At 44.1% G+C, this 70,139-nt stretch overlaps 5 protein-coding genes and 1 non-coding gene across 6 annotated transcripts; 2 read left to right on the top strand and 4 right to left on the bottom strand.

Moving 5' to 3' along the window:
* Positions 1-15,748: 15,748 nt before the first annotated feature.
* Positions 15,749-20,188, bottom strand: fbxw10 (F-box and WD repeat domain containing 10). The gene is given in 12 exon segments (XM_031842927.1): positions 15,749-16,055; positions 16,057-16,411; positions 16,484-16,710; positions 16,811-16,969; positions 17,223-17,365; positions 17,485-17,639; positions 17,996-18,117; positions 18,207-18,529; positions 18,583-18,663; positions 18,666-18,799; positions 19,309-19,470; positions 19,666-20,188. Coding segments are annotated over 12 exon segments (2,691 nt in total).
* Positions 20,189-20,749: 561 nt separating this feature from the next.
* trnag-ccc (transfer RNA glycine (anticodon CCC)) lies at positions 20,750-20,820 on the bottom strand. The gene has a single exon. It is a non-coding gene; the product is annotated as a tRNA-Gly (tRNA).
* A 220-nt stretch (positions 20,821-21,040) lies between these two features.
* Positions 21,041-25,073, top strand: LOC116381335 (zinc finger protein 420-like). The gene is made up of 6 exons (XM_031843404.1): positions 21,041-21,545; positions 21,631-21,723; positions 21,930-22,207; positions 22,292-22,359; positions 22,452-22,642; positions 22,746-25,073. Exons 1-6 carry the CDS (start codon positions 21,452-21,454, stop codon positions 24,794-24,796), a joined length of 2,775 nt encoding a protein of 924 aa, XP_031699264.1. The 5' UTR covers positions 21,041-21,451; the 3' UTR covers positions 24,797-25,073.
* LOC116381336 (neurabin-2-like) lies at positions 25,072-43,140 on the bottom strand. Its single transcript, XM_031843406.1, has 12 exons — positions 43,062-43,140; positions 42,223-42,807; positions 41,226-42,135; positions 33,514-33,646; positions 31,568-31,688; positions 31,135-31,239; positions 29,186-29,318; positions 27,470-27,622; positions 27,337-27,390; positions 26,991-27,220; positions 26,808-26,904; positions 25,072-26,518 (listed from the first exon to the last, which is right to left on the bottom strand). The coding sequence occupies exons 2-12, from the start codon at positions 42,687-42,689 to the stop codon at positions 26,468-26,470; spliced, it is 2,454 nt and encodes an 817-aa protein (XP_031699266.1). The 5' UTR covers positions 42,690-42,807; positions 43,062-43,140; the 3' UTR covers positions 25,072-26,467.
* Positions 43,141-44,383: 1,243 nt separating this feature from the next.
* Positions 44,384-48,777, top strand: sgca (sarcoglycan, alpha). Its single transcript, XM_031844002.1, has 11 exons — positions 44,384-44,488; positions 44,724-44,852; positions 44,941-45,092; positions 45,940-46,006; positions 46,091-46,289; positions 46,369-46,537; positions 47,331-47,539; positions 47,785-47,811; positions 48,134-48,307; positions 48,434-48,460; positions 48,585-48,777. The coding sequence occupies exons 1-11, from the start codon at positions 44,452-44,454 to the stop codon at positions 48,589-48,591; spliced, it is 1,197 nt and encodes a 398-aa protein (XP_031699862.1). The 5' UTR covers positions 44,384-44,451; the 3' UTR covers positions 48,592-48,777.
* Positions 48,778-50,178: 1,401 nt separating this feature from the next.
* On the bottom strand, positions 50,179-67,533 carry col1a1b (collagen, type I, alpha 1b). Its single transcript, XM_031843647.1, has 51 exons — positions 67,307-67,533; positions 65,465-65,659; positions 64,875-64,900; positions 64,633-64,677; positions 63,911-64,003; positions 63,420-63,491; positions 63,268-63,312; positions 63,032-63,085; positions 62,696-62,749; positions 62,435-62,488; positions 62,100-62,153; positions 61,947-62,000; positions 61,799-61,843; positions 61,632-61,685; positions 61,475-61,519; positions 61,274-61,327; positions 60,191-60,289; positions 60,050-60,094; positions 59,864-59,962; positions 59,640-59,693; positions 59,434-59,541; positions 59,108-59,161; positions 58,791-58,889; positions 58,616-58,669; positions 58,373-58,471; positions 58,063-58,116; positions 57,887-57,940; positions 57,746-57,799; positions 57,598-57,651; positions 57,464-57,508; positions 57,252-57,350; positions 56,397-56,504; positions 56,171-56,278; positions 55,800-55,853; positions 55,614-55,667; positions 55,405-55,512; positions 55,174-55,227; positions 54,992-55,045; positions 54,734-54,895; positions 54,519-54,626; positions 53,818-53,925; positions 53,644-53,697; positions 53,392-53,499; positions 53,241-53,294; positions 52,997-53,104; positions 52,823-52,876; positions 52,587-52,694; positions 52,213-52,495; positions 51,939-52,129; positions 51,573-51,815; positions 50,179-51,471 (listed from the first exon to the last, which is right to left on the bottom strand). The coding sequence occupies exons 1-51, from the start codon at positions 67,386-67,388 to the stop codon at positions 51,325-51,327; spliced, it is 4,365 nt and encodes a 1,454-aa protein (XP_031699507.1). The 5' UTR covers positions 67,389-67,533; the 3' UTR covers positions 50,179-51,324.
* Between the last annotated feature and the right edge of the window lie 2,606 nt (positions 67,534-70,139).

The following is a 70,139-nucleotide window of genomic DNA, read 5'->3' as shown; positions in this document are numbered from 1 at the left end:
CCTGTGTAAATCTCATTAGCTGTATATCCAACTGTCCTAGCCTTACAATTACTAAATTATAAATGTGAAATTAATCAGAAAAAGGGCCTGGGTGTTTGTGCGGGGGGGATTAATCTTGTCCTTGTTACGCCAAAGGCAAGAGGCATTATTCATGAACCCTTCATTCCCCCCCCCCTCCTGGAATGAGAAATATAACTCCGAGCCAAGAGCGAGCATTTACTCTCCAACTCCACAGACCCTGACAAAACAGAGTTGTAATTATGTGAAATTATTGATATAAACAAACTGATGAACGGCCTTTGGACCACTCTGTGTGTGCTGTTTATGTGTGTTTTCATTATATTTTTGTGCATTAACGTACAGTATTTGCATGCATGTATGTGAGATGGTGCGTTTTTGTGACAGTGAAGTGGGCGTTTGGCCTCGCGTGAGTGAGCAAGTGAGCGAATAGAACAGGTCTTTGTTTGAGTTAAGAGATATTTTGAGTAACGTGGTGTGGATCGAGGAGCGTTTCCGTGTCCAAATCAATGCAGACTAAATATTATTGCATATTGAGACTATTTTTAGTAACAGCAGAGGAGGGGGGGATTTCTATTACTCACCAAATGTAAAAAAAAAAGTCACAAATTTCGAGGCGCTCGAAACTGGTCGCAGCACTTAATTGAAACCGTACTGCTCTCAAGAGAAAATATCTGTGCCAAACGCAGATCTGCTCGGCAGTAAAGAGGAACAGTTAGGGAATCTTTAACGGGCCACGATCCATTACGGAGAGTCATAAATGTCCTCGGGAATATACACATCATTACAGAGTGGGATGTGGCCGCACTCTCGCAAAGACTCGTCCTCATTCATGCACCCATAGGCCGAGCTTTTATAAGTACTTTGTAAAAGTTTGTGAAAGTAAAGCAGAAGCTCTGTGATGAGATTGTTAATCTACGTGTGTTGTGTTGTTCATGGTCTTTGGTGAGAAAATCCTGGGGTGAACAAAAGTACCGCTTCCTGTTTCTTACTGTTTTTACATGACGACTCTTGTTGAATTCTTCAATTTCCCTTTAATAATAATAATGTAAAGAAAAAAGATGGTTCCCCTTCCTTCCCACGGCATGTTGAACATACACAATGAGCTCACCGGAGTCCATATAGAGCTCAATCTCTTCGCTTTGACTCCACTTACATTCACGTCAATCCTGGTGATATATTCAAACCCGGGGCAAATTACTCACTCCCCCCAACGCCCCGTGGACGACAGGGGCGTCTCGTCTCTGATTGGTGGGCTTTGCCCTCATTTGTCTTTGACAGCCAGCGCTGGCCGGCCAGCACTGCCATCCATCTCCCATGTCACTGGTGGACCAGGGTGGTCACGCTGTGACGGGAGACGCCTGGTCCTCCTTACAAACCACCGTCAGTGCCAGGTATGGTCCTGGTCTCACAGCTTAGTGAGGAACCCACCAGTCCACCGACAGAATCTGCCGTTAAAATATCATTTGGCAGATTTGTCCTGTTTTAAGGCTGGGCCAAGATTGCGGATGCAGTTTCACAGATATCTACTTGATATTGATGAATATGAATATGATGAGCCATTGTGAAATGTCAGCGATGCGTGATATTTTTTTGAGTCGAAAGGTATTTGCACAACCCACACGGCGTTGAGTGATGATGACGACCAGTCAGTCATCCGTGTGACAAGCATAAGATTTAATGAGGCGTCTTCTCCCCATATATCAAAATGTAAAAGTCACACAGCACACTTGTATTTCATTTAATCTGTATTTTGGAAAAATGGTTAAGATTTACTTCGTCAAGACGAGGTTTTAGGGGTGAGGTCAAAATCTCAGGTTTGGGTTTAGGCGAAGGTGGCAGAATGATTGTATGATTTTACTTAAAGGGCCAATTTGAAGGATTTCAGGGGATCTGAAGCAGAAATGGAATATAAAGTATTTAGAAATATGTTTTTGCTTGAGTATAATACGCTGAAACTAAGAATTGTTGTGTTTCTATTATCTTAGAATGAGTCCTTTATATCTACATATGGAGCGGCGGGTCTTCTTCACGGACACCGCCATGTTTCTACAGAAGTCCAGAACAGACAAACCAAACAAACAGTGGCTCTAGATAGGACCTTCCGCATTTTTACGTTACCTGAAGGCCACCGGAAATGTAGTTTGGAGTCATCCCATCACTGAGTAAAATATGGTTTAGCCGTGTAGTTGAGCGGTTTGAGGACAGGGTTAGGGTAAGGCACTGCATGATGTCAGAAGTACAGATGTGTGTGTTTCAGTGTATACAGAGCATTAGTGAGGAGTCCCATTAGGTGCTGTATGGCGTCGGGGCTGTGACCCCGTGACCCCACCGCCCCTCTCTCTGTCACCCGGTGCAGACAGTTTGCCCTTCAGCGGTTTCCTTTGTAAATAAGTCAAACCAAACAAACCCGTGGCTGACAGTGATGCTGAGCTGTTTGCCATCAGATCGCTCTCTCAGGCAAAACAAAAAAAGGCTTGGAGAAAAGAAAACGGCAAGTCGCCAAGCAATTCCTCTGGTGCTCATTATATTTTCATAATAAATAATGTTGTTTTTGCTATGATGACCTTTGAAACGGGGAAAGAAACGACTAAAGAGAAACCCCAGCGCGTACCCTTTGTGTCCTTATCCATTTGATACAACTCGCCACTTTATGAAATTGCTTGACCCCACAATGTTGGGAAGCTGCATCAAACACATCCATCTAAGCGTGGCGCCGGCTGGTGCCACTTCATGAGGCGATGGCAAGGCTTCACATGCACCAGCTGAACATGAAGCTAATGTGAAACAAATTCAAACTCTCCCTTGTTAATCTTGCTGCCGTTGACGTGCGTCTGCTCAGCGTTATTCACGAAAGCGTTCTTTGATCCTTTGCTTTGCCAACTTTCACACTTTTACAGGCACTTTCATGGGCGCACCTGGAAATCACCCCATAAGGGTCACGAATTGAAGTATTACGAGTGTTGCAAATCTGCTCAGCACCCATCAAGCTGTTGGATACTAATAAATCAAGTTCAACTCAATTTGTGCCCGACAGCCGCGTACCAAACATCCTCTTTGCTCTGTTTCAAACTTTCTGTCTCTCCTCATTCTCACTTTGTCTCTCTACGAGGTGACCGAGACGAACTCCACGTTCAGCTCCCCTCTGTGAGTCTCCTCGGCTCTCATTCGTCAGCAGACTTTCCCCGTGCTATAAAAAGACGAGGTTATCTGTCCTTTCAGCTGAGCCAGAGTAGTTTATGGTCACAGCATGGTCCCTCTGGATCTCTGCCACGGTGTGAGGAGTCTGAAAGGCTCCGCGCTCACTGAGAATTTTACGGTGACGAGAGAAGAGAAGTCTATGTTGACGTCTTGTTTAGCTCTGGACTGAGATGCTACGAAACATAGAATTGACTGTATCTACAAGGTTGTATTCCCATTATATGAAGAGAATCAGATTGTGTTATTATAACTTTGTCATTAAAACAAACGCATCCAACATGAATTGCAGTCCTAATTGGCTGTGCATTAATCTCCACGGCCTGCAGACCTGTTCATCAGCGGTTGTTGTCATCACCATGTGTGTACTGTATGAGGCAAAAAGGGGCTCTGTTGTCGCTCCACTGTGGAGCTGCTGATGGCTGAGGAATGATAAGTGGAGGGATAAACCTTTGTGGGGGTACACGGCGGCAAACGGACCCTCGACCACCGCTGAGCATCCAGTTTCAAGACTTCAGAGGCACACAGAGTCCCATTCAAAAGCTCTGTCTGCCATAGAATCCCAATGTAGGGTAAATATTGTCACATTTGTGCTTCACAGGTGGCTCAAGACTGGGACGTCCCACGCAAGCTTACGCCAACGGAGAGAAGTCACTGAAATGAGTTTCATTAGATACACTTACTAGCCAAAAATCAAATAAAAGAAGCTTAGAACCTGATATATTGATACACAGTAGACAAAAAAAATCTAAAATGCACTGCAACATTGAATGAGAGCCCATGCAGAGGTTTATGTTTGTTTGCTGTTGTTTTATCAGTTTTGATTTTATGAGAGAGTGACATTGGAATAGATGATTAAAGCTAAAACGATTGTTTAATGGATTGAGTCCTGGATCTGGATCATCACTTACTCTAATTAGCTGATGCGTTTCGGTAAGGGCCTTCTGCCCGTCGGATTTTATCCCATTCTGTCCTCTGTCTTTTAAGATAACTCGTAAACAAAGACACAAGAGGTGAAAACCTCCGTCCAACAATTGAGAAACATTCATTAGAAACCGGATTGATTGTCTGTTCAAGTATGCTAATCAAGAGAGTCAGATTTAAGTGTTAGGAAGTGAAAGATTTCTAAAAAACAAACTGCTTTCCAAACTCTGACTCACTGTTTTTAACTAACTTTCTCGACCAAAAAAAGAGATGATTTAATATTTGTTTGTTTGTTTGTCAGCTGGTGGTTGCCGATAAGCAAGCGATATCTCACAGTGAGACACACTAAAGTATATTAACTCTGGCCCCTTCATGGTTTTTCCCCAGAACTGTTTGTACTTCAAAGGCTCATATTTACTCCTAAAATCTGCTTAACTCCAGGACACCGAGATGTGATGCCCAAAATCTGAATTTGCACACCCCAGCACATAAAAAACGAATAATTATGCAACCATAGAGATCGCTTTAAAGTATCTTGTGACCAAATGGGGAGAAACACAAACATGGCGAACCGAAGACCTGGTTTGGTGTTTTACGTACCGGATCGTCTTCATCTGAACGTGCCAGGTCTGCCTCCTCATCGCAGGTTCTGATCCCACGTGGGTCTGAAGCACAGCCGGAAACCGGATCTCTCGCCTCTCTCTGGCTCGGACTCTTCCTCCGCTCGCATCACTTTATACGTTTCCCCAAACGGTGAGACGTGCACATTTATGGATTCTCTCCACTCGCAGCGGTGCCAACAAAGGGCGGTTTGAGGAGCATGTCTGCCAGTTAGTGCAGTTAGAAAATCATTTAATTGGCAGTCGCTCTCAACCTCTCCACATCCGCTCCCCACTGTTTTGTTCGTGCTGCTCAAAGGGCCACGTTACCATGGCACCTATCTGCGTTTTTTCATTTGCTGCTTTATCATGCGGCCGTTCGCCACTTTGTGGGGCTGCAGATATAATTTCCTTTCATGCAGTTGATTTTATGGTCGGCTTTGCTCTTTGCTTCACCCCTGAGGGGATGTTTTCCCCAGAAAGCGATTGAGGTTCTGTTTGTGAGCTGGCGATCTCTGAAGGAACGAAGCAGGCTGGAGAGTGGGAAGTTGATCTTACTCTTCACAAGTGTCACATTAGACCTGCAGATCCAGGTGGTCTTTAAGAAAAAGGTGTTCCTAGCGACCTTAACAAGGAGTGTATGTGAAAGACACTTACTCGTCCCACCAGCTGGATAAATCCGGCTTTACCTCGTCCAGATCTGACCATCTCTAGTTAAAAATGTGCGTTTCTGGCTTGTAGTTTGGCTCATGTGGTCCAGACCAAGGAAAATACTTCTACATTCTACATCATTGCCTTTTAGTTCTGCTCCGGTTCACTGACTTTCTACAAATAAACATGGAGTCAAATAGACTGACGGCTCCTCGACAAGAACAGTTTTGGCAACTGACATCCTGCATCATCAATGCTACACGGGCCCAAGACCAATCATTCTAGTGCTTTTATGTGCCCTTTCAAGTTTTACACGCCATCTTATTCTGTATCTTACAGTGCACGAGCGGGTCCTTGACCTGCCCTCTGCAGAGATGGAAAAAACCAAAAAGCTCTGTCATTGACTTTATGTGCTCTTTATGTCTCCATTCATGCCCTGGGCCCTGTTGGCACCTTTTTCATCATCCAAAGCATGTTTATAAGTGCTGTAACAGCACAAGTGCTGTAGCCGCTGACCTACAGCGGATTGTTTATGTATCAGAATGGGCATGATAAGTGATTCCTATCCTTCACCCTGGTCTTGTATATTGCGCTGTGTGGTTTTGATATGTGTTATTCTTCGCCTTTGTGTTTGAACCACACGGATGATGAAATGCCAGTGGGCAACGGTAAAATAAATTTCAAATGATGAGAGCATTAGAAAAATAATTAAAACCGTTGAGTTTCCTTTCTCTTGGCTCCCAGCGAGGTCATGTTATTATTCGCGGAGCCATATGGAGGCGAACGGCGTGTGTGGCACGCCAAACTGATAAACAGTCAAAACTGACATCTCATTCCGCCGTCGAGGCTCTCGGGTAAGAGCACCATGTTGACAATGGAGCATGGAGTGGATGTGGCACTCTTCCTTCTCATAACAAACGAAAAACCGCAAACATCCCGTCGGTCGTACATGAAGAGAATCTGAGGCCTCGCCTTGCTCCCCGCAAAATTGGCAGTGCCTGAACGCTGCGAACAGGAAGTTCCTGGCACGGTTGTGTTATCGTTGCAGAGGAGGAGGAGAGTGAGAGCCAGGTATGCAGAGTTGGTTCAATAAAGCTGAGACCAAAAACAGCAAGTGGAGCGGGTAGGGTTGAGAACAAGCCAACACCGTGTCTGGGAGTGCCCTTACTTTTTTTTTTTCCTTACAGTGTATATTCTTTGCTTATGTGAATATGTAAAAGTATGCATACGAGTGGTTAATTACACAGTTTAACTATCATAGTGAAAGTTGTATTGCCGATTGTTATCAGACGATATTCAGTAAAAAAATATGCAATTAGGAGATCGTCGTTAATGCAACATTGTGGACATCAAATCCATGTTGAATATATCAGGACGAGGGCTAGTAACGTTAGCAGCACCGGAGCTAACCGCTAGCGTAAGGAGGTTCCATTGAGTTACATTATGATGCGTTCATGCTCTCTTTAGTAAAAGTGAATATTGGGTGAAGGTCAATTATAAAGCTTTAATGAAATGTAGTTTTAGGCGGGAAACTTTTTGAAGATGTTTCTACAGCAATATAAATATTATTATTCGAGAGGGAAAGGGAATACAGATTAGCAACAAAGGTGTAAACTGTGGAAAGACAAAGGGTCAGCTGTAATCTATGTGCACTTCCATAAAAACCAGACTATGGACAAGTTCATGGCACACTCGACACACTGGAAGCAGGATCATTTGCCAGTATGAAGCATCGCCACCCAAATCTCAGGTTCGATGGTCCAACCCATGCCAGCAGTTCCCGTTAACGTCTTTGTTTCCATGTGGGAAAGCTTAACCTCACATGAGATCTGAGGGGGATTTGTTTTCACCTACTGTCACGTTGACGGCTGGCCCATTCGGGACGGATCAAGCGCCGTGCCAGAATCCGCTGTCACGTCTTCGTGCCACTTGAGAGACGTTTCCAGGGGTAAACACTCGACTGAGTGGAAGCCAGTCAAATATGGAACATTCACGTGGATGTTTGGTGTAATACTCCGGGCGCCCGTTTGTGCGTTTATCTTCGACATCTCCGGAGTGTTTTTCACGACACAGTGATCCCAGATGTGGCCTTTGTGCTGTCGTCCAGCCCGGCACTCTCACTCTAACCAGGCTGGGACACACGCCACTGTTTTGGTCCTAAGAATCACAGTTTCTCTTTTCAAGGCAGCGGGATGTTTATACGGGCCGTGCCAAACTGGATCCGTGATTGCAGGCCACTGGTTTATTTGAATTAGCCATGGAGAGCAGTTCCGATGGATTTGAGTGTGACTCACCCCGTTTTCAAAACATTGGTCTCCACCAAGTCCCACTGTTGCCCTTTGAGGTTGGGTTTCATTTCAGATTAGTAAAAAAGGAGGGGCCTTCCGTGTATGTGTGCCAAACACTGCATGTGTAGTCGCGTGTGCATTTGTGTTTGTGTGTGACTCTTGCTAGGCTAATGAGGCTTCTCGTAAAATGTTGTGTGTGTTGGGATATCAAAAGCACTTAAATAGTAAATTGTGGACAAAAAAACAACTACATGTCAGATGAGATGGTGTAATGACAGAAAGGGCTCTACTCTCAAAACTGTGAACACATCTGGTTTTCTGCTGCTGACGCCTTCTAATTGTAAATTTGGTTCAAAGAGATTCAATTTTACATTCAATTTAGTGCACTGAAGTTGTCCGTCCAACTCACCCACCACTTAAAGTCCCAACCCAGGCTGTAATATCACAGTGTGCTGCTGGTCCTGGTCCCTCCAATGAATGTGAAGTATAGAGGGGAAATGACTCCTCGAAGTTAGAGTAAAAAGATTGCATTAGAGTTAAGAGTTTGTCAATGGCGTTGACTTATAAATGGGTTAATACATGTTTTACTGTACTGTAGGCTGTTTTCAAAGGTATCTTAATCCTATTATTGACGTACTGTAGCTTCCTTATTTTGAGATATCAAAACAAATATTCAATGATTTATTCACTATCAATGAACCATGGCAGTCCCAAAAGTTGTACAGTATAGATTTTATAATCACCACATTGTATATTTGATGTTTTGTGTTCATTAACGCTGGGGCAAAGCGTTTTGTGACTCCAGCAGGTCATTTCCACTGCCTGTTTGGCAGAGTGCTCTAAGTGAATCTAGTTTTCTCTAAACACATGAAGTGCCTTCGAGGGGCTCAGATTCCGACTCGCAGGAAAGAAGTCTTTTTGATGTCGCCACATCAATACACTCTGTACACAGAATGTAGACACTTGCAGAAAGAAAAGCGCAGTCTGACATTTCCAACTTATCACATGGTATCAGGTTTCCTTTGTGTACACATGCAGCGGCTTTGTGTTTGGAGAGTTTAGTGAAGTTAGTGACTTCCATTTCATCGGCCAAAAGATTGCAACTGATACCTTTCATTCTTTGTGTACCGTAACTTTAATTTCTGCGCTCTCTATCTCTGCCTCTCTGCTCCATTCAACATGTTGTTTACACCGTATAACAGCACCATATGACAAACCAGCTCGCTTTCCATTGCAACCTGCTGAACATGACATTGAGCGACTTCACAGCCCCCGAGAGGAGTCGTGATCCAACACACACTCATTCTGTCCTGCAAACTGTGAGGTATCGTGTGCAGATTGTGGGAAAGACAACTCCAGCGACGTCGTTCTGACTTCATGCTTTTATTGTCGAGGAAAAACAGCTTGCTAACCCCCGAACGCCTCGGCAGAGCACCTTTTAAACACTCGTAACTGTTAAAAGCTGCAGCTGCATGAGGATCGGTTACATTCTTTATCTCACCTTGTAGAGCTTTTCCGAATGAGAACTATAAATTTACAGACATGTGCTGCTCGAGAGCAGCCGTTGCAGTGCTTTTTTTTTTTTTTTTGCTTTTTTATCTCCTCTTTCACATTGGCTCCAAATTAATTTCCTCGCAGCTGCTAACAGAGGTTGAAAGAAATAATAGGCTGTAATTATTGAAAGTCTACGGGGGGGAAGGTTACATAAAACGCCAACAGGGTGAGAAAGCAGCCAAACTCTCAGAGTCATGGTTCTCCAGAGTCTAGAGAGAGAAAAGAGAAAAATTACTGGCAGACACATTTGTAAGAAATGGCCAAGAGACTTTCCTGGTGAAATCACAAATTCTCATTTAATCATTAAGTCACATTAACACCTTTTTAAAGATGTAAGAAAATCTCATTTGTAGTCATTTTCGCCCAGAGAGAGAGAGAGAGAGAGAGAGAGAGAGAGTTCAGTAAAAGAGAAGAAAAAAAGATCTTTAGATAAAACTGCTGGAATATATTATATATTTTGGAATAACTTACACCACAAACCAAAAGAAAAACACTTTAGAAACAAGTTGTGTGTCTTGGAGAACCCGTTAATTCATATCGGCTTGTAAAACCGCCATCATTTCTTCGGGAGCGTTGACTGCGTTCATGTAAACTCCAGATCCATTTCACACTTTATGAAATGCATATCAGACACGTCGGCCGGGGCCAAACAGATGTATCGCAGTGTGTCTTATTGCAACTGGAAGGACGTGTAGAAGAAATATTACAGAAATGTTAAATGTGTGACGAGGAGGCGTATCGTCCAATAGGCCTGAACGGAATGTCTGTGGGTCAATTATAATACAGGTTTCTATTGTTTTATACTACCAAATGAAATGCTAATCACCCGATAATAAGGCAGCTTTAATGTCAGAATAATGTCAGAATGAAGAATGTCAGTAGTCAGAAAAATACTTTCAGTTCTCGATTCCTGACTCATCCAGCTTGGCACATTAAAATAACAGCCCACACACTGAAGCAATTATGAGAATAATATGGGGTGTTTTAACAGCTGTAGCGTGGGGGAGGGCAGGGGGAGAGGCTGTGGGATTGGATGAGTCGTGGAATGCCAAGAGAGGAGAGACCTATCACAATACCAGGAGATAGGTGCATTTTAATACCGAGCAAGAAAGAGTTCTACTAAACCACAGGAGGGTTCAGTAAGATGTGTGCAGTTGTTTCATCCAGACACTGACACATCGTTGGCGCTAAAACAGGTCGTATTTATGAGTGTTTTCATGTGAATCTAAGGCGTTATAAACCTTTTGGAGGTCAGAGTTATCCCTCAAGTGAGAAATTTCCAGACAGATGTGTGTGAAAGGCCTGTTAGGTCAATGCAATTTTAAAGTGAGAGACGACGGATTAAAAAAATACATTTTGTACACGCTTATTTGCTTTCTTGCCAACAGTTGGATGATAGCACTCTCACATCAATGCGCTAAATATGAAGCTAGAGCCAGCAGCTGGCTAGCTTAGCTTAGCATGACTGGAAACAGGGAAACGGCTCTGTCCAAAGGAACAAAAATAATCTGATTACCAGCAGGTGACTCTGTAACACGTGACTAACGGAGAGGGCTAGTTGTCAGTAGCGTCTCTGGCTTGTCTACTTGTACTGTAGAAGTAGGTAAATAGTATTAATAAAAGCACAAAACACAACCGTCCTTAAGATACAGAGATCAGCGGGGATGACGTGTGTTTGTAGGCCAACCCAGAAGTGAACATCGCTCTGGTTCCCTCAACAAAAAGTGAAGACTAAAGTGACAAAAACAAACCAGCAAAATCAGTTTGAATTAAAGCCAATGACGGTTGATGTTTCGGCTCGAGGTCTGCAATGTGTTGCAGCCGCGAATCTCTGCTGCGTACGGAGACAGCTGCTGATGAAGGAACCATTCTCCCCCCTCCAGATTATCGACTGGTTCAGGAGTTTAAACTGGCTCCTTTCCAGTAACAAACCACTACCTTCAGGCTGCAAAAAAGAAACGCTCATCTTCCTCCTGCAGCTACCCCTCTGGTGTCCATGACTGATGCTCCTCTCACCGCACGAGCCCCTGGGAAAAGCACATAAGACAATCCGCTCCGTGACCCAAAACATCTGCTGCTAATATGGGTCGGTTTTATCCCCTCGTCCTCTAAAAAAAGATCCCGCACATGACAACTAAATGAAAAACACAAATGGCATGAATCAACCAGGCTGTGTGTTATTTCCCAGCACTTGTATCAACATGCGCGGGAACCTGCTGAGCTGTGAAAATCTAAGCTTGGACACCTGTTGGTTCTCCTCGGCCCAACAAAAAAGGCTCTTCCTGGGCCAGGGTCAAGCGAGGAGAGAGCAAGGGTCCCACACAGTATTTACTGTACAAACAGCAGTCGAGTTATCGTGTCTGGAAAAGGGCATTTGTTGTGACTGTTACAGGGGAGGGTTAAAGAAAGACGGTGTGAGGTAGAAAGTTTGAAGAAATGGAACGATAGCCTCCTGAGGGGAGACTAAAGTGCGCCACATCCATCAGGATTATCATGCAAGGGCAGCAGTTCATCCCGCACTGCAGCTTCTTGATTAATGCAAACGGAATGACTCACTTTTCAACAAAAAAAAAACGGGACCCATTTCGGAATCAAAACGCAGCTGAGATTCTGCACGTGTCGGTATAGTGCAGTTGCTTGGCCCACAAGCGACCCTTCTTATCAGGTGACCTCTCCAAACAGCGAGAGCTCCGCTGGTATCAAGATCCAGAGGAGAGTAAACATCTGTACTCGACATGAGCGAGCACCTAAATAGTTAGTCGGACTGTGATTAAGTGTTTAAACTATGAGGAGAAGCACCGATAAAGATGTCCATGTGCTCTCCCGAACCCTCTCCAGCACTGTCCATGTGTTGCTTATCTTTCGATAGGAACCCTTGTGTTTACTGGTATTGTTGCCAGTAACCATTTACTGTAGGTGACAAAGATTATTGTTAGTAGAAAGAGGCCTCTTCAGTGAAGTACAATCCAGCACAAGGCCTCTAATCATGTGCTGCAGCTCTGGACCCACTTAAGTGTTTTGTTCTTCTTCTGTGGTGCATGAAGACCTTTGTAGTCCAGTGTTACAATTCATTTTCTGTTCGTTTTGTGGCAGGAAGTAGAGTCAGATGCCGTTTTTGCCGTAACTGCTCGCCCGTGAATTGCCTTCTTGTTCCAAGGTGCCCCCCCCCCCCCCCCCTAAGACGATATGCGTCTCCTGACCTCTAAATAGGGAAGTTTTATGCAGCTGACCTTTGACTCTTACGTCTCCGTATTTATGTCCGAGAAAACAGTGAAATTATGACACTTAACGCTGTCGCCTGCATGTGTCTGGAGCTGCTCTGTGAAGACTGGGGCCCATTGAGACGACGGGTCAATCCATGACACCCTTCTCTCTTGTTTAATAGTGACGCACTGAAACACATTCACACTGACGCGCCATGAAAACCTAATAAATACCACATTCGAATGGATTGTAAAGCCTGTCATTAAAGGAGTGTCAGACTGCATTGAAAATGTGCTCTTTTTACTTTAATGAGCATTTAATTGCAGTGATATAAAGTGTGATTTTATGTGCAATTTACACCAAAATGATTTCAAAATAAGGAGAGGTCACACATCTTTATAAAATCTGTTAAAACAAACACACAGGCTTTTAGACTGCCAAAGCACCAATGATTGGCTGAAACATTGAGGACTAGCCACTGACCGGGTCCATGAACAGGTCTAGTGGGCCCCCCAGAGGATAAGTACTAAAGGATCAGATGGCTCATCCAACTTCCATTGTAATATATGCCATATAGCCTCTGGTGGTAAAGCACTGGTCGTGTTTGATTTTGTTTTTGTGTAGGTCTTTTGTATAGAATAGCTCTTGCAGGTAGAAAACAATCTCTTTGCAATTATCAAAACACATTCCAGATGTCGCGCTGCTAAAACAGATGGAACAATCAGTCAACTCGTAAATTAAAGAAAAAGTTTCATCTTAATGAAATAAGCACAAACAAAATCAAAAAGAAAGATCTTGGTACCTTTACAGTTGCACAAGGGCTCTTTGTATGGAACGAAGCATTTAGCATTTAGCTAATTCGGGTGTCACCTCTGCAGCACATCTCAGCGCTTTCTTGACACGTGTTAGCACTGAGCCATCTGTGAGCAACAACTTAGCACACTCATCTGTTGGGGGGGGTTAAGTCATGTACACGAGGAGCCAGCAGTAGCCTCTTTTATCCTCTTCCTGATGTGTGGTCACAGTGGTTTCACTGCGCTCTTCTTGGCTCAATCAGGGGACCCTTGAACGCAGCGTGGTCCAACTCCCCCCAAAAAACGAGAAACCTGCTCGGCCGCAGAGGCACCGCCGAGATCCAATCAAAGAGCAATCAGATTCTCTCTTATCTATTTGGCACGGCCTGTTGTGGACGTTAATCAGCCCCATATCTCGGTAATGGTGTTCCCGTTAATTGCCTCCCTTTCGTTCTGGCCGTATCCCCTTTCGCTTATGATCGCTATCTGCAAATGAGGTCAGAAAGGCATATGGATCTCGTTACTGAATCCTAATTGGGGATGTTTGGAAACAGCGCTGGCCGTGCGGCCTGGCGTTTTTAAAGCTGTCCTGAGATCAAGGCGCTTGTCGTCACTCCCATGTGTTGATGTCACAGCTCCGTCTGGGCCTTGGAGTGGTCCATCGTGAGCGGTGTGAGCTTCAGCTCCCCTGCAGTCTCCAGGATAGAGAGCAGTGCTTATGGCTGCCTGTCAGAACAAATGTCCAGAGTAGGTTTCTTTTCACAAAGGGGAGATTTAGTCACCGTGAGTCGGTCCCCCGCGAGAATGAGCTTTTTTGCATCTGATGCGGCTCTCGTTAAACCTGGTAACGGTGTGATATCTGGACAGCTCCAGGGCAAGTCAGCACCCGTCTGAGTGACATGCAAATACCAACAAAAAATAAATAAATAATGCAGATCGTGATTTGGTTAATCACTTTCTCTACCATGACTGACCTGGTCTGGAAAGAGGTTTTTTTTAAATCGAGTTATGAGTTTTAACCTGCTGCTGACACAGCATGACACAGATGTAAAAATTAAATGAACTATGATGCAAATATGCGCCTTTGGAGATGGAGATCGATGTGGGGCAAAAGGTCAGCCGGGTCATACTGAGACCCTTAAAGACCTCAGTTCACAGCGAGAGGGTTAACCGTCGTTTCTTTCAAGCTTCTCCCCGTGCATACATAAACCTGGACCCTCCTCTCCACAGCCAACCCTCGGGCCTGCTCGAGGGAGCAGAAGGTCTAAGAGCATTCCTCCATGAAGACTTTCCCTTTTCTTACTTTGCTTTGATTTTACGCTCATTATGCCCCCCCGCAGCTCTGCCGGTCCTGGACAAGAGACTCCATACCTGATGGAACAATGGGGGGAGCTGTGCTGCATGATGAAGCTAAGCCGAGCTCGGGGTGGCAGGAGGGGATTGCATTGTCTGCCTACGTCACACTACCACGGGAGGAAAAAAAAGGGGGTGACGCCATTATCCCCAGTTTCTTTTCCTGCAGACCAAATTAATTAGCAGCAGAACGCTCCCGAAAGAAGAGATTCTCCAAAAGTGGGACGTCTTAGCCGGTCAGTTCTCCTCATGAGCCTTTGTTATTCACGGGTGCCCAGCTGTTGTGCTGCTGCTGTCAAAGCAGAGGTCCTTCTCGCTGATCTTCAACCTCCTCGCCCCTAATGATGCCCCCGAGGCAGCGGGGCTGGAGGGCAGGTGGCAGGGGGGGAGAAAGGTCTCTCTGGATGGGACAAACTCTGCTTACTCTGATGACTTCACAAATCTTGTTTGAAGTTCTGCAGACGCATAAAAAAAAAAAAAAATCCACAGAGATTTGTTGTTGCTTGGTTGGGGAGGGTTTTTTCAGGTAAAATTGGTAAATGAGAATAGTCTCCCTACCGAAAAAACGTAAACACAAACAGCAGATGTGAAGTGGCCGGCACTGATTATTATAACTGTTGGAATCTTGAAGAGGCATTTTTGTAGAGTTAATCACAAAAGAGAATGAATACTATTGGGGAAAAAGTCACATTCAAGTGTTTAAAATGTGAAAATACTACTTTTTATTTTACAAGTTTCATTACAATCAAACTATGGATGCAAACTACCTAAAATATGTAAAAGACACGACAAAAAACTGCTTCTCCCTCCCTTTATTAACATTAAGGAAATATATAAATGTAATTTAGCTGAATGCTAAATGAAAAAAGAAATCTTAAAAATACAAATGTACCACTGTTAGATAATGAAACTACAAATGCATTGATTCTAAATAACATCAAATTAAATCTAAAGCATACTGCAAAACTACTGTATCATAATCCCGGGTCCTGGTCCAGCCACAATCAGATGATACAATACTGACCCCTAGTGGAGGTTTAATGAAACACCACATTTAAACATACGTTCCTTAGAGAAACAAAGACGTCCTGAACACCCACTAAGCAATAAAGATAGAGTTCTGCTGACAAATTATATCATAAAAGTAGAATAAATGTGAATTTCTTCACGTTTTTTTCTCCTGCTTCTTATTCCTCGTGGACAGTTTTTGCGCCCAGTCCTGCGTGAGATCCTTGTTGACCCAACACTCTTCCAGCTGGGTCCCTGTGAGCAGCCAGAGTCCTCTGTGCTCTCTAAACGGACCCACTGGGCTGATCCTGGGCAAGCTGCTGCTGCCAGTTTTCACGCAGCGTTCTGGATCATGCGGCGGCCTCATGAGCGCGCACTCAGGAGCCCGTGGCCCCTCTGAGGCCCCTGCAGTGAATCCGCTCACTCTCTCGATTGCTCAAAAATGGCGTCTCGTCGTGGCGTCGGGGGGCCGTGCGGACGTCTTTCCCTTTGATCGCTTTTGTCATATTTTGACCGGCATCTCTCTTTAAAATTGGAACGCGGGTCTTGGCCCTTGTGGGATGAACATCACGTGTGATCCACGTCCGAGTCTGCAGAGGATCCTGAGACGAGCGAGGGCCCCAGGAGTCTCGCAGCCCGGCGTTTCGCTCCATGTTGACGCCGGCTTCGTCCGTGCACCGCGCCTTCTGCATGGCGTTGACCCGGAGGAGGATGGAGTCGCATGTCGGGGGACGATGAAGCCCCCTCCTCGTCATCCGCTCACTCGTTGCCTTCTCACTCAGCATCAGTGACAGTTTAGCAGACTCACAGCGCTCTCTGGCTACCAAGGGAAAGTTTCACTTATAACAGCTGATCTTAACACATATTTCCTCTATTTCTGAAGCATGCTTACCTTGCAAGCAGGTGTGGTAGTGCGGCTCGGCTCCCTCTGGTTTCTTGTCATAGCTACAGTGCATCTTTTGGCTGCGATCGGCCCGGACGGAGACGAAGGAACCCTCAGGAACCGAACCGACCTGAGCCTCCACATCGCCCTGGCCTCCCTCTGGTGGCTCTGTGTAATCCCAGAACACTTTGGCAAACTGGTAGAGCTTCACACTGGACGGCGCGTTCACTAGTATACTAAAGGACGGCGTAGACAAGATATTATGTGAGACAAATGTATTTGAACTCCCGGACACCACACGAGTGAAGATGTTACAATGATAAAGAAATGACTCACCGGTTGTCATGGAAGTGCAGAGACAGTATTCAGCCTGTTTCAGCCTCTACCGTGATGTCTCTCAGACAATCTCCGGTGAGGAAATTAAAAATGCGAATCTTTCCATCCACACAGCCAGTAATGACACGGAGGTAAACAAGAGTCAGAGATTTCACCTCGCTGCAGGAAAGTCAACATTTAGAGTTATTAGAACAGGTATTAAATATAGTGAGAATATTTATATCAGTTACTAACAGCTAACACTGTCAGGAACAGGCAATAAGGTAGGGAAATTCTACAAAATTTTTTGTCAAGGAACCACCGCTTCATTTTGCAAGGTTGGATCAACCTCATTAATACAAAACTCCGCCTTTTTCCATATTTTGCCCCCAGTAGATCTAATCAAATAATAAATTGCAAGTGTCTTTCTTACTTTGGGTGGTTGAAGGTCATGAGACACTCTTTAGCGTCGCAGCTGACGCTCCAGGCCATGACCTGACCGCTGAAGTCCCCGGATAAAAAGTGCCTTTCGTCGACAAACAGGCACTTCACTGAGCTCCTGTGGGCATCGATCACCTTCAGAAAAGTAGTGCAAAACAAAATGAACCAAAGTAAAGGTATTATCAACACACCGTTTGATAAACTTTATGTAAATATGTATTTATTGTTCTCCACAAATGACTCGTAATTGTCACCCTGAGCAGCGACGCGTTCTCCATGTCCCACACTCTGACGAGGCCCCGGACACAGCTGCTGTACACCGTTCTCCTGTTGATCCGCACACACTGGACGGGACTGCGGTGCTTGAAATGAAAATCCGCAAAATCCTTCCCTGTGTTTAGACTCCACACTAGCAGTGTGGAAGTTCAAATTAAGCTCACTTGCACACACAAAGAAGTTAACTTTAAAGTTTTAAAACGTTAAATCATACGGATTCTTCTCCTGATTATAATATTGTGTCCGTGACTCCACTTGATAAATGTAAAAGAAATTAAAAAAGCAACAATAATGCAATTCTAAACAATAGTGTCAACAAGAAGCCTTTGTTTCTGCATGAGTACGTACAATTAAACTGTACCCAGATAACTCTATCTCTATTAAAACATGTGATTAACAGTAGGTGTGTTGGAATTGCCAGAATTTATTCTGAAGATGACCAATGACAAAAGTCTGAACATGGACATGCGTCGCTTTGAATCTGCTTACCTTTGACCTTACAGTCTTTAGCCCCGGAGACGAGTCTGTCAGCGTGGACGTCCAGACAGTTGACGGAGCCAGTGTGACCGTACAGCATCATCTCACACCTGTCCGTCTTCAAACTCCAACACCTACGGGTGTGATGAAACACCCAGCCAGTCACAAGGAGGAATGTACCCCCACCATCATCATCATCATCAGTATCCAGTTTCCTCCTCACCTGATACTCACATCCCAGCTCGTCGTTATCAGCAGGCCTCTTTCCTCGCAGAGCAGCGTGGCCTGGATGCTGCCGACGTGGCCCATCACCTCCGACACGACTTTTGTCTCCGACGCCACGTGAAGCAGACGCACCACGCGGTCCTTGGAGCCCGTCGCCATAAGCGGTCCTCCTCTGTAGTCCACCACCCGATGTGGGTCTTCTCTGTCGAACCCAAACACAACCCGATGACGTCAGTCGTGTTTTCATTCCGATGTGCAGGGTTTAGAGTAGGATTTACTTTGTTTATACTTTTGTACCTCTAGAACAGAAAGATGTAATTACTGATTATGAAATTTCTATTTTAAATCATTTCATAGGAAAACAAATGTGCCACACCAAAAACTACAGCAACTTTGCACACTTTTAAATGTACAACTCCTGAATGCACGATTTAAATACCCATATTCCTAAATGATCCACCTTCATCGTTGCCTTAATTTGTTCCTGAAAAAGACGTCTGAACTTGATTTCCTCCACGGTTTCCTGAGCGAGAAGCTTCCAGCATCCACAAACCTTCAGGCAGCGTCTCAAAGTGTGCTCATCTAACAGACCTGGAAGAAGACACGTTTGTGGTTCAAGTTTACAGACAAAAAAAAATAGATTTTTGTTATTTATAGAAATACCAAATGTTGCGTTACTTGTCGTCACTTTGCACGTCATTATACATATTTTTAACCGGCGGACAGCCAATCGGTTGCTTGGCAAGGCTTTGTTGTTGTCGTATTCGAGGGGCTACACACTTAGATGTGGTGGATTTAACAAGAGCATTCTTGAGTGATTAAGTTGCATCCCCATAGTAACATCAGACCGGCTCTGCTTAAGGTCATGTCAATGCGGTACACACTTCAGATTGAGCCTGAAGACAGAGAGAAGTGGACTCTGCTACTGTTTGATTGTGTGTATCAGCAACCTGAAGCGCTGAAGAAGTGCACATTAATAAATTAATTTGCAACATGAATATTATTCTATGATGTAAAACGTTGAAAGTAATTAAAATATATCAAGAATATAAAATCTGTCTGCACAAGTACTGCGTTTCATTTCATGAGTGTTGACTCACCTAATATCCTCTTGGACAGATCCACCGGTAGGCAGCCTATGAAGTCTCTGTGCCGGCTGACTCCAGACACAGATTTCGAGGATCCGGGCACCACCATCAGAGCAGGGTCCTCTGAGTCTCCATCACTTGTCTCATCATGCTGACTGGTATTGACACTACTCACTGAAAATGAGCATAAATTCACCATATGGTAAGACGTATTCATGCAAATTGTCATTGAGCAAAGATGTATGACATTATGTGTCTGTGCAGCTGTTTGTGCCCTTTACTGGCATCTAGCGGTAAATACTGTGAATTGCAGTACAAGAGTCTATTCTAGAAATAAATAAGTAAGTAAAACGTGTTTTGTTTTTTTACCGTTAGATTGCAGAAACCCTCGTTTTTGTCTGACCAGAAGCACGCTGGTTAAATTAGTCACCATGCGTAATAGTTCGGAGTCGCAGAGGGAAAACAAACGGCAAAGATAACGTGATTGAATCCAGTCGGGGCTGCTGTTGAACCAGTCCCAGACCTCATTCAGGTCCATGCCGAGTGGTTTCCCGTCCGGCGGACGGTCTGCACCGCGGAGGGGGTAATCCCTAGGCGAAGTCGGGCTCCGTGACCTCGCGTAAGTGGATAAAGTCCACGACGTTGTTACGCACAGCACACCGTGGATGCCTTCGAGGACTTTGTTGTTTCTGCACCGCAACAGCAGCTCCACCACGAACCTCCTCTTGAATTCATCCGACGCCTTCCACACACACCGGGTAGAAGCCGGTGGTGTCGGAGCAAAGGCGCAAACTGGACACATCCCGCACATGTAGGGACATCCGTGCGTCGTTTTGCGGTCCAGCTCGCACGCAGACACACTTCTACCACACTTATAGGACTTCTTCTCCATGCTATACGTAGTTTGTTCTGTTGGCTGCGTTGTCGCGAGGCAACAGGTTTTTTTAATTTTTTTTTATTTTATGGACACCATCGGCAACAGGTTCCACGCGCCAAGAGTGAATGGATGTCTCCTTTGTCCTGCTTTCGCCAAACTTTATGTGAAGTTTCTGTAAAAAAAAATATGTCAAAAGTAGAATAAGAAAAGAAGTCAAAGTGGAAACTACAAGAGCATTTAAAGACAAAGCTAAAACAGTGGTAGGATTAATAGCAGCTAGTCAGCAAGTCTGGTATATTCGTACACAGCTTGCACCTGACTAATGTACTGTTTTATTATATTACATAGTATAACATATTAACATAATATAGTGTAGTCAGTACTCAGTATTGTATGGGATAAAAATATATAGTGTAAGGTGAAATGTAATAATATAATATCACATAATTATCGCAAAATTATGTAAATGGTACGAACTGTCCTAGGCTGTTTAAATTTAACATCACAACTGTAGATGTAAATGTTTAAGAGTTTATGTTAATAATACGGAATCGTGTCAGATGGCAGGAAAACAAGTGCGCCGCCCGGGAATCGAACCCGGGTCGCAAGAATGGGAATCTTGCATGATACCACTACACCAGCGGCGCCCCTGCAATACCTTGAGACCACAGACTTTATGTAGTGAGTTGGTAGTTGTAGTCAGATGGTATCTGTCACTAATTTCACCACAGAAGGGTCCTAAATGTTGCTGTTTGGGGTAGTAGATACACAACACCGAGGTAATTAGATTTACCGTTACTACTATAAGTACGTGAATGTCGACCTTTATTCTGGAAGTTGGATTTATTTGCTTCCGGGTAAACTGCTTCCGGTCTCGGATAGGATTGTTTCTGGTGTCTAACGTCATATGTTAGCTAACAGCTAAAACAGACTGAGGAATATAGCCGTTGGGAATCCGAGTAGGTACAGAAGTATAGTTTAAAGTAGAAAGTATACATTGGGAATTCATTGCTTTGTATTAAAATGCTAGTCTGATAGCCACATAGCAGCTACTATCTCTTGGCTAGCCATGCTAATGCTATGTTATAGCCATACCTTGACAGCACTCTTTCCATTGAATCTTATCAGGACCAGGATGCCCGCTGATGTTTTGCAAGCTAAGCTAGCGTGCTAACGTAAGCTGCCTTATCTGTTGCTGCAGCGTTGTAGTATGTGTTAGTGTGAACATCTGTCATAAAGAGTCATAGTTCCCATCAACTGGCCGCAGAGTCTGCACTCATGTCGGGCAGGGGCACCAGTGTGGAGTGGGTCGAGACCACGGAGGAGGTTGTTTTAACAGAGTGTCTGACCCATGAACACAACACCCCTGCAGGTATGACACATTTAATTGACATTTAAACTGGTGATATGACTTGTTGTCTTATGTAAGTTTAATTAATTGGTGCCTTTTTTTTCAGTGTTACCGGTTTTGGAGCATGCAGAAACGCCAATCCAGAAGTTACTGGACACTGTGGGACGTGGAGATAACCCAGAGGCTGGTGATGGCTTTTGTAAGCAAGAGACACTCTTTCCTCTTCTGCTTATATTCGCAGCATTATTGGGGATTAATACAACGTTCTCACATTATCAAAAGACAGAAAATTAGCAAAATGTCATGGAGTATTCCAGCGTATGGCATTAATGCTGTTTTATTCCTCTTTCCCTCTTCTTATGAGAAGTTCCTAAAGTTGAATGACTGTTTCATTTTGTTTTCCAGACTGTGAGGAGTGTCTGACTCTCTTCCAGGACCAGAGCGATCCCGCTAACATCACCGGCCCATCTTTCATTCTCGACTTTCCGACGAGCACGGGTCTCCCCCAGAGGGCCCTCCTCACCCTCCCCTACGGCCTGATGATAGGCAGATCTAGTATTCCCAATGCGGGCGTTGGGGTCATAAATCACGGGCCGACGGTGTCGCCGGGAATGCATTTTGGACCGTACGAGGGGGAAGTGACCACGAGAGAAAACGCCATGGCAAGCGACTTCTCCTGGGAGGTGAGATTGGATGTGACTTGTCCTCTCTAAATACTTCTGATTGTGGTTATTATTCATTGTTAAATGTGCATATTCTGTCTGCAGATTTACAAAGAAAAAGACGAATATGAGTACATTGATGCAGCCAGAGAATCTCACTCAAACTGGATGAGGTAATGTATTGAACTCTGTTATTGTGTCTGTTTCTCACGGTGTCTCCCTTCATGTTGTAGATGATGGCTCATCATATTCTCTTCTTACGCAGGTACGTCAACTGTGCTCGTAACAAAGACGAGACCAACTTGCTGGTGGTCCAGTACAAAGGCAGCATCCTCTTTCATTGCTGCCGCTCCATTCACCCTGGAGACGAGCTCGCGGTGTGGCCCAGCGCCAAGTTTCTGGCCCAGTTTAGTGAAGCTTGGGGCCAGGTGTGGGTGATGAAGTTGAATGCAACAGGTGCCTTTACAACCTAAGTATCCCCCGTCACAAAAATCACATTCTACTGAAGAATTCTTACAATGTAATGATGCAATTTTCCCCATTCTCTCCTAAATTGTAGAGAGTAACACAGCTGCGACGTCTCAGATCTTCCTGTGCTCCCACTGCCAGCTGTCCTTCACCACGGAGTCCTTCCTCCAGCGGCATACGGAGTGCTTCCACATGCAGCCTGAAGGGGGCGGCACAACTGACGCCGACTCCGCTCTCGCTACAGCCTCCCTGGTGGTGTTTTCCGTGGACACCGTCAGGCCCAAGACGTGCGGCGATTGCGGAAAGACTTTCAAGCAAATCCCTCACCTCAGGAGGCACAAGCTTTGCGTCCACTCAAACAATCGTCCCTACTGCTGCTCGCAGTGCAGGCGGAGCTTTACCCAGGCGTCCGGCTTAATCAGACACCAGCTGATTCACAGGAAGCGCGCTTTGATAGAAGACGCAAACATTGTTCCTGATCCGGGCAAAATCCTTAGTGAGACGAACGAGAACTTGACGCTGAGATCAGAACTTTTTACTTCTGCAGATCCAGATGTAGCGGAGGAAACAAAGGGTGTGAGTGAAAGCGAGAATGTACAAGAAGCAATGGATGTAACTGAAACTGAGAACACTCCTGCTGGAGAGGCAGAAACATCCCAATGCAGTTGTTCGGACTGCGGCAAGAGCTTCACAAATGAGGCGACCCTGAGAAAGCACAAGGCGACTGTCCACGAGAGGCTCCGTCCTTACGTCTGCACCGTGTGCCAGAAGTGCTTCGGCCAGTACAACGACCTGACACGGCATCTGAGGCGGCACCAGAAGCAAAGCAAGAGGGGCAAGAAGGTAAACGAGGCCCCGGAGGAATCTACCACCATGCCCTTCAGCTGTGCCGAGTGTGCACTGACGTTTTCCTCAGTGGACGCTCTTCAGCAGCACATACCGGAGCATCACTCAGAGGACAACCCGGTGGAACATCAAGAGGATGATCAGAGCCACGATCCAGACTTCAGCCCACAGACGTCACTGCCTGAAACTGTTAGAGGCCTTCAGAGGCCTCAGCGACGTGGAGCTGGGTCTAAAATGTCTGCCATAACTAAGCTCATAGCCCCGAAACGAAGGGCAGCCGTCTGCAAGAAGCCGTCGACCGGCCTCGAGAGGAGCTCCGCCGAAACAGAAGCGCCTGCTGTGACAAACAGAAAGTTGACTAAATACAAATGGTTCAGCTGTAATCGCTGTAAACAAACGTACGGAAACCCGGATGATCTCGAGGCGCACAAGTGCGCTTTGAAACCGCTCAAGTGTGGTCAGTGCGGGGCGACCTTCAGCAAGTCCGGCTTCCTGAAACGACACGAGCAGACTGTGCACGAGGACGCAAATTCTTACAGCTGTGACCGCTGCGGTAAGGTCTTCTCCACATCTGGCAACCTCAAACAGCATCGGACGAGCAACACCTGCATGAAGTATCACTGCACGTCAGAGCTGTTCCGGTGCTCCTTTTGTCAGTTCTCCTTCACCATGAAGAGCTACCTCATCAAACACGTCAAGAGGCACCACCCGGTAGAGTACCTGTCGCACTGCGACTCCGACATCCTCGTGGATCACCTGGAGGAGGAGGAAGAGGAGGAAGAGGGAGGGGAGAAAACCTACGTATGCCCCCACTGCGGGAAGAGCTGTGCGAGCAGCAAAGCGTTTAAATCCCACGCGTGCTTCCAGCAGGTGAAGATGCTGTACTTGTGCACCGACTGTGGGAAGGGCTTCACCAACCACTACGGCCTCAAGCAGCACCAGCGCATTCACACGGGCGAGAAGCCGTACGTGTGCCCGCACTGCAGCAAGAGCTTCTCCTACACCGGCCAGCTCAACGTGCACCTCAGGACTCACACCGGGGAGAAGCCGTACCTGTGCACGCACTGCGGGGAGAGTTTCCGGCAGTCGGGCGACCTGAAGCGGCACGAGAGGAAGCACACGGGCGTGAGGCCCTACAGCTGCCAAGAGTGCTGCAAGAGCTTCAGCCGCCCGCAGAGCCTCAAGGCCCACCAGATGCTCCACCTGGGACAGAGGATGTTCAAATGCAGCCAGTGCGGCAAGAGCTTCTCCCGAAACTATCACCTCAGGAGGCACCATCAGAAGATGCACTTGTAGTCGCTTATTCAGGACTTTGGGAAATGATGCAGAGGAGCTGCAGTTGCACTAGAAGGTCGAGTAGAGTTGCACAGAATTTTTTTCCAATGCTCGTTATTTTAACTTAAGTTTGAGTTTCATAACCAAAAGTTTGGATTTTTATGTTAAGAATTATACATTTTTGTTATTTAAAAGCGCAATACTTAATTCACTTCCATTAACAAAAGACAGCTTGCCACTTAAACAAATGATTATTGTCTCGATGTTAACTTTGAAATAAAAACACAAACTTCACCTTCACTGTTGACCATTTATTCCACAAAACATACAATGCAAAGCATGTGCACTGTACAAGCCTTAATATTATGAAAATACTCATAACCATGCCTGTTTTTTTTTTTTGTCAATTCATTAATCTTAATTTAGTTTCTGTAGTCATCCAGATCTACACAGTTACAACTGTCTACTGAACATTGCTTCTGTCACTTTTTGTCCTCGTTAGCTCATATTTCTACCTTTTTTGACTAGATTATAAATATTAAGTAAAATTAAAATATTTCAGTCTTACCTGAACTATACAAACATACTGGTATGACGGTTGACACGAGGAGACTCAATTCCATTTGAAACTGTGTGCGTGAATTGAAACAGGCGTGAACCCGGCAGTGTTTTCCATGTGCTACACACAGCGGTGTCGAGTGCAGCTGCTGGTTCGAGACACAAGCGTTTTAAAATATTTGCTGCTGGTAACGGCTTCTTTAAACAATCTCGGTCCAGTAATGTTTCTTATATCAGTAGTCCTAACTAATACCAGTTACACAAGTCCTTGACAACATCCATTTGGAGGGGGGAGAGATCCATTTTCATTTGTGGAGGCTTGTTTTCTGTGGTCCTGTTTTTGTTTTTTGTTTTTTTTATTTAAAGAAGCGAGGGGTTGAGACCGGAGGGGTTGGGACGCTCATTGAAGAGTCTCTTTAGTGTGTAAAAAATACACAAACACTTCTGAAAGGTAGGCAGCAGGTGGTTAATTGACAAAGACCCCTACGAAGGTTGGGTTACAGTTTCTACTATTTCGAAGACACCTCCAAATATAGTTCCCGTTTCTTCCTCCGTTCCAGTGAAGCACCTTGTTGGTGTCTTCTTCAGTGCAATCTCCATCCAATTTACATCACATAAAATATACAACAACCCTCTATCTCATTAGTTTATATTATGTTAAATGTTATACACATATTAAAAATTTTTACAAACCAAACTGATTGTTAAACCACACAGTATCACATCTGTACAAAAAAAAAGAAAAGGTCACAAAACCAGGCGAAAGAAAGAAAGGGGTCTTTTTTTTTTTTTTTGGCAATTAAAAGTAACATCCTGGTCTGTCACAAAACCACAAAGTAAGGGATTAAATACTGAAAAGGAACAGCACATCTAGAGCTCAACAGAGTCTGTATTTGTGATGATAAAACCGTTCTTCACAATCCCATAAATGGTAACAGAAAAACATGGTTAAAAGGGGTTAAAAGTGGCTGAAATACGAAGCCTGAGGACACGTATACGGTATGCGCCCGGAAACCAAGCTCACGGGGGCGACGAGGAAATACCCTGCAGGTCAAGTACAATGACACCGTCTCCTCCTGTAGCTAGTGAAGTTCTGCTCTCTGAGACGCGTGACGGACAAAAAGGCTTTTACTTTTATAAAGGTTCAGATTTCAGCTCCTCCACCCGGCACTCCAGGTCCGCCACCTGCAGGAGAGAGAGAGAGAGGGAGGGAGAGAGGGAGAAGCAGTGATGTTGAGTTAATACTCGTAATATGGTTTGATCTGGAACAAAAGGCCTCGTCTGATATTAGAAGTAGATGAGAAGTTTCCTCAAATTGTTGGCAAACCGCACATCCACACTTCATTCAAACATCACCACCCACATGCTGCAGAGTGAGTCACGTCAGGACACAACACGCTGACTAAATATGGGCCTCTTGAGGTTTCCTCGCTATCGCTGGAATTGAATTCTCTTTCTAGGTCACCTCCCGTACCTGCTCTTGAAGTTGCCCGGACTCCTCTTTGAGAAGAGAGGCCTCAGCTCCAACTTGTGCACAGCGCTGGGTCTCCTTCTTCAGGTACTCGATCTCCCTGTTAACGGACAACGGAGTGTTTAGACTGAGCGACTCGGACGTGATGAAACAACTCTTTCATCCCTCGTCTTCATGCGGACTCACTTCTGCTGATACTCCTTGATCAGGCGTTTGGCTTTGCTGTACTTGCGCTCCAGGGCCTGATACTGGGACTGCGTCTCCTTCAAGTGCTCGTCCACCGCCTGGCACAGGCTCTGAGCCTCCATCCAGTAGCCCTCCAGCTTATCCATGCGCTCCTTGTTCTCCTGCAGGGTCTGTTCCAGCTGGGCCTTGTCCATACGCCAGCGCTGCTTCTCCTGCTCCGCGTGGTGCAGCTGGAGAGACGGGCGACGTTTCAGTGAAGTCGCACGGTAACGTAATCTCTTAAAATGATCGATGCTTCATCTCACAAGAGGGTGCATAAGTATTAAATATGATCATTTAAACCTACCTTTCTCTTCAGCTGTTGGATCTCAGCTTGGGTCACAGCATGCTTTATTTGGAGCTTTACAGCAAAGAGAGATGACGATTTTAATTTAAGAAAAACAAGCTGTGATTACACAGAAAAGGAGTTCACTTCTCACCTCTTTGTATTTATGTGCCAGTTTCTCAGGGTCTGTCTCCAGGGGGGACATGTCCTCGTTCTCCGCCAGGTCAAACACCTCGATGGCGCTGGGATACGGCGGGCTGACCTCCTCGTCCTCGTCCTCTTCCTCGTCCGTGCCGTACTCACCGCCCTGCAGGGACGAGGTCCAGGTTAGGAAACCCGTTCAAGCTTTTTATTTCAGTTTAAAAGGGCCGGTTCACCCAAACTACCGAGAGCGAACCGACTCTTTAGAGTCACATCTTGCTTCCTGGTTTGAGTCCAAATGTTGCAGCAGCAGGACGTCACGTGTGAAGGGATCATTTAAGTTGCAAACCAGAATCATTTAAAGAGAGAAAGCTACATTTTGGGAAGGCAAATTGTTCAAACATCTATCATGTTTGATAAATATTTGGATAAAATGTCACATAAATCAGGATCACAAAGTGTTGATTACATATATCTATAGTGATTGAATGCTGCCTTTAAAAGCCCACGTTTATATGCTGTGACACCAACCGGCCACTAGATGACGCAAAGCTCCCAAGAGCAGACTCTGCTCGCCATTACACAACCTAATGCTTTTCAAGAACCACCCACCATCACGCTGCATGAATGGGGCAACTTCCTCTCTGTTATGATAATGAAAGTACAGGAGTTGTTATGGTGTTTCTGCTGCTCTGTTTACGTAAAACTAAAAAAGAGAGACATAAGAGATTAACAAAGCAAAGGACATCCGAGGGCAACAAAATTTGAGTCCTCCTGATCCGTCCCCCTGTCGGAGCCGAGCTTATCGTTTGATCAGACTGACAGTACATGCTGGACACTATAGTGTGGCTTCCAACGACACAGTCACACCAGAGAGGGTCACTTCTGTTTAGCATGGGAAACATTTCATAATCCTAAAGGGGAACCGAGGACACGCAGAGCAAACGATTCATATTTGAGGAAGTATTTTGTGCCTGAGCAGGTTGAAAATCAAATTTGAAGCCATTTTGTGATGTTTTTGTTTTGATAACTTTAAATGTTAATGAATGCATTCAGATATTTTTTTTTCGAATACAGGAATTGCAGGGAGTCTACAGGTGTCCGAGAATTAAGTTTAATGCGTTTTTAACACCTTTTTAAGACAGGTTTTAATTCAATTTAAGACTTATTTTCAGACAAATCCTCTTTTTTCATATTTAAATAAGCAGAGCAGGTAAACATCGCGGTAAGTACAACACATTTGGTCTCATACAGCAGACACTTTTAGGTAGAAACAGTTACCTTTCGCTTAGACAGCCAGGCGCTGCTGTAGTAAATCTAGCCATTACTTTTCTTCCACATCGCGATTTTGCAATTGATATATATATATATATATATATATATATATTGTAATACGTTAACTCTGCTGCAGGAGAACTTGACTAATTTTGACAAAAACAGATGCATGGAATTTGATAAAGTGTTCATGTTGAAAATAATAAAGCAATAACTTAAATTATTATTCATTATTTAACGACTTTCAAGGCCAAATATATATATTAAATGAAATTTAAGACGATTTTAGACTTTTTAAGGACCTGCAGACACGCTGGAATGGATCCTCTCTAAATAATATATTACATTTTAATTTCTTTAAAATTGGTTGCACTTCTGCATGTGCAGACAAACCAAGCAGTTCTGTCAGATCACACCAGCCCTCCTTGTTTCAGAGGGATCTTTAGAAGCTCACCTCCTGCTCGTCCATGTACTGGTTGTAGCGCTGCTCCATCATCTCCCTCTGCCAGCGCTCCTGCTCCAGCGTCTGCTGGATGAGCTGGGCCACCTCGCTCTGCTCGCCCGGCTTTTCTCGCCCGATCACGAACCTGTGTTTGGACAACACCAGCAGTCCAGCTCAGTTAGGATTAAAACCTCTCAAAGTGGCTAGCTGAACTGAAATAGTCCTCCATGTCATATGGTATTTATGCATGTGCATGCTAAATAATACATTTATTTCTTTTTACTCCCGTCCACTCAGGAGCACGAACACCGGCTCCACACGGACCAAGAAAGTGTTTTTCATATACAATAAAACCTCCTGAGTTGGTATAGTTTAATGCATTAATGTAGTAAGGAATGTGCTGGCTCTCTGATGACAGAACATGTCTTCCTGTTTGGAGCTGAACAAAGGCGGTCTCTGTGGAGTTGGCCTCTCTTCAATGATTAAAATCAAACCCTGCCTCTCCTTCAGCTCATTGTACAGTTCATTATAGGCACTATACGTTTCTTGATCGAGGCTCACAAATCTTCGTCCAATTACAGCGAACGGGAATAAAAACGCAGTAAATCACCATGAAGCCACAGACGGTTATTAAGCCAGCCGCTGCAGCCTTTTCAATTCTGCGGCACTAACGGGTAATTAAATGCTCACAAACGAACTTCCTGCCCCGCCCCCCCATCTATTTGTCTGCCTGATGTTTTGTTTTTTTAATGAATAGGTCTGAGCTCTGGTGCCCTTCACCATCACTGCAGCAGATCCATAATGCATGAGCTGTCTGTGGAGGTCTCTGATCTTCACAAGTCACACAACACAAACAATCACCCTTAAAGCTACTGACCACAAAACCCTGAATTATGAATGAGCTTAGATTACAAAAGGGGGCAAGTCAGCTCCACCAAAACGCCAAAGAGCTCGGCTACAAACATCCCGCTGGCATTTCAGAACGATACTTTTGATGAAGTGTATTTGTTCCTGATAACTGTGTTTTCTGTGGTTCTAGGGACCCTCGTTCAGGATGTCTCAGAGAGGAGCTTTGCAACACTGAAGGGTATAATCATGACCCCGCGAGACTTGAGATACAAATCTGCAGTCTGGTGAGCTGAATGGGCAGGATGTGGTAGAAATCGGTCCAGACCGGTGGTGGGTGTTTATCCAGAGGAAGCCATCTCTTCGAGCAAGAATGCTGATGTCACAGCGAGCTGTTGCAACAAAGTGGAACAAGACGAATGTCCTGATCACAGCTGAGGCACCAAGCGAGATGGCTACTGTAGAAATACGTTAACGAAGAGCGCAGCAGGGCTTTGAGATAGAGAACGTTGGCTAGCTAACATGCTAACATGTTGCAGGTAATCTTTACCATGTTCACAAGCCTGTTAGCATGCTAGCATTTGACAGGAACTGAAGCCGCTAGACTCCATTGACAAAACAGTACATTTTCCTTGAAAAACACAGGAATTGCTGGTCTACCGCCGCCTCGATCCGTTAGCTAGTTAGTTTTATTGTGTTTGAAGGACTTAGTTTGCATTCACCAAAGTCACACAACACCACAAACTAACTAACTAATCGTGGCAGCGTTAAACCAGAAACTTCCTTGTTCTTTGAGGTAAAATTCCTGATTTTGTCAATGGAGGCTTGTGGCTTTGAAGAGAGCATAGATGGATATAACGGCTTCAGTTCCCATTAGGAGGAGGCTGTCGGACAGTACGGTGAAGCCGTGAAAGTATTGTAAATATAGCGTACACATGAACTGATTTATTTAGGGTGCGAATATAGGTTTTGCTGATGCCCCCATCCACAGCAGGACTTTGCTCCTGTGCTGGTTTTAAACTCTACACTGATGTCGGATGATCTGCTTTTTTCTCGGCATAAAAGCACATCAAAGCATCTGTAATAAATTCACGACTCTTCGGAGAAACTCTTACTTGACAGTTCCTGAGGTGTTCCTGAGTACGGAGGCGGCAAAGTTCTGGGTGACTCCCACCAAACTGGTCCCGTCCACCTCCACGATCAGATCGTTCACCAGGATCCTGGAGGAGGCAGTTAAGAGAGACGTTCAGGATTCACAGTAATAGCTCCGCTGTGGACTTCACTCATCATTTTTTCACTGAAGCCCACACAAGCAAAAACTCCATTTAAAAGACTGAGTTCTTGGCAGCGAGACCCACATGCAGCTGCCAGGAATCAGAGAGACAAGTGGGACAATGAAGCAACCACGTCTGGAAATAAAACTACAACTACTAAGCTAACCTCAGTTTGACACATGGTTTAAAAGGCAGTTTGACGGCCTTTTTCGTTCTCAGTTGTCTTTACCAGATGGAGAATCAGGATAATCCAATTTAACACGAGTTAACCTACCTCCCATCCTTGTGTGCTGCTCCTCCATCCGTGACGGTCTTGACGAAGATGCCCAGCTTCTCCAGGCCCATGTCGGCCCCGGCACCCATCCCGATGATACTGATGCCCAGGCCCTCGCCATCTGAAGCAGAGTGGGGAAATACCACGACAGTTGTTACCAAACTGTTACTGTGATGCACGTTTAACAGCCTTTTGGTCAGTTTGATGTGTGACGCCGTCATGTCTTTGCGTGGACTGAGGCGGTGTTACAACTCTCTGTGGGCGGGAAAACATGTCTTTGATTCCACGTCCATGTCGTCACGCTTGTGATTTACATTTTTGGGGATAATAATTTGTAGTGTGGAGTGATTTCAGAGAAGGTGAACTTGTGACTGAGAGATTCCTGGATCATTAGGATAAATTTGAGTGGGTAAGTAAAAGTCTTCTCTCTCCCTTTTACCACATGTGTGATCCACATTGAAACTGCCCGGTGGAGTTTACTTGAAGACAAAGTTATGTTTATATTCAGTGTTACTCACCAACATGCATTGTGTGTGTCCTTGAGGCCGGACAACGCACTTCCTTCCTCATGAAACATTCACGAAGCCAATTTGAAACCTTGTATTGTTTACATCAATGATTGCTTTGTCGGCTCATTTACTGCATTTCTTTGCACACTACTGCCAACAACGGTTAGCGGAATAACACGAAACGCGTGGCAGGATTGTGAATCACATGGTCTGCATGCTGGCAACGCTGCACAGAGCATCTTTGTGTGATCCTCCATTGTAACTCAAAATATCTTAATGAACTTGTAGAAGTACAATCTAAAGACGAGGACTGTCCAAAGAAATTCTTAGTCGACTAACTCTGTAGTGACTGCCCGACTAATTGATGAGATCAGTAAAACTGAGTTCCTCCACAAAGAATCACACAAAAGCACCACTTTAAATCTTGTGTTCACCAGAGATGCTCATAAGTTACTTTGAAGTCATTCAGCAGGAAAAATGCATAAAAAACAACTAAAATAATCAAAAATTGGATCTTAATTTGAAGCATAAGTGTACATAGCAGTTTTAGTTGTGAGCCAGGCTGAGTATTGTTATCCTCAGATCTGGCGGGAGAATCTGTTTCACAACAAAACCTGCAGAATGCAGCTTTTTTTAGTACAGTGAGCGGCAGAGAGTCTGATAAGAGGCGCTCTACCAGGAGATGATGCAGCATTTCTTTGCAGCACATCATCCACAGAGTCAGGAGCAAGTCCATGAAAAGATTTCTGAAGTATTAGCAGGATCTTAAATCAGCCTTAAAACCAACTGGAGGCTACGCAAGGACAAACTGACTGTAATCCATTTATATTTGTAGTAAAAGCCTGCACAAGCTTCTTTGCATCCTGGGGAGGTTTGAAATAATAACAACACTATTTCAGTTAACCTCTTCGTATGTAAAGGGAACGTTACATAAGTGATAAAACCCAGATTTTTGTAATCTTTGATTAATCTCCTTTGGGATTAATATAGTTTTATAATATAGACGTCACACACAGCAGCACATCATTTAGAACATATGGAGTCCTGTGTTACCTGCCCTGTACGCAATTCTAAATATAGTCTTCTATAAATATATGAATGCACTATAATGTTGAAGGGATGTTGAGGGAAGTGTGGCTCCCTCGGGGAAAGAGAGATGTTGGCATTTATTACTTTTTACATCAGTAATAAATGTGTCTCTTTATTTTCTTTATTTGGCTTCAAAGACAGAACGCACAGATTAAACTGTCCAGTGGGAAGTTAATCACTAAAAATTCTCAAATACCTTTCTGTGAATGTGAAATTTCTTGTTCTCATTTTGTTTCCAATTTTATGCACACCACCCACCAGGTGCCCCAAGCAGGTTAAAATAAATGCTTTGAATTCTTCAAAAATACTGTGCACGTTGAGAAAAGACAGCTTCATAATGTTCTGTACCTTTCTCCAGCTCCGCGGGGAACAGGTCCAGCCTCTCCACCCTCTTCTCCAGCTCGTACTCTGCAGACGCCGCCATGGGATCCACGTCTTCATTGCGCCGGTCGTAGTCCTCGTTGGGGTAGGTGGCAAACACCTGCAGGAGGAGCCAGAGACACTGGATCAAACACTTAAACCTCTTTGTTTCAGACTGTGGAAGGCAGCAGGGTTTTGTTTTTTTGCAGAGAGTTAGATGAGATGATCAATCCCACTCTTATATCTGTCTGTTAACTATGAAGCTACCACTAGGAGACAGTTAGCTTAGCACAAAGACTGGCAGCGGAGGGAAACAGCTAGCCTCTGTGCAAAGGTATAAGACCCACCTAACAGCTCCTAAAAAGTTTGTTGTTTAACACTTTTCATCTGTTCAAAAACTTAACAGTTTGTGGTTTGGACGGAGCCAAGCTAGCTGTTTGCCCCTGTTTCCAGTCTTTGTGCTAAGCTAAGCTAACTGCCTCCTGGCTGTAGCTTCATATTCAGCCTACAGAATGTCAAACTATTCCTTTAAATAAGTCCCGCCTTTAGTGATAACCGTCCCCTCTGTGGTGTCTCAGTGTTAGCCCAGAGCTAACCCAGTTAGCCCACGTGTGTCCTTTCTGCGACTTGAAAACTGTAGATGACTCTTATTTGTTTTTTTGCAGCCGTTGTGGCTCATCACTGTTCCGTGACACTACATAGCTTCTCCAGCATGTACTCCAAATATAGTAACTGCTAATGAAAACAGAAAACAAACCACTTCCTGTGGACCCCGGGGAGCGTGGTACATGTTGAATCACTTGTGTGTGTTTCAACAGGTGTAAAGAGAGCGGATTGTGTCTTGACTACATGTGATCAAAACCAAATCCACTGCAAACTAAACAGTTTATATCTGTTCAAATATTAAATCCAGGTTTTCAGTTTAATGCCTATGTATCCTCTTATGCTGATTGATATGATAAACACAATTCAACTTCGAATTTCTATCATTATGTCTGGGCAATAGTTGAAGGACTCACCACAGAAGAATGGGTGTGTTTCGTGTCCTAACAAATGCTTTAATATTCTAGACACCATCACCGAACGCTCAGAGGTTGTGGAGATGTATGCAGCTGAGGTAGACGAGCTGGATGCATGGTTTTAATAAAAACTGACCGCCGGTGTAAATACGCACGTAATGCAATTCAAAAGTATCGACCACTTCAGCTGAGACGGCCACGGCATGTCCGCGCAGAGCCCCGAGCTGTATCGTTTCACAGCGGTAATGTGTATCAAACACAATCGATCACAAACCGCTGAAGTTGCTCTCATGAAGACAGAGGCCTCTGTTTCCCCACATTCACTCTGGTCCACCAGCATGACAGTTTACATAACCACATCCAGCATGCTAATGGGGGGCTTCTGCAGCTGCTCACACACACACACACACACACACACACACACACACACACACACACACACACACACACACACAGAGAGAGTCTTCCAAGATGATTATGCATGCATATAAGCACCACGCTGCATGCTCCACTAGCCACCCACACTAATTCAGTGCCGGACCTTCTCTTTTCACACGTTCCTTCATGTATTTTAACTAAATTCTCAACTTTCCTCCTCACAATCATTCGCCTCTGCGGCGACACTTTAACACATCTTTGTTTACTTTCTCTCACTTCTCTCTCTCACTTCTCTCTCTCTCTCTCTGCTGTTTACTTCGTCCATCTGTGTTACAAAGTAGCAGCCCGTAGCTTTCGATGCTAACCCTTCGGTCGTATGGGCCCCGAGTCCCTGGCAACCCCCCAGTAAAGAGCCTGTCAGTTTTGACAGCGCCTTTGAAATATAAGCAGCAACCTCCTCTCTCACATGTAATCAGTATCATTGCATGTTCATGCCTCATTGAATACTGTACAAGCTTTTCCTTCTACTTTAAAGCCTCACATACCCATAAGAAAGGGCTTTAAAATGCCTGTATGCTCACACAAGTGATGAAGATTACATGCTGCTAGAGTTTATCGGGATCAAAGTATTCTTTTAGTGCAGGGATCTTATTACATTCAATAAATAAAGTTTGTTTTATAATCGTTTAATCAGTTAAAGGACCAGTTTTCCATTTTTGGAAATACACTTTTTCCTTTTGATTGAACTATTTCTTTAAAAGTTTTATATACGACTTTTAGAACATTAACAAAGCAGCAAATCCACATTAATTAGGTGCAGCAGAACTGATTTTAATTCAGCCTATGTATTCAGTGAATCAAATTGAACCATACTGCAGATGACAGATAGCGTGGGAGCAGCACTGAAGTCTAATGGCTTTTGATTTAGGTTACCTTCGTATTTAGAGGGATTAGCAGAATGTGGATTACAGACACACAAAATACGCTGTTTGCATCCTAAGTAACGGGAAATAAAACAACAACAGTGCACTCCAAGCCTGCGTGCCCATTGTGACGCTGTCACGTGGCTCTGCATCACCACTTGAGTTTAGAGATCAAGAGGCCACAGCTGGTGGCTTGTGGTGCCCTCGTTTTGTACGCCCACGATGCAGAGGAAGATAAAACACGGAGCAGCGTTTAACGTGGCACTGGAAAAAAACACACACAGCCGTGATCGGATGTGTGTCGTGACCTGCAGCCTTGGGCAAGTTCATGAATGGGTGTCATGATGCAGGCGAGGCAACAATCCAACCCTCTCTGATACTCGACTAACTCTTTCACTTCCCTCCCTCCGTCTGTGCCGTGTTCCCACACAGGGCAGAAAGACTTCCTCCACGATGCAAACCTCTCACCCCAAACCTCACCCAAGTAGATAGAGTAGTAGAGATGAGGTGGCTATCTTTGGAAGACAAACATTGGGATTAAAGGCAGGGTGATGAAGGGGGGGGTGGGTGGGTGTGGGCTGGAGGAGGACGCTGTTCCAGTTGTGGCAGATAGTAGGTCAGAGAAGCTAACAGATGGCCAGGAAACTCCCTCCCTCCCTCCCTCTCTCTTTGCTACCAGCCGCCTGGGATGTCCTACAAAAGCTCTGTGAGCAGTTAGCTAGAGCCGCTCACCAGCTTGTGTTTGTGTCTGTCCACAGCACCCACTTGGGACTGTGAAGGGTATTAAAAATAACCAGTCACAAATACCATTTTCACAGTGTCGTGACAGAGACGGGGCTAAATGATAGCGCTGCTCTGGAGGCTCCCCTGCAGTGTGGTTACATCTCGACGGCCCTCTCGGCTACAATGCGATTGGGTAACACTGTGGTGATATGTCAGTGCCCTGGGAGTCCTGGGAGTCAGTGCCCAGGGAGTCAGTGCCCCCCCTCCCCCCACAGCAGCATGTCAACTTCTTTCCCTCTTCACTCTCCAAACACAGATCTAATTTTGGATTCAGCCAATAGGATGTGTGGAGGCGGTGCCATTGGTTTTTCACAACAGAAATAGTGCGTTTCCACTCCGTCTCTCCTTGTTCTGTAGCAGCCGACTTTCCATCACTTTGTATTACTCATAGTGCTCCGGCTATTATTTCAACTGGTTTCGCTGCCACTCTCCTTTTTCTACCTTTTAACATGCTTACCATGCATAAGATCTGGTGCCTCGTTGATGCAATTACTCCACTTCTTCTTGGGGTCAGAAATGCTTGTGGCATGCTTTATGAAGCTGTCAAAGTTAAGCATACGCAGACCAAGAGAAGCACTTTTCCACTTAACGGTTTAATTACACCATTATGAAATGCTCTCCCAACCGCCGCAGGTTAAACAAGTCCAGAAGTGGCAGGTAATTGCTTCTAAATCCTCCTTAAAGTGGGGGGTTAATCCAGATCCCAGATGTGCAACACACAGGCGGAAAATAAGGATGTGGTCCTGGCTGACTCTCCTCCAGCCAATGATATCGTAGGTTTGTCACGGTAGCGGCTGTCCTGTTTTTGGCAGGCCAGCCGTCGGTCAGCAGTCTTGTTTAGGCTTAGCGTTCGCCGACCCCGAGGAGAAACACGGCAGCATGAGAACAAGGTCAGCGGCGGGCGACTGAACAGCACGAAGGCTACAGCAGCTATAGAACTACATTATGTTGATCGTTTAATGTTAGTTTCATTATTGTTATAGTTTATCTATATTCTTTATAGACGCACATACAATTGGTTATATTTAGTTTGACTGCAGTGAGTGTCTGTACTAACCCAATAAAGCATTTATTTTCTATATTTAATATCCTGTAGGTTTACATGTTATATTGCTTTGCACATAGTCACAATCATGTACACAGATCTAGAAAATCAGAAGATGTATTGTATTTCTTTCTTACTTAATACAATTGAATGTTATTTTGCATAGTTATTTGTATTCATACCTTCCTAACTGTCTTTTCCTTTACATGTTTCTAGTGTTGCTGTGATTTTAAAGGATGAGGCTGATGATGTCTGGTATTTTTTCCTATTGTCAACAAATCTAGTAAAAAATTAACAAAGTCTATAGTTTATCTCTCTGTGTCATAGACCTCCATTATTGTGCAAAAACATTTAAAAACACACGAGTGAGCCACACCAGGTGACATGTTCCTTCATTACACTGTAGTTTCTTTTGAGCACAAAACAAATGCAATATTTAGGACTGGAAAGACTGAAGGAAGATGTATACAAACAGCTTGAAAAGACACAACAGCGCTCAGACAACATGAGCGAGGTGGCACATCCTGACCCAGCACCACTGCAGGACCGAGAAGTGGGGCAGAGTGACCTTGCTCATAATCTGTCTGGTCTCTCACCCCTCCTGGCTGTGAGTAATGCGCTGTATGAAATACTGCAGTCTAAGTAATAGACAGTTAGAGGATAACTTGACACATGGGGATGTATTACCTCTCCCTGGGCAATCCCTGAGCGGTAAACACAAACCACCGATGGCTGCATTTTGGGCACTCTCCATTTTGCAATTTGCGGCAGCGTACTCAAAAAAATGCAATTCCTCTTCCTGCGTTTGTCGAACTCAACACCCCTCGGATTATTATAATATGAGAACAGTTTGTGTGTGTTAATGATACAGTGCGAAACAAAATCATAGGTGTTCTTGGAGCAGGCTGGGAGGACTTGCGTAGGCAGCAGGAATGCACGAGATAGCGTGTGTTGGGAGATTTAAAAACAGAAAAGTGAAAGACTAGGCGATGACTGAGCAAGGTGATTCTGGTGCATGCAAAATAAATCAGATTATTCTGGTTTGGAGGCAACACAGCGCAAATCCAGTGGAGATGATCTGATTTTACGCTTTTTTTTTTTTTTTAAAGCTTTCCTCCAACAATAGAATAAATAATTTAAAAAAAAATCACAGGAGGCTACACCATGAGCTACTAGTGTTGATACCGAGTGATACAGAATGAAGCTAAAACAAACAAGCGACACCGAATAAATAAGACACGAGGGGCAGCTTCCTGTGTTCGACAAAGACGCGCGGCCCTGAAAAGCGAAGGCAATTCTGCGACGATAACAATGCGGCTATTTTTACTAACAGTAGGAGACTGGTGACAAAGAGCGAGAGGGAGAAAAGAAGCAGCGAGAGAGAGTGTCAGGAGGAGCAAAACAAAGACTCTAGTGTGAACTCTACCCGGAGCACAACTGCTATTTTTGTTTTGCCAGTGTGAGAGGACAGAGACAGACAGACAAACAGACAGACAGACAGACAGACAGGAGTGTGTGATGTAAAACAGGGACAAAGAAAAAGACATGCGCCCTGATGTCCCACCGCTACCACCACAACAACAAGACTTAATTGTGGCCGAGGGCTGAATTGTTGCACAGGGAAATATGCACTAAAAATGGTTACTTCCTCTTTTGGAAGAGAAACCAACTGACACTGTGACTTCAGAGCTGTCAGTAATACAGTCGCATGACATTTGAGCAGCATAATAACGTCCCTCCCATTTGACCTCGCCACCCCCCCCCCATCAACTCTCATCTACCCCTGCATCAATCTCCATAACAAAGGCCACACTGATACAGTGTGAAAGGACTCAGTCGGAGGTTATTCTCCGATGACGGCCGCAGGGTCACAACCAAATTCAGCCTTTGTTTTTTACCAAAGCTTGTGAGTTAAGACTTCTTTAAGACACCGTATATAATGCTTCCTCTTGCTATTAATCTCATGCGGATAAAATGATGTGATAGAAGTCTGCTTTTGTCTTTTTCTTCCTACTTCACAGTTAATTGCGTGATGGACATACTGAGCTCGGGTGTAATTTATATGGGATTCATGGGATTTTCAACAAGGTGGAAACTTCTTGCTTGCATCCAGGTTGGGTGGATATTGGAGCCTAATACTGGCTCACCACATATATGTCAGTATTTGCATACTACTCAGTGGAACCACTACTATACCATTACTATCATTTTAGTTCGTAAGATATTGAAAGGACTAGTTTAACATTTAAGGAAATGCCCGTTTAGAGGCACTGATGAGACGGATCTTCTTATCTTTGGACGAGGCCAGGCTAGCTGTTTCCCCCTGTTTCCAGTCATTGTGCTAAGCTAAGCTAACCAGCTTTTAACTGTAGCTTCATATTTACAATACATCTATAAACCTGGCAAGAAAGCAAATAAGCATATATACCAAAATGTTGAACTACTCATTTAAACTCTACAGCTCTAAATCATCTTGACTTTTTTCAAATATTTTTTTAGAGACAAACAAGAGGGATTGTTGCCTAAAGTGTTTACGTTTAAAGGTTTGTGGAAAAAAGACAGAGCCTATATAATAACATTATATCAAGCTTTAGTGAGTCACCACTACTCGCCGATGTGCAGCCATGAGAAGAGAGCGAGAGCAACTTTCGACTTGACTGGTCATGATGTGGCACAGGAGCCCTTCGTCACTGAAATGGCTTTCTGCGTGAGGGATCGTGTGTGATGTGCAGCGTCAGTGCCCACCTCGGCTGGCAGAGTCTCTGTACGCCTCAGACCTCGAGGCAGAGCAGCGAGACCGAGCTGGAGAGGATATCTGATGCTCCTCTCCAGATCATTACACAACCCCCAGACACAGAGAGGCACTTTAAATCAACTCTACCTCCTCCTCCTCCTCCTCCTCCTCCTCCTCTCTCATCTCACTGATCCAAGAGTGTCTCATTTCTCACGTCCTCCCTCTCTTTCTCACACACACAAAAAACACTCCATTCCTCACCAAGCTCCCCCATAGACTGTCCGCCGACCTTTCATTGGCCACCGCAGCAGCAGAGTGTCCACTTCTCTAAAAACAGGACTAATTATCCAGGCCTCTTTGTTCCTCCTCCCCCAGCAATTATTTACAGAAGCAGCTCCCACTGCGCTTCAGATAAGTATCTACATCGCAGATCTTTTTGGGGGCCCGTGTCAGCTGCACAGTAGGAATGCAGGACCGTCCATTAGCAACTGGCTACTGTGGAAGGGGAGGGGGGGGTAGTGAGGTGTTAGTAGTGTGTGCAAAGCCCCGTGTTGAAACAGGGTAAAATCAAAATGTCAGCATCATTCTGACACCGGTAGAAGCTGAGTGAGTTCATTAAAACAGCTGACAGTGGTGCTGACTGAGTCTGTACCACGGTAGATAAGCTTTAAGGTCAAAATGAACCAGCCTCTCAACACATGCCACATTATGGACATAATCACAAATCAGCACCTCAGCCTAATTGGACAAAGCTCTGGGTGTACTACCTACAGTTTAGCATTAATCCTATGTGTTTTTTCCACTGCATGTTTCCTCACCTTGATGGGCTCTGTGCTGAAGCGGATCTTCCTGGAGGGGGGCGGGTCCTCCTCCACAGGCAGCCCAGAGATCTCCGCACAGCTGGACTCGGCCTCATAGCTGTCATCGACCTCGTCTTCCTCCTCGTCCACCTGGCTTCCTCCAAAGTCCTCCCCCACCGCGCTGTAGGTACTGATATCCACAGAGTCGCGCCCCGACTGGTCGTCTCTGAGAGTCCGGTCTTCGTCCCCAGCGTCCCTGGCCATGTCGCCACCCTTTGGAGAGCTCTTCTTCTGGGCAGCGGTGTCTCCGTTCTCCACAGAGATGTGGATGTCACCTTGCAGTGTTGTGCTGTTGGGCCCCTTGGCCCCATAGTGTTCCTCAGGTTTGACCTCAACACCTGCATCTGACACTGTCTTTTCTCTCTGCTCATTTGGCTCTCCTGCAGTACTGTAAAGTTCAGTATCTGGGGGGTTTTGGTCCCCATTAAAGCTTTCAGACGGAGGAGCCATCCTCGCCCTGGGGCCCCTCGGAGGCCCCTCTTGGCCCATCTGATTGCTAATATCTTCGTCCTGGTTGCCCGCTGCAAAGGCACAAACCCTCTTTGTGATTATTTTGGAGTTCAACACACCCACCTTGGCGCTGACCCCCCTGGAGGGCAGCGGTGGGGTCGAGGAGAGGCGGTGGAGGTTGTTCCGGAGCTCGGCCGCCCGTTCAAACACGGCACTGAGCTGGCTGACCGTAGGGGACACGGCCTCGCTGGTGTCCAGGCTGTCCAGGGACTCTGTGCTGCCGTTGAAACGAGCCATCACGTCCAACCTGCTCTCCTGGAAGCTTGAGGCCTTGTCAGTCTTCAGGAGAACCCTGGTGGTGGCCAGCTTCTCATGCTGCTGCTGGATCTCCTGCTGCTTCTCCTCCTCCTGCTGCTGCCTCTCCTCCTCCTCCTGCTGCCTCTCCTCCTCCTGCTGCCTCTCCTCCTCCTGCTGCTGCCTCTCCAGCTTCTCCTCCTGCTGCTGCCTCTCCTGCTGCTGCTCGAAGATGCGGCGGGTCTCCTGCAGCTTGGAGAAGCTAGGCGACGAGGCCCGCGGGTGCCCGTTCTCCGGTTTGGTGATGTCGAATTTGCTCACGCGCTCGGACACGGTGGATCCCAGCTTCAGCAACGCGCTGTGGTCCACGTTCTCGTTCAGGCTCCCGGCTCTAGGGAGAGAGAGGCGCACCGATTTCTCGGGGTTCCTGGTGCATTCCTCTCCCTCCGCATCGGCCGGGGATGTGGTCTGCATCTGCTGGAACATGTTCTTGATACGGTGCACGTTGGAGCCGTACCTGCGCCCTCGGGGGCCATCCTGCAGGTCCCCGTTGGCGGCATTGTCTTTGACGGGCTTCAGGGCCTGCATCCCCGCTTCGTACGCGTTCCTGTGCGGGGATGGGCTCCTGAGCGTGGAGCCAGAGCCGGTGCTCTTGGATGTGGATTCGGTCTTCATCATGTTGAGTCAAGCGTCGCAACGGATGCTCAGCGACGGCATGTTTCCTTTCTCAACGCCCGGGTGCCAAATCGGTATTATCCAACCAGCAGCAGCCGATCCAAGCGAGGTGGCGCCCAGACTAGACCGGCAGATAGGGAGAAACAAAAACAACAGATCGTATTAAAGGCCTGCTTGCATCCGCTGCAATCCCCGTCCAATGCAACGGAGAAAGTGAGCACGATGCATCTGTCATTAGCTGGCTTGCAGTTGCTACAATGCAAACCTAACCCTCACAGATAATTGCATTAGTCATTCAAAAATAATAATATTTGCACAGAAAAGTAGAACGGTATTGAGCTGCGGATTTACCGCAGCTGACGACAGATTGCTTACGTTTAATCCCTTTTTACAGGCAGCATCATTTTGATCTCTTCCCTCTGTGAGCTGCAGATTTCTGGTCCTCCTCTCGCAGCGGCAGAGTGCTGCTGCATGGAGGAGGAAGCCGCTGGGTCCTAGCGCCCTTTAAATTCTAGAGTGTGTTTGTGAGGATAGCAGTCTGTTCTGGGCAATTTACTGCATATAATATAATTTTCTATGCTTATCAGAAGTTTATTTACAATAATGTGTTTGAGTGACTGATGGGAAGTGACTTTTGTTTCACTTCTTATATATAAAACATACTAAATCAATAGAAGTAAAGTAAATACGGTAACTGTTACATGGAAAATAGAATGTAGGCCCAACTTAACTAATAAAAAAAAATAGAAACAGCCAAATAATAAAGGACAAACAATTGTAAATGTTAGCTAAAAATAATGAATAATCGTTGAAATAGGTCAAAGTTAATACATCAGATTGTTAAAATTACAACAGTTGGTGTTTAGCTCAATGGTTATATAAGGTATATTGATATATAATAATTATATATCATATGGATATTGTCAAACACATCTATAAAACCCTGTTATGAGAAATTGAAGAGTAAATAGTTTATCACCCACCAGTCCTTGAGAAGTCTTCTGACAACAATGAATGTCAAACCGCCAAAGTGTCTGCGTGTCTGTCAGAGAACGCGACTAGCATTAGGACCCAGTGAGACCTCATTCACGTCAAACCTCTGCAGCCAATTACACATCTGTCATTTGCAGGACACATCTGTGCTAAACTAAACATTATCACTGAAGGCAGACAAAGAGTTTCCGTTTTTGGTTTATGATTTTTGTATGAGGGCCTTATTTAAGTACAAGGCCACAACACACTGATGTTGTTGTTTAACACATTGAGAACACCATGAGAGATTTAATTTCATAACTGTCCTTCCACTTTTCCTTTTATCTTATTATTTATCTCACAGCAGTTGACAGTCTGAAGGACATAACTGCAGGAGTATTCCCTGAAAAGACGGAAGGGCTGTCAAACTGGATGCACTTTTCAGTAAGGTAGTAGTTACACCTACAAACTGTAGCCATCAGATGAATTTATTGGATTAAAAAGTATTTTCCTTTGAAATGTAATAGTAGAAGTTTAAAGAAGCTGAAAATTCTCAAATGAAGTACCTCAAAAGTATACTGCTACTTAGTTTCTTTCAGCATGTAAAAACCATCCCTATAAAGTAACTCAGTGTAGTATTTTATATCACCATATCTTTATTTACCCCCCACTCACACATTCACAGACGCCCCCGGATACTATGAGGTGAGCGAGTTAAAAATAGCTCTGACATGTCTTTGGCTGTGACTGAGCCCCTCTCCGCTTGGCTCTGTCAATCACAGGCCGAAACAAGATGGCAGGCTGCCGGAGCTGGGTCTTCTATCTTACAGGCGAGTTTTATTCCTAAAAAACAATTTAACTTTGCGTATAATGACACCTCTGCAAAGCCTGTTTTCAATACCAGGTCTGGTGTTATTAGCATTTGGTCCTGATTCCAAGGATTGTGTGACTTTAACTCTTAGACTTCAACGTGTCGTGTCTTGTCATATTTTAATGTCACATTTAAGGTTTTGTTTGACAATTCAGATCAATCTTTTGGTGTTTTTTCTTGTTTTTATTACACAGTTTGTGCTGTCAGTTTGTTTGAGGCCAATGCAGAGATCAAAGTCACTATTCCTGTGGGGAAGTTCTTCACATATGAGCTGCTGAGGGAGACTTTCCAGAATGACTTTGAACCTTTGTCTAAACTCTACGGTAAGAATAGTTTATTTTGTCATTATTCGACAATATTACAGGAAATATGCTTTATTTTTTTGATATCTCTTTACTCCTCTGTATAAAGCTGGCCGCTTGTATGATGACCCCATGATTTTTAAGTGCAACCGGCAGACTTTTCCAGACCTCCCGGAGTGGCTGCGCTTCACCCAGAGGCACCCCTACGATAATGGCTTCCTGTACGGCACGCCAATGTCTGCAGGAAAAAGTGTAATTGAGGTATGAAGTGATCATGAAAAACTGTCAGCATGCTGCACGTGACATTTATGGCCTCATTTGGCTGTATATATACCTATATTGCCTTTTGATAATGGGCCAAACATAAATATGATTAGTGGAGACCAATCTGAAAAACATGCAGCTTTCTGACACATCGGTGGTAAATGTCAGGTCCTGCTGTCAGACCCTCAAGAGAAAAGGTTTTGGGGGTTTTCTCCAACGCTGTCATTTTGAACCAACATTAAAAATGCAGGAAGAAACATGTCTTTGAAGAAGAGATAAGTGGCACTTTTATCTCAATCAAACAGAATGTATTAGAGCTGAAAAACATGTTACATTTGGGATGGAACCACAGATTACAGATCCACTTCTGATTATAAACACTCTTTATATTAACAAACTACAGCCTTTACCGTCTGGAGTCCAGGTTGACTTTGGTTCATTTTTGATTTTTGTCTTTGCTTAGCACCATTTAAACTGTCCTTACCTCACATGCATGCTATCCTCTTTCTTCTTCTTCTTCTTCTCATTTTTTTGCCAATTTAGAAAGTATAAAGCGAACCAAAAATACATACAAAAATGACACAAGTGCCGACAAAAAGTTACAAATCTGTAGTCGTAATCGCTCAGAATACCTCAGCCTCACTCTACAGATGTATTTACAGATGAATACACATGCTGAAGAAGGTTAAGGCATTATGGGAAATGTAGGAAAACTAATGCAGAAGTAGACAAGGTGGGTTGATGGAAAGAAAAACTTCAGGAGATGCAGGCATCTCCTTGAATGCCCCAAACATCACAAACAAACAGTGAAATAATATGAAAACTTTCATCCTTCTTCTGACAGATCTACGCCATCAACAAACGGAGCTATGAAGCGGCCAGACACATACTCGTAATCAAAGCCACTGCGGGTACGATTCATTTAGATTACATCACAAATGCAAGTGCAGTTAAATCAGGGAGTGCAACAGTAAAGTCCCTGCTGTCCCTCACAGAGAAGATGCTGCCCTATCAAGCGGAGTTCTTCCTCAAGCTGAGGGAGATTGAGAAGGTGCTGCCCTCTTCTGTTCAGGACGAGATAAAGCAGGATGTGCAGAACCTGTGGGACACAGAGGCCTTGGAAATCGTCAATATCACCAATGCCCTCGACCGAGGCGGCAGAGTTCCCCTCCCTCTTGCGGGACACTTTGAAGGGTAAACACAGAGACGTGAGATGCTGTCAGTTTAAGCTCTGGAGCGACTGCGTGTTCATGGACGTCTGATTTTGTGTCAGTGTGTACGTGAAGGTGGGGTCGGAGCAGTATTTCTCAGATTGTCTCCTGAGGGTGACGACACCAGAGCATCAAAAGCAGTGCAGAGCCGGGGACAAAGTCAAGGTGCCAGGAGGCTGTAACTTCTGCAGCATTCCCAGCAACTGTATCACCTGGTGCAAGACGGAGCTGGTGAGGCCTGGAAAGGAAAATATATGATCATCTGTTTGTTTAGTAACTTTACATGTAAGACTTGTATGCAAAAGTCCATCTATCTTCGATTTTTTTTTAAATATTATGCTAAATCAGTCCCACAGTGGGGAAATTTGCTATATTCAATCTGATTAAACTGATTTTTCATTTTGTCTGTCTTATCAAATTGTAAATTCAATATCATTTATTTTCACAGTTTATGAGAGAACGACAAGCAATTCAAAGATGTGTCAACTTGTGACGCCAGTAAAATGTTTAAAATCAACAAATAGGATTTTCAGATTGTCTTATTTGAATATTTTAGCATTTCTAAAGGCCTAAAGATGTAAATCTCTCCAGTATTTCACAAGAAAAAAAACAAATTATAGAAAGAAAACAGTATAATTATATGCTTATTGTATTTATTATTTTTCTTATCCTATTCATTATCTCTCAATTTATCTTGAGGCCCACTGGAGGAGTCCTAAACTTAGGTTAGGGCTGCAACTAATGGTGGTTTTTATAATTGAATAATTGTTTGGTCTGTAAAACACCAGACAACAGTGAAAACCACCCATTACATTATCTGAGAGCACAAGTTGACGTCATTAAAAGTCTTGTTTTCCAAAACCCAAAGACCTTCAATTCATGTACGGCCACGAAAAACAGCAAATTCTCATTTGACAATGTTTGACATTTTTTCTCTAAAAACTGACTTTAACGATTAACCGAAGATCAAAATAGTTTACGATTAATCCCAACAACAATCACTTTCCCTTCTTCCTCCCTTCAGTTCGATCTGACGAAGCGGCAGCCGGCTCCACCTGCTCCCACGATGGGTTCGGGGATTCTGGAGGACGGCGGTGACTTCAACCCTCCCGAGTCCCCCCCGAGCAGAGACTTCTTCCCGGACTACATCGTGACGGTGATCGTGCCCCTGATCCTCGCCATCATCCTCTGTCTGCTGCTGTCCTACATCATGTTTGGCAGACGAGAGGGAGTGTATGCATCCGTCTTGAATCTACTGAATAAAAAATTAAAAAGTCAATTCGGCCATTTTACAAAACATTTTCCCCCACTTGCCCCTTGTGGACATTCATGCAGCCGATGCAGTGGATTTCCAGGAGGGGTGAGGAGGACGTTATGTGGGTGAACTGACCCTTTAAGCAAATACTCAAAGCTTTTGATTGATCCTGATAAACTGTGACACAGAGGTGACACTTTATTCTTCCTTTTTTTTTTCATAGTGAAAAAAGGAATGCAAGAACAAACCAGTAAGTACACTGTTCACTGTTCACTGATTGATGCTGTCACCAACATGCATTGATCAGTGGTGGAACGTAGCAAGTGCATCTATTCAAGTACTGTACTTATGTGAAATTTTGAGGTACTTGTACTTAATCCAGAGAGGTATATAGGGAACATTTTACTGCACAATCAATGCTTTTACTTTTCAAAGGCTAAGTACATTTTGCTGCTGTTCATGTCCTCAGTACCTTTGCTGTGGTTTTGTTTCAATTTCCAATGTTTTTCGAATTGTCTCAAACTGCGACTGTAGGAGACAGGCTTGATATGTGATGTTGTGTTGTTCCGCAGAATTCAGCTGTACCACCACCACACTATTCACGGCAACAGCGATGAGCTGAGGAACATGGCTGGAGACCGCGGCGCTCCTTCACCTATGTCCACTCTGCCCATGTTCAACAGCCGGACTGGAGACAGAGCTGCGCCGCTGCAGTCGGACAGCATCCCCCTCATCATGGCCCAGCAGTAAGGACCCCGCCCTCTGATTCACAGATTATTACGCTCATTGATATTATTATTACTGTTATGTAACTTTAAAATAATAATTCTTCATATTTTATGAATTCTTTCATATTTCTCCTGTTTTCTTAGTGATCCATACAGTGACACGCTGCCCAGGTAAACCCGCACGTGGGACTTTCTCCTACAACACGGCACAGCATGCTCTGTATTTCATGTAATTTCTTGGATTATTATTAATGATTCCAAGAACACGGACTCATCACGTTGTTCGCTTTTGCAGGAAATGAGAACGACGGATGAAGAGTCATTCATGCAGTCTATGGTTCGATATTTGCAGTGAGAGATCATGTTTTTTTTTTTTTTCTTTAGGTACAATTAGAATAAAATAAGAGTGTAGTTTGTCAAATTGTTATTTGCCATTTATGATTGTCCATATTCCCCCATCTTTCTCTACTAATAAAAAAATATTAAAAGCCACATTCTTCATTGTTGTCAGCAAAGCCTAAAATGTCAAAGGTTTCTAAATGCAGGTACCACATCTAGCCCATCTCTGGGTTTAAAGCAGGATTAATCAATCACTTTTAATTGAGCCACATGTTAAAACCAGGAAAGTTTAGCTTTTTCCAATGACAAAATTTAAACAAACACAAATGTATATGTGATAAAAAATAGCAATGCTAGGTCGGAACTGTGTCACATAAGAAAACATGAAAAAACGTTGATTTGTGAAAGATGTGTCTTCAATACTACCATACTATTTAGTATGCCATAAAATGATTTAGTGTGTCCCAATACAAATGTACAATGCACTGCGCCAAACAGATATATGACCAAGAGGGTCAAAGTGAAAGGTGCAATGTTATGTGGAAGTAGTATATCCCAATTGAATTCATACTGAATGCAACAGTATGTACTCTGTAAGAGCAGCTGCCGTATAAGTGTTTGATTTGGAGCGCAGCTGTGATTCCGTACTGCACATGTGCAACTCTCAACAGTGATGAGAAGGAAGTGAGATGGCTCACTCGTCAGCTTCTCACACTTTATATGTATTTTACATGTTTTGTCATATATCAGATTTATGTATGCTGGGCCACTCGTATGGGCACCTGACTTGAAGAATTTTATCCTTTAAAGCTGTTTACAGACATTTTTTTTAGTAGTCGTTGAAGGTTGAATGTCTGTAATTTCAGAGAGTAATTTTTTAGGTGTCCATTTTCAGAGGCTCAAAGTGAAACCTGAAAATGTCAAACCATCAGAGAGAGTGCAGCAGCACCTTTCTGATCCTTCATATTCAGTGTTGAATTTCCATTTTATTTGGCTGTTGTTGCACTAGACTTCCAGAAGGGGTCGCTGGTGTATCTACGTCTGATTTGGGAGGTTTGAGGCGAAACACACGTCTCCTCTCTTGTTGTCAGTTTGGTCTGTTGACAAACTTCATTCTCATGCAGATCCAGTTCCCTATTTTTAAGTGATTGTGGGGAAAAAAAAAAGTGACATGAAAACTGCATGATTGATTTTTGTTGTCTGCTGCATTTTATACAGTTTTAGCTCCGATTTCTAAAGGAACTAATTGGCAGATTTAATATAATAGTAGCAATTACATGTGTATTGATGAAGAAAAGCCAGGTTGGATTATTGGATATTGGCCTTGTTTTCACTGCTGCTTAATAGAAATGTTCTTAGTGCAATTGTTGTGGAACAGTTGATTCCTGAAGCCTATTTTAACTCTATTTCAATGTGTCATGAATGCCTCCTGCTCTCTCGCTCTCTCTCTCTATGAACATGTGCAATGCAGTTTAGAAGTAACTCTCCTAACACCTGATTTCAGTTTCACAACAGTTGCAAAAGAGGACAGTGAAAACTCAGCCACTGAGTAGACCACTTCACATGCTTTATTTCAGCACCCAAAAATAATTAAAAACATCTCAATGTATTATACATGTACAAAATAAGTACAGAATCTCTGTTTTAAACCATGAAAGTGGGTCTGCTTCAAATTCTTTTTTTAGAAACCCTTCGCGAAAGACATCAACAAACAACATTAACAACAGGGTGGGAGATGTGTGCTGTTTCTTTTTTTTGTTTTAGTGAAGAGAAGTTTTTCCACAGGGGGTAAACAGACAGAGGGATCAACACTGAACAAATGTGCAGGGAAATGATATTGAACCAGAGTCACTTGCTTTTATCTACAAAGACATGATTGCATGCATTACATCTGCAGTGATCACCTTTTCAGAACACTTAAGAAGAAAACAATTGCTCTGCATAGACAACAAGACAATGAGTCAATTTAGTAGCACCAAAGGTTCTGCAGGCATTAGTGGCAATAATTACAGTATGACAGTGAGAGTTTCACCATCAAACACCAATATCTGGACCTCACTGAAATGGTAATAGCACCTTTGAATGTTTTTGATTTCCCCACAATAGACTTGTGTAAAAAATTCCCTTTTCATTTAAGAAAAGAAAACTGCGGTGACTTCTTGTAATGAGGTAGCCATCTACATATTGCAATGAAGGTGAGCTTCCTTGTTTTGGCTCTTTTTGCTGGTCTTTGTCTGAGCAACGTTCAGGTGTTTTCTTTTTCCTCAAGAATTTAAAACAAGAAGACACTTCACACTTTTTACAATTTATTTAACACCAGAAAAATGGTACACATCACTTGTTGTTTTCAATGTCCTTCCGCAGTGGTAGAAAAATGGCAAAAGTGACCTGTGTTTCATTGCATGTGTGGATCTTTTTTTTCTCAATCTCCAGGGGGAAATTTTACACAAGTATATATATTATTTTCTTGTTGCCAGCGGAAACAAAAGATTATTTTTAAAGTGTCCTTGTGGTTGGTTTTGGTTGACGTAGCAGTCCCAAAAACTTGATTGTAAAAACACAAACATCGTCTTCTGTAGAGTGGTTTTAAGCATGTGGACCAATGGCAGCCGAATGAGTTTTGAATGCATAGAAAAAAGATTTAGAGATGACTGCTAGAAAAAAAACAACAATGTCATGTCCATATTTCTTCCTTTTTACAAGAAGCAAACGGGGCCAACTTCGACGCCAAATTCCTGATCAGGTGCACCAACATCCATAGGAGCAATGTCAATGATGGGCAGGCGGGATGTTTTTGATGTCTTGTAGTCGATGACTGTCTTGCCCCATGTGCCAGTGTGTGACTGCGGAGAGGAACAGAAAGGAGAAAAAGGTCAGAAACCCACTCAAGAAAGTCGAGCCATCTTTTGCGTCTCTTTAGAAACTTGTAAAATAATAAACTCACCGTGCAGCCATCCTCGCTGACGCTGTATGTGAAGCGGCTGTTGCCCTCGGCTCTGATCTCGACGTCGTTGGATCCCTGGAGGAGCACGGCCTTCTTCAGGTTGCCGGTGGCGGAGTCCATGTAGGCGATGCTGTTCTTGCAGTGGTATGTCATGTTCTGAGAGGCCTGGTTGGACATCAGGCGCATGAAGGTCATCTGGATGTTGACGTCCTCGGTATCAGCTCCATCGGTGCCATACTGGAACTGGTGGAAGGAGGTGAAGGGTGCACAGGCTTTAATGTCACTCAATGGCACAAATTCTATGGTCTAACAGCCCTAAGAAGGATTTTTTTTTGTGTGGGAGAGTTTTCTTTTTTGACTTCTTACCTGGAATCCACCGGTCATGGACTCGCTGAACCAGACGGGCTTCTTCTCTCTGATGTTCTTGCTGAGGTACCAGTTCTTCATGGGGATGCTGGACTCGCTGGGGTAGACGCAAGTCTCGCCAGTCTCCATGTTGCAGTGGACCTTGATGGAATCCAGAATGGAGCCCTGGTTGGGGTCAACCCAGTACAGGTCTGTAACAGAGGAAGATAAAACGGTTTAAATCTCATCCTCATCTTTATCTAAAAGCTGCATGGGGGCTCTGATCTGCACTCACCGCTCTTCAACTCAGGGTGGGCCATCTTCAGGTCACGGCACATGCGGACTGGGCTCTTCTGGGTACCGTCGGGGCTGCGGATCTTCTCGACTCTCTGAGTCAGGGTCTTGAGGGTGGTGTCGACCTCCATGTCGCGATCGCGCATCATGTTGGGATCGTCGGCGCGGTAGTGGCCGCCACGGAAGGGATCGGGTGCCTTCTCCTGAATGGGCTGGCTGACGAAGTCGAATCCACCGCCGGGAGGTCCAGGGGGTCCAGCAGGTCCGGGAGATCCGGGAGGTCCCTGTTTGGTGACACCAGAGGTTTAGAAACTGCAGACACACAGAAAGTGTCTGAATGTAACTGCTTAAAACAAAGATCGTAGTGCAACTTACAGAAGGTCCCATCTCTCCATTGCGACCACGAGGTCCAGGGGGTCCGATGGGTCCAGGCAGACCGTTCATGCCATCCTTACCAGGGGAACCATTAGATCCAGAAGGTCCCTATGGAGCAAAAAGCCACATGATCGCTTAATGAGTGAAAGACAGACTCTCTAAGTGGTCTCAAAGACCAGATTGGAAGTGAATTCATTTTTTGTATAAATATCTACTTATAAAACAGATGTACTTACTCTGGGTCCAGCAGGTCCAGAAGCGCCAGCAGGTCCTCTCTCTCCAGAGCCTCCCTAGAGGCAGAAGAAGATATGAATATCAAATATTACGCATTTAAGAGAGAATATTTACATTGTAAAGTGTGAGAAGTTGAGATTGTTTGCTTCTCTACCACTTTAAGCACAGTTACTTACAGCAGTGCCGGAAAGACCCTGCATGCCAGTGAATCCTCTGTGTCCCTTGTGTCCTCTGTCTCCAGCCTCACCAGCCTCTCCTCTGTCTCCCTTTGCACCAGCAGGGCCCTGAACGACAACAACAGGAGGTCAACAAGCCAATCTTAGGTTCATATGATCATGATTCAACACAAGACTGGAGCAATATCTCAAATAGTGTGCTTATTTATGTTGTTGATGCATATTATGTGATGATGAAACGTACAGCGGGACCACGGACACCAGCAGGGCCAGCAGGACCGACAGATCCAGCGGCACCCTAAAGAAAAGAGAGGGTGAAAATAAATCAGATCAAATGAAAAGTTATCTGCACTTTTGTTACATATATTTCCAGATAAGCAGGAAGAGGTTCTTACAGACTCTCCACGGTCACCAGTCTTGCCAGAGGGGCCGGCAGTTCCGGGGGCTCCAGGAGCACCAGGGGGTCCAGGGGGTCCAGCATTTCCACCCTCTCCACGGTTTCCCTATAGGGGACAAATCTCCAGTGAGACAATGCTGGGCAGCTAAAAGCTAGTTTCTATTGGGAAGTGATGCTGTACTGAAGATAATATGGCCGAGCAAAACGCAGCAGAAGGTTGAGAATGCTGGATCCAGAGGAGGAGGGTTACCTTGGGGCCAGTGGCTCCATCGCGACCAGCGGAACCATCGTGACCAGTAGATCCCTGTGGAAGAGCAGCGAGGATGGTCAATCATCAGAACAGCTCTAATACAGGCCCCGTGAACCACTGAATGCATTAAAATGTGTGAGACCCTGCTGTCCAAGTACTCTACAGGTCTCGTACCTCACGACCAGCCTCTCCGGAAGCACCGGACAGTCCAGGGGGTCCAGCAGGTCCGGGGGGTCCACGTCCTCCAAGAAGTCCAGAGGGTCCCTGCTTTCCAGGCTCACCCTGAAGAGAAACAAGAGAGGTCAGTTCTGAGGAGAGCTTCAGAAATAATCTGTAGCAGAGGTTTTCAAAGCGGGAGGCGGGTCTCCCCATGGGGGCTCCAAACATTTTCAGGAGAAGCTCAGCAAAGGGAAGTGAAAAGTATTACATTGGTTATTAAAAGAAGATGTCATAACTTAAATGTGTGTGATTTGGTGTCAGAGATAGTTTTGAGATACAGCAGTTTTGGGGAATGTTACTGTTTTTTTAAGGAACTGCCTGACCATAGACCGTAAATAAGAAGTGGACGTAGTCACCATAAAGTCACTCATTGGTTTGTGGACTACGGTTTTGAAGCCTCGAGTTCAGCATTTCGTCTGTTGCCATCTTTGTTTATTTGCAACCAGAAGTGACACGAGAGGGTGGAGCTAAGTACAACCAAAGTAGGGTCATTTTCTTCTATACAATCAGACTTATTTTTGTAACCAGAAGAGTCGCCCCCTGATGGCCAGTAGAAAGAATGCAAGTTTCTGTTTTTGTACTTGATATAGTCTGAAGTTATGTCAATATCATGCCATTTTGGCTCAGTTGTCAATGGGATCATGGTGGATACTCACAGATGGTCCAGGCAGACCAGAGAAACCACGCTCTCCACGCTGTCCAGGGAGACCGACAATACCACGAGTTCCAGAAATACCTTGGGGTCCGGGGATACCAGAGGTACCCTGCACAGAACGACACAGCACTGAATCAGCAGGCGCATAATACAAAACAAATCATTTTATGCTTCGAACTACCTTGACAGAACATCTATTGCAGAATTATAACTCACAGGGGCTCCGTCAGAGCCAGGAGATCCCTTCTCTCCGGCGAGTCCTGAAGGTCCAGCACCACCAACCTCACCAGGGCGACCAGCGGGACCACTCTCACCGCGGTTTCCTCTTGCTCCATCTTTGCCGACGGGTCCACTGGGTCCAGGGGGTCCGCCAGCTCCCTGGAGACACGCAGAGGATTCAGGTCAGTAAATGGTGATGTACAAACAGACTGTGTTGGTTATTACTGCTGGTTATGTGGACTAGGTGAAACTTACAGAGGGGCCAGGTGGTCCAACTCTGCCGGCAGATCCAGGGAAACCAGTAGCACCCTACACACGCAAAGAGACAACAGAGATGGCAGCTTGAAACAGCATCACTGGTTCCACCATCATCATCATCATCATCATTACTGTGGCATCTAATTGTACAAAATCCCACATGTTGATGGAATACTCACAGGGGGTCCAGCACCACCACGAGTACCTTTAGGTCCAGATGGGCCAGGAGGTCCCTGTTGACAAAAAACAATAAGGAAATCATTTTACAACATGGGAACAAACATAACCATATGAAAATAATTCATAAAATGCATCTATAATGAAATAAAACTCTTGAACTCTTGAAGTAAAAGTACAGAAGTTTCCATGATTTCATTTATAGAATGCATTTATGTGGCATGTGGGCTTACCTGAGGACCAGAGCCTCCAACGGGTCCGCCGGGTCCAGGAGCACCAGCCTCTCCCTTGGGTCCAGAGTCACCAGACTCTCCCTTGGCACCAGGCTGACCATCAGCACCCTGAGGTTGGAGGGCAATAGAAGAAACAGTTCAACACAACTTGCTTTCTTGTGTCCAGCTTTAAAGATATCAGATTAAAATGTAACGTGTGAGATTCTTACAGGAGGTCCAGCGAATCCAGCAGGTCCAGAAGGTCCGGTCTCTCCACGCTCGCCCTGTTAAAGTAATGAAGACATTTCAGTCATGATTACGTCTACATTTACAACACCTGTCATCATATTCTGCATATCTTATACTGAATATATAAATCCAGTTTGTTTTGCTAGTCCTTCATCAGGTGTACTTACAGAGGAACCACGAGGACCAGTAGGTCCAGAAACTCCAGCGGCACCACCCTCACCCTAAAACCAGAGATGGAGAAGACGAACAGGTCAGCAGTCATCCTAAACACTTATATCAGGAGTCTTACCACAGAAACAGAAAAATCTAATTTAAATAGAAAATATCGACAGCATAATATGTTTTCTATGACAGACGCATGCCTTGTTGTCCCGCTATCATAATATTTAGGATAATTCTGTGAAGTGGAGGGACATTTCTGAAAAATTGGGCTCCATTTTATGTATATAAACATATGCAAACAAATATGCTGAAAAACAATCCAGCAAAGATCATGAACCTGGATAACTGATATGTGTAGGTTAAAACCTGGTCTCACCTTCTCGCCCTGACTACCAGGGGGTCCAGGGACTCCGATAGCACCAGTCATACCACGCCCGCCATCTTTGCCGCCGGCACCATCACCTCCCTTCGCTCCACCATCACCCTGAAGAGAGAATTGAGAGAATGTTACTCATTTTTATGTGGCTGATTCTTTACCTGCTTACATTTTATTAATCAATTCTGACTAATTACGAGACACACAGGACAGGTGTGATACTTACTCTCTCTCCCTTGGCTCCGGGCAGACCGCCAGATCCTCGCTCACCGGGCATTCCCTGCATACCGGGGGCTCCCTGACCACCGGGGGCACCACCAGCACCAGGCTCTCCCTGCACACACACACACACACACACAGAAATATACACATTATCATCTATTGATCATATTCAATCAGCTGCAGGTGAACCCTCCACTGAACTGTGAAATACACAGTGGACAACAATGTTAGGTGATTGTGCACATAGTTTCATGTTGTTGTTTTCAGTGAAGCCATAAAAACTAAAGGATGATTTGGAAAGCAACATATTAATGAGGTCTGGGATGAACACACTCATCTCAATTATATATGTGTATGAATATAGATATGAGAAGTGATGATATCCTGAAGCCGTCATACACCGGACCACATGTTATGACATCATTGATCAGGTGACACTTTCCAGTACATGCGAATGACTCATTCGAGAAAATATTACACAATAAGTAAAGTACTGGCGGTCCGCTGTAAGGGCTTCAAATATATTTCCTCATTAAATATTAAAATAAGGAGGTGGTACAGCAGATATTAATATTTGACAAAAGGTTTAGATTTTGCTGACCTTTGCTCCCTGGATGTGTTATGTAGGTGTTATAATGCTGGATAACTTCATCTATTGTGTATTATTTCTGACATATTAGGTGTTTTTCAAGAAAAGTGGGTCTTTTTTTAAATGACTTGCCTGTCATATATTGGTACTTTTACACTTGTTGATAATTAACATTGTTACTGACATTACATTTGATTATTTTTCATTTCAAGAACTGTTTGAGAACTTCTTCAACTTTAAGAGTTTTGTTTTACTTTTTTTTTAACCTACCTTGGCTCCATCGTTACCAGCAGGTCCGGGACCACCACGGCCTCCAGTTGGGCCAGCAATGCCGTTGGCACCGCGCTCACCGGGGAAACCTCTGTCTCCCTAACGCAGAGAAGGGACACATGGGTCATGACCAACATAGCTAAAGACCAGAGGAACAGTGTTTACCGTGGATGAGGACAATGATGTGTTTCCCAAATGTAGGATGAACTCACTCTTGCTCCAGATGGGCCAGAGGGTCCAGGCTCACCAGCATTGCCCTGAACAGAAGGAGAAATTTAATTAAGGAATCTCCCACGAGAATCTTCCACTAAATGAAATACACAGTGCACGGCAGTGTGACTCTCACCTGATCACCAGGCTTGCCAGTCTCACCAGTAGAACCTTGGGGTCCAGGAAGACCCTGCACAAAGAGGAGAGGTAGATTTTTAGGGTTAGCAAGTGGCACGGCTCAGAGCTACGTCAACCAAACAGAAGACAGCACTCTCAAAACCTACCTGGAATCCGTTAGGTCCAGCGGCTCCCTGCTCTCCCTTCTCTCCAGCAGGTCCCTGAACAAGAAAGAAGCGAACCCAACGATGAGAAACCGTGTGACGCTTTCATGTTTTAGCTTAAGTTCAGTTAAACGAGATACATACAGCAACACCGGAAGGTCCAGGAGCACCAACATCACCATCTTTGCCAGGAGCGCCCTGTGGACAAAAACATTACCAAAACCAATTATCAACTGTTTTTGTGCTATTTTTGGCACTTTCATTTTGATAGAAAATATTGTTTACACTGTAGGAGTTTCATTTGTATAGTTAGTACTTACAACAGCACCACCAGCACCAGAGGGACCTCTCTCACCGGGCTTACCAGAATCACCCTGTTAAAAAGAACAAAGTTCACACTTACATCTGCCGTATAAGGGATTTTACATCAGTGTTTCCTCTTGAACACAAAAATAGATATTACTTAAAAATAGATATTACTTAACTCTTGCTCATCTCATATTCTCAAACTGCATAGTATCTATATGATTGTTGTATAATCAATTAACAAACTAGCAAGGACGGATCCTCTCAAATGCACCTTCTGAGAAAGATTGTTTCCAGACAAAATGAGTGTGGCCCTGAACTCACGTTAACTCCCTTGGGTCCGGGGAATCCCATAACTCCAGGCTGTCCTCTGGCTCCACTTGGGCCAGCAGGTCCAGAGCGTCCATCTTGTCCAGTGGCACCCTAAAGATCACCAGAAGACAGGAGAATACTGAAAAAAGAGACTCTCATATCATGATTAAATGGATTGTTTACAAGCTGCATTTCTTTTGCATGGCATGGAGTACATGTTCAGCTCTTTGAAACTATTTGTGAGTCGGTACTTACAGCAGGTCCGCTCTTTCCATCAGCGCCGGAGCTTCCGGGGCTACCAGTCATTCCCTGTCGAGAGAAAGGCCATTCAGTGAGTATGACGAGGAACAACGTTCATATATTGAGTGTATTCCACATTGCTATAAGATTAAAGAGAGCTTAACAGAAAGAAATATGTGGCAGATCTCACCTTGGATCCAGGTGCGCCAGGAGCACCGGTGCTTCCAGACTCACCGGTGGATCCCTGAGCTCCCGCTGGACCATTAGCACCACGCTCACCAGGGGCTCCCTGTCAGACAAGTGGGGACGAGAGTCAGGGGAAGTCCGCACAAGTGGTTCAAGTTCATGACCCAATTTACATTCAGTTAACAGGAAGGATTCATTTACTTCAATCTCTGCTCATGTCTGTTATGGTTTTCTGATGTGAGGTGTGAACACGTTAAGCCAGAACCAGGTTTGACAAACGTACTCCTGACCTGGTTGTGGACTCATTGGTAAGTTGCTCACCTTGCCACCAGCTGCTCCATCAGATCCAGGGAAACCACGAGCACCAGGGCCACCCTGAAGGAGCAGAGACATCAACCAGGTTAGTAACTGTGGTGTAAATGCTCAAACTTCATGCTGTGAATCCCCCTGGGAATTTAGCGTACTGTAAATGTGCACAATCTTTTCAAAGAACACTGATTAACATGATTAGCATGATTTTAAGACGGTGGGAGATGGATATGTAACATCACGGCTGTTCCCAGTGGTAACGCGATAAAAGTGCGCTGTTCTTCTCGATGCACCTATAGTATCCAACAGAGGTTCATGTGAAAGAAGAAGTAACATACGCGCTCTCCAGAGGGTCCACGGGCTCCAACACCACCGGGCTCTCCACGTCCTCCTCTCTTGCCCTCCTCACCAGAGGGGCCAGGAAGTCCCTGAACTCCAGCGGGGCCCTGGAAAAAAAGGAAAGCAAGATCATTAATAAACACTTATTCCAACAACAACTAAAACACGCAGAATGTTTTAAAAATTAATGAATTGTGAAACTTACATTTTCTCCCTTGCCACCAGGCTCTCCCTTAGAACCAGGGAGTCCATGATCACCCTGTTGGGAGAACACACACACACATTTAATGTTGGCTGTTAGGTCTCTGTAACATTTAGGAAGAATAGATAAATCACAATGAAAATATATCGCAATATATTGAATCGTGAGCATTGTATCATGATATGTATCGGGTCGCCTGATTCTCGCCAATGCTCAGCCCTACTCACGTTGTTACCCTTGGGACCAGGAGCACCAACAGCTCCCTGAGCTCCAGCAGGACCGCGAGAGCCGGGGAAACCAGGAGCACCAGCAATACCAGAGTTACCCTACGGGGTTAGAGAGTCGGGGTGTCAGGAACACTTCATGTGCAGGATTCCAGCGGCATCAACGTGATCAGTGAGTATGATACTTACAGGGGAACCCTTAGCACCAGAGGAGCCATCAGATCCGGGGGCACCCTGTTGAGAGACGAAGTGAATTGCATTTAGCATTTTTTTTATTTATCCTTGCCATGTGAAAAAGATTTGACATTGTTAAGTCCAGTTTCTACTCACAGCAGCTCCAGCGGATCCAGAGGGTCCTGGGTTACCAGCCTCACCACGGGCTCCCTGGGGTCCCTCGTTTCCACGGCCTCCTGCGACACCGGTCTCTCCCTGTGAAGGGAAAGCAACGTCTCAACTTGAATATTGTAAGTATCTAAATCAATCAATTATAAATCATAAGCAAATAATCCGTCTTGGCACGTCAACACCAAACTAGATTAAATATACAATTAAATGACATTGTAAAGACACGTTAATGGTCTGTAATACTGTGGTATGTTGTCCTCGTCTATTGATACTAGTGGGAAATAATTTTAGAGTCTTATCTCTTCAAAATAATACAGCTTGCACTTTGATTTCGAAGTACTAATAAAGAGAGTAAATAGCCACCACACTAATCTTAAATTGGCTCATTGCATATATGCATAGCCCAGCTTCTGAAAATAACCATGAGTGGGGAGAGAGTTACAGGCTGTGACAGAGAGGAGGGACGCAGCAGCAGGAAGGAGCTATTAGAGGTCTGATGATGCCATCTGGTGGCTACAGCGTTCACCTGGGAGACGCAACATTAGGCCAAATATTTACTTTTTCGGTTTTACACCATGCTGACTTCATGGCTGACGGTGTAAAGTGGAGAGAATTGATCTGTTACATGTGGATTTAGCATTTGGAAAAGTTTCAACATCGACTACCAACAACAAGGGACGGTGGCTTAATCTTTATAGACTGTTAATGTCCCCAGTTTTTCTACTAATGAACAACACCAGGGAGATACTGAGACAGCGGTTCAGGTGTATAACAAAGGAGGCGAGGCGCTGAGACGTTAAAATAGTGTCCCTGTGTGAAGGACCAAGTAGTAGCTGCAATTTTAAAGGGTTTAACAATGTTTGTGGTCAAATAATAATAACTTTAATAATAGGTAACTTTAAAGGTGCTTTATTCATATAGCACCTTTAAATAAAACAATAAAACAACAGGATGCCCAACAAAAGCAAGACAAACTAAGGTAAAAATGTAAACACTGATAAAAACAATAGATGAGACAATAAAAACAAACTAATGTGTTGGATATTAAAAATGTATTGGGAGACTTACTTTAGCACCAGCACCACCGGGGAATCCAGGGGGACCGGAAGGTCCAGTAGGTCCCTGAAAAATAATCATGATGTTAGCAGACATCCACAAAGACATCTGTAAATGTGATGGAATGCTAATTACAGAGCATCAAAACCTTTTAGTGGAGCTTTAGGCAAAGATGTCACCACGCGATTTTACATTTCCAAAAATAATACTTACAGGGGGTCCAGCAGCGCCAGTGTTGCCATCATTACCACGGGCACCCTGCGGAGGAGGAGGAGATTAGTTAAAGTGATTTGCAAGAATCATATTTGTATCAAAGTATGGACTAAAATCACATAATTTTTTATAGCATGAGAGGAATAGCAGCGCTTACAGAAGAGCCGGAAGGTCCAGGGCGGCCTCTCTCACCAGGAAGACCACGAGCACCCTAAAAAAGACCCCAAAAAACAGGACAATATTAGCTTGACATTATTATTACTCAGTGTGACCTTCGAGGGATGTACGTGTCAATAAACTGATTGAGATGAGACAAAAACGTACCATGGCGCCGGGGATACCGTTCTCACCAGATCCACCAGACTCTCCCTGTGGACAAATACAGGAGGGATTTGGTTCAGAGTGAAATTTTGGTTCAATTTATGTTGAAATTCCTGCTTTGTTTCGACAACAGCGCATCCTGCTGTCCTACCTTGGGTCCAGCGGGTCCAGCGTCTCCCTTAGCTCCATCCAGACCGCTGAATCCCTGTGCACAAAATCAATCAGGGTCGGTCACCTCTCATTACAACGTCGCAGTTAAAAATGGTGATTTTTTTTTTTGTAATCAATGCTCATCCAAACTCACTCTGTGTCCCTTGATGCCGGGCAGACCGGGTGTTCCTGGGAATCCACGAGCTCCCTGCAGGAGGAAATCAAAAGACGAGTTAATAACTACGCTTCAGAAGCAACAGGCAAATGTCTCACGCATGATAACGTCCTGTAATAAACATAAGGGTCTTTCTGCCAACTAGAGAGTTTGAAAATCATTTGAAATGACTCTAAAAATGTGCTGATTGTTTGAAAAACTAAGAGAAACCATCCGATTGTTTTGCTGACCAACAGGTTTCACATAAATGCCAATTTAGGATTCATTTCCGGCCGACCATCTCCTGACCGTTGTCCTCAATGGGCATCACTCACCTGAGGGCCAGCGGCTCCACGCTCACCGGGGCGACCAGCTTTGCCGGGCTCACCCTGTTGAAGACACACAGAGAGGAGGTTAGAAGACTACGTATGTATCCTTCAGGCAAGTCATGAATAACGAAGTAAGATTTGTGACATATTCAGAACAACATGGACAACGGTATCGTGCTGGAAGGACCAATTAAATGTCTTTCCTTTGGTTATAAATTAATAGAAATGACAACAAGCAGGGATGAAAACAATCAATAAATCACTTACATCATCTCCATTCTTTCCAAGGGGACCAGCGGAACCACGAGGACCCATAGGACCCTAAACAACAACAACAAAAGACAGATTTGCACCAAATTAATGTTGGCTATTTGAAGTAAATGTGTGAATATTCGCTGTCATTAAGGGTAAAGAAGAGAGGGTATTTATAACTGGCAAAAGTGGTGTGATTACAACAGGAAGTAGAGCACAGGAAGTAACATGTTATCAATAACAAATACATAAAAAGTATCGTATTTAAAATGGAATCACACAGATTTCAGGGTTTCCTCTCAAATAAAGAGAAATTTTTATTTAGCAGAAATAAAAAATGCGTATACTCACAGAGGCTCCGGGCTCACCGGGCTCTCCAGGGGGGCCGTTGAAACCCTGAGGACCCTGATGGACAACAACAACAACAGATATTCATATTTAATGTTTATGCATTCATCGCAGATGCAGTGTCACATATCTGAGCAAAGAAAAACTGGGTGTTGGTGGGGAGCTCGGCTAATGGCCAAATCTTTTGTTGAAATGTTGAGGAAAGTTTATTGTGAAAATGAGAATGAGGGAATACTTACAGTGGAGCCAGCTTGTCCAGGAGCACCACGAGCACCCATGGGACCCTATTGATGAAGATGAGACAAAGATCCATTAGACTCTCTTTATTATTTAGTCTAAACAGGAACTTTAGCAATAGAGATAGACTGAGAAAGAGCAAAAGGCTTCGTACCATTGGGCCAGGTTGAGGTTGGCCGCCGCCGGATTTGGAGTGGTCAACGTAGCTCATCTGAGGAGAGAAGTTCTGTAACGGGAGAAGATAAAGAGTGAGATTAGTCACTGAGCTTTGGGAGGTTTCATCTCGGCAGAGGAGCAATATATTTGATTCTGTTGCACAGATATTGAGGTAAAATGTTATACAGGCTTTGTGTGTCACTGACGGAATAAACTGGTGAGATCGATTGGAGATATTCTGCGGTTTCCCCAGACCTGAAACCTGAGGATCAGGGAGCTGTCTGCACTCCCAGTGCTGAAATAAAGATTCCTAGCTGCTTCTGTCTGTCACAAAGCCTCTCCTGCTGATCTCTCTTGTGCAAAATTAAGAATCTGAATGAGAGAGATGTTTTGTATTTTTTAAAGGGCTATCTCATTTGTAAACAGAGTCGAATCATCTGTAAAACGCAATTCGAGACTTCCTGGATGTCGGGACATGGAGATACTTACTCCGCCAAGGCCAGGGGGGCCAGGGGGGCCGGGAGGGCCGGGGAGCCCAGGCTGTCCATCCATGCCATCGTTGCCAGGAGGACCAGATGGACCCTGTCAAAAGGTAAGGCAGACACAGTCGGTTAGCAATATTCTTTATGCAAACCTGATTATAGCTCATAACCCAACCAAAGTAGACTAGTCTTTTCTATGAAATGATTATTTATATTAACAAATTACACTGTTACACTGCACATATCTGTAAGTTCCACTTGCTGTACTTGTGTATGCTGCTTTTGAATCCCGCACGTTTGCAAAAAGGTTGAAAATGTGTTCGATTACAAGTTGTGTTTTCCACAATTATCATGTTAATGTTGTTTAATACTAATCCATCAATTTATAAATCAATTCCCGTTATTTGAACTTTCAACTTTTGATGACCTGTTGACCTCGTGACCTAATTATTAAAGGTCATTGAGAACAATTACGTCACAGCAGCCTGAACAGCATTGAGATTAGTTTGTATAGACTCAATCAGCTCAGCAAAGATGTAACACCGCTGTGTTCATTTTCACATTTTAAATCATGATTGTTGAAAAGTACAGCGAAGAATAAGTCAATAAGAATTGAATAAGTCAATTTAAAACAATAACCAGCACAAAAGAGAAACATTGTCAGTCTAACTTTTCTCTGACAGAGAATTGTCATACTCAAGAAAATCAATAAAGGCAAAGTGAACCTACCTTGTCTCCCTTGGGGCCAGTTTCTCCAGTTTCTCCATTTGTTGGCTATGGACAGACAGAAAAATGGTGATAAGCTACACTGCAATGTTTCATCCAGACTTTAAAACGTGCACCATCTAGAATTTAAGCAGGTGTAATGACTAACTTAACCAGGCCATGCCAGCATCTCCAAAGAGAGACACGTACTATAATCACACATATTTACAAAAAAATATATATATATATATTAAAGCGCTAAGTACCTCAAACTCGCCTGGAACCTGGGGTCCTACAGAAGCAATGGAGAAAAAGAAAATGTCAACACCTCTTGAACATTTATGAGAGACACATTCATAACTTCGGACATTTACAAAATAATGTAAATGTTTGAGTGGCAGGTCCCGGCAGGGAGTCGGGGCTGATTACAGCGTGATTACATGATGTTACAGAATTACTGACCAACATGCATATTTATTGGATTCTTAATGTTTCTGTAGTGGAAAAGGAGTAAAATAAAATGATGTAAATGTTGTTTTGGGAGAAGTGACGTTTGTTGCACCCTTCAGGGTCGCCGCAGGTGAGGTCGGCATGTTGGGAAATGTAATATGCACTGCCAGACTTCCCCAAAGGTTAAATCCACCGTTAAAAGAATGCATATTGAAAATGACAAACAAAAGGTAAATCCAAAGTGATTCTTTTCTGAAAATCCTCAGGAGAGCAGGCAGGCTTAGGGCCTTGAGTCCATTGGTGGCCAGAGAGACACGGGTGGTCAGAAGTGAGGTGGGGGGCACTAGGTGGCGCCATAAAGCTAATTAAACCACAGAATTGGTGAGGGAGGATCAAGGGGAAGTACCATCGGAGTCGGGGCAGATTGGGCAGCACTCTCCGTCTGGGATGATGGGATCGGCGCAGTCGGATGTGTCCTCACAGATCACCTCGTCGCACATGACGGTTCCACTGTCGCAGATGCAGATCTGGCAGGGCTCTGGTTTCCATACATCCTTGTCGTTGTACAACTGTCCTTCCAATGTGCAGCTGCCGAATGTGCCTGAGAGGATAAAAAAACACAATGAGTTTTGGTATCAACTAAGAAGAAATATTAAAAAAACAGAGCAAACATCCTGACATTATCTCTTGCAAATTAGGTTTGGCATCAGTAAACTGAATTATGTACAATGTGTGGTAAGATTTAATTGAGCCTTGGCTGCAACTGCACATGTGGGCATCATATGGGAACCAGAAGTGGGCAATAGGCTTAGATCAGACAGCAGACTCTGTCTACAAAGCAACATGATATTCAGCAAACATAGTTATTTATAAATTTCCCCATGTAGACCTGTTTGTTCTTTCAATTGTGAGACTAAAGTAATAGGCTCTGGCCTCTGGCTTCTGGCACATCGCCTTTTTGGGTGTGTTTTTCCTTACAGGGACTTTGCAAAAGTTTTTTTTTATATCCATTCTTCAACGTGTCATTTTAGCTATATTATGGCTTCAAGATGCGGAATAAGTCATAGAAACACCCTTTTAATTAGTTTTTTAAAATCTTTAAAAAATCTGGTGTTTAGTCACTGATTATCCGCAGGAATATATAGTTTTTAATTAAGTATAACACCAGTGTCCATTAACCGGAGTATACATTATTTGGGCCTGGTAAATGTTAGAATACAGGCCGTATCATGCAACAGAACAAATGTAGCAAAAGTCACTGTACAACATTTCTGATCAGATGTAATTCAAGACTTTCTCCTCAAAAACTCTGAGTGGAAAGTTGCACTGGGCCTAATCACATTTCAAGCTGGTGGATGTGTGGTTGGGCCTCTGGAGGATGGATGCACAGTTCCAGTGTTTGCCACTGAGCGGCGCTGTTAACCTCCAAAACGAGATCTTCCGCACCCTTCTCTGCCTGGTGATAAATTGATGTCTAGACTTTTTTTTCGTGTCGACGTCAGACTTAGGCGATTTTTCCATTGTCTCATTTTTCACCTAACCAAACCAAGTTCTACACAAACTGGGCAATTATGTTGTTTAATTCAGTGTGACATTCGTATGAAGCTTTTTTGCACAAGTATAACCTTAAAACAGCTATAAGGTCTCCACTTAATCAGGTTTGGTCCCCCCACAAACTTTGCTCACTTTTTTATGCGTTGATGTTAAAACTACTGAGATAAAATCCAAGTGCTCTAGAGTCTACAGACATTGGCACATCTTTGTCACCTGGGATTCGATTTTGCTAAAACTGGCGAAAACTACTCTACGAACTAAATGCAATTAAGACTTCCTTAAATTGATTTTACCATTTTCTAATTTGATTTATGCTTGTGCTTTGCCTCAACTCTCTTTGAACTCAATGTCCTGTCACTGCGCATCAGAGAAAGTGCAGCTGCTCCCCTCAAGGTTTGCGCTCCAGCGCGCAGAACGCACAGTGAGCATGTATCTGCACGTCAGTGAGAGCAGCAAACAATAGAGAAAAGGTTATATAAACTCCTATTCGAGTCCAGTTCACCCCCCAAAAATAAATCACCAAAACGCCTCACTGTGCAACAACTTTCACAACCTAAAGCACACAGGAGTCTTGTATCCCGCAGAGGACGTTAAGTTCCAGCAATCGGCTCAGCATCCTTTGCGGGCTCTCCAACATCCCGAAGGTGCCACAGTCCCAAAACAACTCAAAGCAATGTTTGAAAGGGATACTTACTATCATCCTCGCCTTGACCTCTCGCCAAAAGCACTGTTGCGCTGAGCAACAGCGCTAACCGAATATCCACAAAGCTGAACATGTCTAAATATTAGACATGTAGATTCTTTGAGACAAAGGGGGAATCCTTTTTTTCTCCTCAGACACCACTCATAGAACGTAGGGTCCGGTGTGTGTAATTCCAAATCCAGACCCTAGCAGAAACTCCCTACTGCCTAAACAAATGAGTTAGCTTGGCTTTTATATGCCAAAACTTTTTGGGGGAGGTCTCGTGCGCACCAGATAACTTGTACATGTTCAAGTCACAGAGTCCCTCCTTCATCAGAGAGAGGGGCCGTCTTTAAACATGTCAAACAAGTTCACGTTTCAGCTCCAACGTGGATGATGAGGACGGGCAGCATTTACGCGCCGGCTCGCCACCGTTCAGACGTGTTTTATCATCTTCTGCTTCTCCGTGGACTTTCCTAATTGAGGCTTTTTTAAAGGGTGTTTTGTCTTTTCGGCATCTAACCTGAGATATTGTGTCGCTGAGCTGATTTTCAATCGTCTGGACGCTAGATGGTTCTATTTGTGTAACAGACCATCTGCAATTTAGCCTTAATCATTAGGCCCCAATTTATCAAGGATATGCTGAGCAGATGAGGACTGGATTGATTTCAGTTGGACAGGGAGTTATTTAATTTAAATGCCTTAATGATAACTTGTGCTCACTGGTTTCTTTAAAGAGGAAGGAATGGGTTCAGAATGATGTCTTTCGTGCGCAATTTACGCACGGAGAGCAAACCAGATGGACTATGAAATATTAGCCAAGATAATAACGAGTTCCTATGTACAAGTAATTAGGAGCTTCTGTCCTTTAAGGACATTTTCGAGAGGGAATCATACTCGTGTTATTATGGGTATTACAACTCTGAGTATCAAGCACCTGCAACTTATACATGATTAAATATAACTTCACACACAAACATTGTAGCCCTATCCAGTTATATGTTTTATGCCTTTAAGGTTAAATAATTGCTAACCTATATAAAATGTTAACATTAATAGGCTGCAAATAAATAAAATGTAGACTGCCAACAAAGGTGATTTTATTTTTGTTTTCTTTAAGTAAGCAATCCGAAATCCGAAATGAACAAACTGTGTTAAAAAATCAACCCATTCCAAAAGAGGCATGGCCATTCTATGACGTTAGAGACAGGGAGGGAGGGAGGCAGAGAGGAGAGCATTTGGCAGATCCACAAAGCAGTCTGGTTACACTGTGGACACGTTGCAGCTTCTACAACAGCAGTGTGGCCCGAGTTGACCTTTCATTTACTTTCTGATGTTGTCTTCTTTTTCTGACATTCAACTCAAAGAACCTGTCCCGTTTTCAGCTGCGGACATTCAATTCAAGCACAAATGCATGTTAGACTGACGACTCATTAGTGTAATAACCAAATCATTGAATAGGCTTTTATTTTGTATGTGAGCACAAATGTTTAGTGGGATGTTTTAATTCTGAAATAGACCTTGTACTATCCATTTTGAGAAAAGAAAATGATAAATTAATAAAATAGCTAAGTATGACTTCTACCTGTGATCATTAACTTACATTATCTTGAAATGAAAGTGTTAGCCGCCGCCATGATTATTCTGTGATTTGCCAAAAAAAAAAGCATAGCGTGGCCACTTCATGCACGCTGAATCAACAAGAAGACAATAACTGAAAATGCATGAAATGTTCAAAACTATCAATGACAAAACTGAAACCATTTGGACACAACTGTCTCGCTATAATGAAATCAACATTATGAGTAGAAGTAAGTTTTCCCAAATGATCATAAACTATGATTGAGGTACACAAAATATCCCAAAACATCTCCAAACAACACACTCTTGTGTTTATGGAAGCATTTTGTAGCTATCATGCTAGCTAGGCTACTTCATGCTAGCTGGATCAACAAAGAATCAAAAAGACCATAATGTATGGATTGTTAATGCTGTTACCTAACCAATAAGATAAAACAGAAACTATTTGGAAGAAAAGATTAAGGTACAATAAAATAAATACATTACACATAAAATAAGAAAGATAATAGTAGATAGAGGGTAGTAGCTAAACACTAGCGTCATTAGCTAGCATGAGTAGGGCCTACTAGCAATGAGTAGAATTAAGTTTTCCCGAATTATTATGACTAAATGATTGAATAACTGCACAAAATATTCAAAAACATACAGATAAAGCTCATTTTGATGTTTATTGTTGCAAGTATTTTTCAGACATTTGCACATCCACATACACGCAGTCGGCGCAAATGTTGGCTTGATATGGCTTCAGCTGCAGGGAAAATTAATAGTTTCCGAGGATTGTTTGTGTGGTTAGTGATTTTGTTTGCATTAAGCAGTTTCTTTTTTGTTTTTTAGCATCTGTTTCCTTTACTTGTGAAAGCAGGGAGTCTGCTCAACCACCTGCTACACAAACAAACAGCTGTCAATCTCCATTTCAGTGATTCTCTACATTTTTTCGTCCCTATTTTCTGCACGGTTTTACGGGCTATGTATCCATTGCAGCCTGCAGGAGGTTTACATCACCTTTCTTGAGGATGGTGATGACATTATGCATTTTCTGATGAATTTAAATACAACACTGCAGGAGCAACAAAAACACCCTTTATGTATGAATAAAATGTAATATAGAATTATTAGGAGACTTCTATCCAGGTGTAGCTCTTCTTCAGTATCCTCTATCCTTCCTTTCAAATCATTTTTGTGTTGACCATTTTATATTAAAAAGCACAATTGTTAGTTGAGAGTTTTAACCCACTGCAGCACATGCATAATGCAACAATAAAGT

The sequence above is a fragment of the Anarrhichthys ocellatus genome, unplaced genomic scaffold, assembly GCF_004355925.1.
Source record: "Anarrhichthys ocellatus isolate YVR2014 unplaced genomic scaffold, GSC_Weel_1.0 scaffold4, whole genome shotgun sequence".
In the NCBI taxonomy this organism is placed as follows: Eukaryota; Metazoa; Chordata; class Actinopteri; order Perciformes; family Anarhichadidae; genus Anarrhichthys; species Anarrhichthys ocellatus.
This window is presented reverse-complemented; position numbering and strand designations above follow the sequence as displayed.

Bases quoted from the DNA above. Each gene is read 5' to 3' on its own strand.
- LOC116381335 (XM_031843404.1), top strand. From the start codon at position 21,452: ATGTCGGGCAGGGGCACCAGTGTGGAGTGGGTCGAGACCACGGAGGAG. The intron at 21,546-21,630 runs GTATGACACATT...CTTTTTTTTCAG, and splicing joins TGAACACAACACCCCTGCAG to TGTTACCGGTTTTGGAGCAT. The intron at 22,360-22,451 runs GTAATGTATTGA...CTTCTTACGCAG, and splicing joins TCTCACTCAAACTGGATGAG to GTACGTCAACTGTGCTCGTA.
- LOC116381336 (XM_031843406.1), bottom strand. From the start codon at position 42,689: ATGATGAAGACCGAATCCACATCCAAGAGCACCGGCTCTGGCTCCACG. The intron at 31,240-31,567 runs GTAGGTTAACTC...TGCCTCCTCCAG, and splicing joins GCAGCACACAAGGATGGGAG to GATCCTGGTGAACGATCTGA. The intron at 27,391-27,469 runs GTGAGAAGTGAA...TTTGCTGTAAAG, and splicing joins TGGCACATAAATACAAAGAG to CTCCAAATAAAGCATGCTGT.
- sgca (XM_031844002.1), top strand. From the start codon at position 44,452: ATGGCAGGCTGCCGGAGCTGGGTCTTCTATCTTACAG. The intron at 46,290-46,368 runs GTAAACACAGAG...ATTTTGTGTCAG, and splicing joins CTTGCGGGACACTTTGAAGG to TGTGTACGTGAAGGTGGGGT. The intron at 47,812-48,133 runs GTAAGTACACTG...GTTGTTCCGCAG, and splicing joins AGGAATGCAAGAACAAACCA to AATTCAGCTGTACCACCACC.
- col1a1b (XM_031843647.1), bottom strand. From the start codon at position 67,388: ATGTTCAGCTTTGTGGATATTCGGTTAGCGCTGTTGCTCAGCGCAACA. The intron at 56,279-56,396 runs GTAAGTATCACA...TTCTCTCTTCAG, and splicing joins CCGGAGCCAAGGGAGAGAGA to GGTGATGGTGGAGCGAAGGG. The intron at 51,472-51,572 runs GTGAGTTTATTA...TCCTCTCCGCAG, and splicing joins TCAGCGAGGATGGCTGCACG to TCACACACTGGCACATGGGG.